Source organism: Chiloscyllium punctatum, chromosome 6 (assembly GCF_047496795.1).
Source record: "Chiloscyllium punctatum isolate Juve2018m chromosome 6, sChiPun1.3, whole genome shotgun sequence".
NCBI classification, from domain to species: Eukaryota; Metazoa; Chordata; class Chondrichthyes; order Orectolobiformes; family Hemiscylliidae; genus Chiloscyllium; species Chiloscyllium punctatum.
Window position 1 is genome coordinate 118,537,574 of NC_092744.1, and position 72,089 is coordinate 118,609,662.

The 72,089-nt window shown below is 40.6% G+C and overlaps 1 long non-coding RNA gene across 1 annotated transcript; it reads left to right on the forward strand.

The window, feature by feature from the left end:
- The first annotated feature begins 23,124 nt into the window (after positions 1–23,124).
- On the forward strand, positions 23,125–34,384 carry LOC140478556 (uncharacterized). Its single transcript, XR_011960813.1, has 3 exons — positions 23,125–23,167; positions 23,802–23,892; positions 34,322–34,384. It is a non-coding gene; the product is annotated as an uncharacterized lncRNA (long non-coding RNA).
- The last annotated feature ends 37,705 nt before the right edge of the window (positions 34,385–72,089 follow it).

A 72,089-nucleotide genomic window follows, 5' to 3' on the forward strand; every position in this document is an offset into this window, starting at 1 on the left:
ATCCTAAACTGGACAATCTGTTCTTGTATGTTATTTCCACCATCCAAGCAAGAACATCCTTCTTCAGAAAATGAGACCAAAACTGCACACAGTGTTTGAGGTGTGGCCTCATCAAGGCTCTGTATAACTGTAACAACACATCCCTGCTCCTGTACTTGAAGCATCTCTCAATGAAGGCCAATATAGCATTTGCCTTCTTTACCCCCTGCTCCACTCGCATGCTTACTTTCAGCGACTGGTGCACAAGGATATGTAGGTCCTGCAGCACACTCCCCTCTCCCAATTTACAGCCAGTCAGGTAGTAATCCACCACCTTGCTTTTGTCTCCAAAGTGAATAACCTGACGTTTGTCCAAAATAACTGCATCTGCCATTGATTTGCCTGCTCATCCAATCTGTCCAGACGATGCCATAGGATCTCTGCATCCTCGTCACAGTCACCCTCCTACCCAACTTGGTATCATCTGCAAGCCTTGAGATATTACATTTTATTCCTTCATCCAAATTTTATTCCTTCATTAAAATAATTGTTAATAGCTGGGGTCCCTGTGGCACCCCACTAGCTACTAGCTGCCAATTTGAAACAGACTCCTTAAGCCCTACTCTTTCCTCTCGACCAATCAGTTTTCTATCTATCTCAGTACATTTACCCCAGTCCCATGCGCTTTAATACTGCACAGTGATGTCTTAAGTGGGACATTGTCAAACACTTTCTGAAAGCCCAAATGTACCATATTGACCAATGCCCCTTTGTCGACTCTGATAGTGACATCTTCACAGAATTCCAATAGATTTGACAAGCATGATTTCCCCTCCATAAATCCATGTTGACTCTCTTTGATCTTGCCACGGCTTTCTCAATGCTCTGCCATAAAGTACTTGATAAAGGATTTGATAATTTTCCCTACTACTGATCTGAAGCTCATTGGTCTATAATTCCCTGGTTTCTCTGTACCTCTCTTTCTGAGTATTGGAGTGGCAGTAGCTGCCCTCCAATCTGCAGGGACTGTACCAAAATCTAATGAATCCTGACAACCAAAGCATTCACTATTTCTAGAACCATTTCCTTAAGTACTCTGGGATGTATATTTATCAGGCCCTGAGGATTTATCAGATTCAATCCCCTCAATTTCCCAGCAGCACTTCTCTACTAATATTGACCTCCCTCAGTTCTTCCCTCTCACCAAATCTTGCATTCTCCAGGATCTCTGGTACTTGATTTGTATCTTCGAGTCAGAGAGTCCTACAGCACAGAGAGAGGTCTTTTGGCCCAAACTGGTCCATACTGACCAAAATGTCCACCCATGCTAACCCTATTTCCCTGCATTTGGTCTACATCCTTCTAACCCTTTTCTATCCATGTATTTGTCATAATGCCGTTAAATGTTGTTAACGTACCCACCTCAACCACTTCCGCTGGTAGCTCATTGCATAAGCGTGCCAGCCTCTGTATAATCAAATTGCCCCTCAGGTTCCCTTTTGTACTTTTCCCCTCTAACCTTAAACTAATGCCACCTAATCCTCGATTCCCCAACCGTGGCAAAAAAGACTGATTGTATGCCTCTCATAATTTTGTCCAGTTCTATAAGATCCCCTCTCAGTCTCCTAGACTGCCAAGAAAAAAGTTCTAGCTTGTGCAGCCTCTCCTTATAACTCAGACCACTGAGTGTGAGCAACATCCGTATAAATTTCTTCTGCACTCTTTCCAGTTTAATAACATCCTTCCTCGAGCAAGGTGACCAAAACAGAACATATGCTCCAACTGCAGCCTCACCAACCTCCTGTACAACTGTTGTTTTTTGTGAAGACAGAACTAAAGTATGTATACAATTGCTCAGCTGTTCCTTTGCCCTTTGTTATACATTTCCTCAATTTCTATCTGTAGGAACCTACATTTGTCTTCATCAATCTCTTTCTCTTCACGTACTGTAGAACCTTGTAGTGTCAGTCTCCATGTTCCCTGTAAGCTAACTTCCTTTTGTACTGTGTTTTCCCCATCTTCATCAATCCCTTGGTCCTTCTTTGCTGAATTCGAAACTGCTCTCAAACATCAGACCTATTATTTTTCTTGGCCAATCTCTATGCTACTTCCTTCAATTGGATGCTATCTAATTTCCTTTATATGCCATGGATTGGCCCTGTTATCCATTTTGCTTTTGTACCAGACAGGAATACATAGTTGTTGCAGCTCCCCCACGATTTCCTTGAATATTTGCCAATGCATATCTACTGTCACACTTTTTAAGCAATTTCCACTAATCTATCAACGCCAGCTCATGCCTTATATATCTTCATAGTTTCCTTTATTAAGATTTAGCACCCTAGTCTCAAAATCAGCTGGCTCACTTTCCATCTTGATAAAAAAGTTGTATCATGCCATGGTCACTCATCCCCAAGGAGTCTCACGCAGCTGGATTGGCAATGATTCCCTTCTCATTACACAGTACCCAGTCTAAGGTGGCTTGCTCTCTCGTTGGTTCATCCACATGTTGGTTAAGAAAACCATCCCATATGTACTCCAGGAATTCCCCTTCTTAGACATTGTGGCTAATTTGATTTGTTCAATCCAGATGCAGCTTAAAATCACCCATGATCACCGATGTCTCCATATCACATGCTTGGCTAATTTCCTGTTTAATACTATTCCGATATGACCACTGCAGTATGGGGGTCTGTGTATAATACCCACTAATGTTTTTTTTCCTTTGGGATTTCACAGCTCCACTCACAAAGATTGTCGAAGCTAATGTCCTAAAAAGAGATGAACAAAAATGCATCACCAAGAATTGAGATATTTTTGCTCAAATATTGACCTTGGTTTGCTGCTAATTAGCCTTGTCGACTTTCAATGAGTAGCTTCGTAAAATCTGGGACCACCAGCAGAAGGTGATGAGCTACAACATTTGTGGAATTGCTTTCTTAGTAAATGAACATAGATACATTTTGTTGAGATTTTCACAGTAAACGCAATGACAGTGCTTCTCCAGCATGTGGAAGTGAGGGCTGATAGTAGATCCTTCACCCAACACCTTCACTCATAAAAAGTTAAGACACACAAATATTGACTGAGGCTACTTAGTTTAACATCATTTATTGAAAAAAAATGGTGGAGTCTTTAAAAAAAGGATGTTATAGCAGAAAACTGATAATGGCTTTACAAAATGGAAATCTTGCCTGATAAAAGTATCAAGATTCTTGGAGAAAATGGAGAAAACCGTGATTGTAACATGTTTTGATTTTCTGAAGATGTTTGATAGCACCCATGTATAAGATTACTGAATAAGTAAGGAGCCTTGGCTTTGGAGTTACTGTATTAACATGGAGAGAGGATTTTTGAAATCCCAATCAGAAATGTTTGATTAAAAGTTTTATTTTACAGGATGTCAATCTGTGGCGTACCACATAAGTCTGTTCTGGGGACAAAACAAATTTACAACGTGTTTTGATGACTTAGATGAGGAATGTGAATATATTGTAGGCAAGTTTGCGAATGACTCAAAAATTGGAGCGGAGACAATTGGTGAATATGACACAAAAAGAAGTTTGCGGAGGGATACAGATAGGACAAGAGAGTGATCAAGGAGCTTTGCATATTAATGTAATGTGTATGAAATGAATGAGAACAGACATAAACAGTGAAGTTATGCATTTTAACAGGCAAGATAGAGATTGAATTCAGAAATCTACAGGGAGTCCACATCTCCGAACCACAAAAAGTTAGCTTTTAATTTCAACTGTCAGTAAACATGGCAAATGTCATGTTGGGGTTTGTTTAAAAACTAATGGAATATTGAGATTAGGAACAGTCAGATAGAGCCTCTAATGTGTGGCTGAGGAGCTGCTGCAGGGGTTAGGATTCCCATTTTTCAATCATTGGGATCTCTTCAGGGATAGAGATGACCTGTATAAGATGGACCTGAATTGGAAGGGGACAGATATTCTTGTGGGGAAATTTGCTAGTAGTATGCTGAAGGTTTTAAACTAGTAAAGGGGATGGTGGGAACCAACAAGATAGTGAGAAAAGAGAAATGTTTGAGGTGAGATGCGGTGAGCAATTCTCGGGGTCAAGGCAGACAACAGTTTGACAAGAGCGAGGTAAGACTGCTAAACTGCATTTACTTTGATGCAAGAGGCCTGACATGTGAGACAGATGAACATAGGGCATAGATGGGAATGTGGGACAAGGGTATCATTACCATTACAGAAATGTGGCTCAGGGATGAACAGGACTGGCAGCTTAATGTTCCAGGATATAGATGCTATAGAATTTATAGACAGAGGAGCAAGGCAGGAGATGGAGTGGTGTTTTTGATTAGAAAGAACATTACAGCTGGATGTAGAGAGGATATTTCTTGGAGACTGCCTAGTGAAGTTATATGGATGAAACTTAAAAATAAGAAAGAGGTGATGACCTTGCTGGGATTGTAAAATGGGCCTCCGAATAGTGAGTGGGAAATTTACAAGCGATTATGCTATATGTAAGAAAAAAAGGATAATGGTAGGGAATATTAACTTTCTAAACAGAGTTTGGGGTAGTGTTAAGATCTTGGAATGTGGAGAAATTGGTTAAGTGTGTACAAGAAAACGTTGTTATTCAATATGTGGATGCACCTACTAGACAGTTCACAATACTTGACCTTCTGTTGGGAACCAAGGCAGGGCAAGTGACTGAGGTGTCCAAAGGGGCACGCTTCAGGGAAAGTGATCATAATTCTATTGGTTTAATAATAATGATGAGAAAGATAGAATTGATTTAAAAATGAAAGTTTCAAATTAGAGTGTGGCCAGTTTCGATGGTATTACACTTTGAGAAGTTGGTTGGGGGAGGTTATTCACAGGTAAAGGGACGGCTGACAAGTGGGAGGTCTTTAAGAATGAGACAATGAGAGTTCACTGATGGTATGTCTCTGTTTGTGTGAAGGGCAAGGCATAGGGAAAGCTCAATGATGAGGGAAATTGCAACTCCTGTCCAGAAAAAGAAGGGGGCATTCATCAGATATAGACAGCTGGGATTGAGTGATTCTGAGAAGGGGATAAGGGCAGTACGAGTATACTTAAACGGGAAATCATGAGGGAAAAAAGCGGACATAAAATTGCTTTGGCAAATAGAATTAAGGAGAATCCGAAAAGATTCTAAAATTATTTTAAAGTTAAAAGAATAACTAAGGAGAGAATACAGGCCTTAAAGATCAACATGGCTTTCCTGCATGTAACCACAGGAGATGGCAGAGACACTAAGCAAATATTTTGCATCAATATTTACAGTAGACAGCAGCATGGAAGCTAAGACACTTGGGAAATAAATAATGTGATTTTAAAATGTGTTCATTTTACAGAAAAGTATGTGTTGGAGGTCTTAAAGTAGAAAAATGGAAATTAATCCTGGAGACCTGATTAGGTATTTCCCAGAACTTTGTGCGAAGCTAGGGAAGAGATTTCTGGACCCCTTGCTGAGATATTTATATTGTTGATAATCATAGATGAGATGCCAGAAGACTGGAGAGTGACTAATGGGGCATTTATCCCAATGTTTGCGTTCTGTTAGTTAACCAATCTTCTGTCCATGCTAATGCATTGCCCGTAACACTGTGCATCTTTATCTGATGCAGCAGCCTTTTGTGCAGCACCTTGCTGAATGCCTTTTGGAAATCCAGATACACCACATTCACCAGTTCTCCATTGTCTACCACGCTCATTATGATCTCAAAGAATTCCAATAAATCAGTTAAAGATGATTTCATGAACCCATGCTTCATTAAATAAATGTAGGTGTTGTATGTTTGTAAGGTAAACCAGGGCAGGACTTATACAATTAACGGCTGGGCCTTGGGGAGTGTTGCTGAACAAAGAAATCAAAGGGTGCAGATGCATCATTCCTTGAAAGTGGAGTTGCACGGAGACAGGGTGGGGAAAAAGGTGTTTGGCATGCTTTCATTCATTGGTCATAACATTAAGTGTGGGAGTCGAGATGTCATATCTCAACTATACAGAACATTTGTGAGGCCACATTTAGAATTATTCCAGACAAATCTGGCTGACCGTTTCTATGAAGGATTTTGTGAAACTTGAGAGGATGTAGAAAAGATTTCCACGAATGATGCTGGAACTGGAGTGTTTAAGGTATAAGGTGAGGCCGAATAGGCTGGGGCTTTTCTTTTCCCTGCAGTGAGAGGAAAGGAGGCTGAGGAGTGGCCTGAACAAGACTTGTAAAATCATGGGGGGCATTGATATGGTGAATAGCCAAGGCCTTTTTCCTCGATTGGGAGAGTCCAAAACTAGAGGACAGCGGTTTAACGTGAGAGGAGAAACGTTTGAAAAGAACCTGAGGGGTAACCTTTTCACGTGTATATATGGAAAATGCTGCCAGCGGTAGTGGTGGAGGCAGGTTCAATTAATCAATTTAAAAGGCACCTGGATGGGTGTATGAACAGGTAACATTTAGAGGAAGATAAGCCAAATGTTTGGCAAATGGTACTCAGTCAGATTGGGATATCTGGTCAGTGCAGTTGGAGCTAAGGCTCTGTTTCTGTGATGGATATCTGTATGACTATAATATTTGTTAAAACTGAAAAGAAGTTCTTTTCTTACCACAGCTGGAATAGTGTGACCTGTTCTTGGGACTCATATCACAAAGAAAGGGTACACTGGAATGTGAGACAATCCACACGAGGTTTAGTCGACTGATCCTGAAGATGGAGGGACTGTCTTGAGAGTAGAGATTGAGTCGTTTGAGCCTATACTCATTGCAACATAGAAGGTTCAGTACTGACATTCTGAAACATCTGTTATTTTCAGGAAACTTGATGGTGTAAATGTAGAAATGTTGTTTCCCCTTGTGAGAGAGTTTCGGACCAGGGAGTAGAATCTCTGAATTAGATGTCACAAATTCCAGGCAGAAGAGAATTTTGTCTCCCAGAATGTAGAGAATTTGTGGAATTCTTTACCACAGAAGACTGTCGAGGTTGGGTCATTCAGTATGTCGAAGGCTGAAATGGACAGGTTTTGATTTGGTAATTGAATCAATGCTTACAGTTAAAACGCTGGAAAGTGGAGGTGAGGATTATCAGTTCAGCCATGATGTCATTGTTTGGAAGACCAAACTCCACTGGCTGAACAGGCTGCTTTTGGTTCCCTATCATTGACCTTTGCTCTAAGTTAGTCTTTTCAGAATTATATAGGCCTCATTTAAATTAACCTCCAGTTCATGTTTGAAGCCCAGCTGCTTCAATCCCTCCTCATCATGAAAATAGACAGGGATCGCCTTTCTCCCTGTTTGATGGCATTGCATTCTGCCTCTAATGCAGTGAGTACATTTATAGTCCTCCAATTCAGTTGAATATTTGTCAAACACAACCACGGCTGTCACAGAAAAGATTAAAGACAGAGTAAAACTACATTTAAACTACCATATCAAACTCACTGTCGACATGTGTTGCATGGAATACACACATATTGCATATTAAAGCTCTCTCAGCACTCATCCTTGAAACACTGCAAGGATTGTTCATAGATGATTTGCTTATGTGTGTATGTATGTCTGCGCCTGTAGATGATAATCTACTTGTATAACAAAGTTTCAATGCATAGTGTTGTTCCCTTTTTATTCTGGTATCAAGCATTTCAAAATCAGAAAAACAGTGGGTAGGAGTCCAAGCTCCTTTACACGGCTACATCAAATGTTTTCCGTGAATGTACAGCTCATATAATGTGCTGGGTAAATCTCCCTCTATATTGTGCTGTCCAATGCAAACATGTCAAATACATTTTGGTTTAGACACAGTGTAGAGCTGCATCCAGGAATCTCCAAAAAAGAAAACCCTCCCAGAGCAGGTACAACACCGTGTCGACACAGAATAAATCACCCTCTACAATATGAAACATTCCATGAGATGTGCAGTATAAGTTAATTATAGACTAAATATGCATTGCACTGAACCATTAAACATTCCTCAGCCAAGAATAATACTGCTGAGTTACAACGAAAACACTATCACGGTAAAGTCTTGCAGCCTCATTCCGATCAAGCATTTCTAGATCACACAATACTCAGATTTTTGAGAAAATCTGGCTGTAGTGACTCAAATCTCTCGAAAGAAATGGATGAATTTGACTGAGACCATATGTTGGTGAGGTGTTGGCTTCATGTTATTAAGTGTAGGAGTCGAGATGTCATGTCTCAGCTGTACAGAACATTTGTGAGGCCACATTTAGAATTATTACAGACAAATCTGGCTGACCATTTCAGATAGAAAGAAAAAAGTGGGGAAGGCAGGAGGGGAAGAGAGAAAAAGAGAGACAGAAATATTAGCTGTGCCGATGTATCTCTTAATTATAGTTTTTTTTTTGACTAAACATGATACCTCTGTCATTCAACAATCATACAACTTATGTATTAAAAAGTCCTAACATCAATTAGTATTGGAATCCATTGAGTTATTTGTATTTTTTCCACAATTCGTGTACTGTGCTTGTGGGGAAATATAAATTGGGGTTTTGTTGTTCTGTAATTTATTCTGAGAATTCTATTTCCGTGTTTATTTACATAAATGCTTAATTGGTTTCAAGGAAGTGATGGTGACAGCAAAGCCAGATTAAAGAAATGTTTTGTTGGTAAGATTCAAATCGAAAGAAGTTTATTTTAAGAATGTTGACTATTTTCAGAAGTGAATACAAATTTATGAAGACGAATTGCAACAGATTTTATTTATTTCTGGACGATAAACACAATTTAAAACTTTTATTTAGGTTCAAAATTCAATGCTGAAAATTGTGCAATTAAACTTCGATGTTGAACTGGATCTACTCTGAATGTCCCACTGATTTATATTGTAGTCCGTTTAGACGGTGCAACATCACTCAAAGTGCATTTTAGAATATTCACGTGAAATACTTGAAATGACATCAGGAACTGCCGCAACAATAACATTTAATTGATATAGTTGTTCTGAGGTTTTGTTACATGTATTACTTCCTGGTTAGGGTCAGCGATGAGTCCCTATCCCCAATTGCCCATTAAATAGCTTGCTAAAGCCACTTCAGACACAGTCAATTACTTCCCAGTGGGTCTGGAATCTCATGTCGGCCAGACCATGGAAAGGTGACAGATGCCTTGTCATTAGTGAACCAGATGTTTTTGTTTTTTTTCCATTGACTCGGGTTACATGGTCACCATTTGGCTTTCTTTCCGATTTCAGGCTTTCTTTGAATTCAAATTTCACCCTGGGCAAACGATGGTATTCCAAATCCCCGTCCATTCAGCATCAAACTGGACTTTGGGAATACTGGTGTCATGATATCACCACTGTGATTCTGATTTTGGAAATGCACAGAAAGCAGTCACAAACAGAAATGCAATAAATCTGACACTTTACCTCATGAACAAATATTGGGGTGCAATACTGGCAAGAACTCTCTTGCTGTTCACAGCAACATCACAGGAGACTTTGCATCCAATCATCAATCTTAAATGTGTACCAGACTCTGTCTGAAGAGCCTGACTCACCCGTCCTTTGCATTTTTTGAATTCTTCACAGACTTATAAAAAGGTTAGTCACATATCCCAAGAAGGTTGTCATCAGCTACCTTTTTTGAAGGCCTGCCATCTTGCTCGGCTAATTATGGTTGATCTTTCTTAAGAAGCTTTATTACAACCAAATGGCTTCTCAGTCGAGACTGTAGTGCTGGAAAAGTACAGCAGGTCAGGCAGCGTCCGAGGAGCAGGTGAATAGACGTTTCGAGCATGAGGACTTCATTAGCATATCTGAAGAAGGGGTTATGCTTGGAACGTTGATTTTCCTGCTCCTCGGATGCTGCCTGACCTGCTGCGCTTTTCCAGCACTACACTCTCAACTCTGATCTCCAGCACCTGAAGTCCTCGCTTTCTCCTGATGGGTTTCTTAGTCAGGTTCGGCATAGGAAAGGACCATCACCTTATTGTTGAATGGGTAGGGCAGGCCAGGTAGGAAGGTCAGACGTCCTCCTCTGAAGAAGAATACTGAGCCATGTAACATGCTTCAAACCTTTGGTAGGTCTGTCATTATCGTTCATTATTCCAGTATTTTCATTTCATAGTCTTTTATTAATTGAAGCTACCATGGTAGGGACTGATTCTGGAACTTTACTCCAAACCTTTTGATTGCTTATTACATACTCATAATGCCTCCTCAGCCACTTTATCAAACTGTCATGTTAGCTTCAATGATTTTTTTATTGACTCATGGAACATGGTGTTTGCTTTTAGTTGTTCGTAGATGTCAGATAGAAAGAAAAAAGTGGGGAAGGCAGGAGGGTAAGAGAGAAAAAGAGAGACAGAAATATTAGCTGTGCCGATGTATCTCTTAATTATAGTTTTTTTTTTGACTAAACATGATACCTCTGTCATTCAACAATCATACAACTTATGTATTAAAAAGTCCTAACATCAATTAGTATTGGAATCCATTGAGTTATTTGTATTTTTTCCACAATTCGTGTACTGTGCTTGTGGGGAAATATAAATTGGGGTTTTGTTGTTCTGTAATTTATTCTGAGAATTCTATTTCCGTGTTTATTTACATAAATGCTTAATTGGTTTCAAGGAAGTGATGGTGACAGCAAAGCCAGATTAAAGAAATGTTTTGTTGGTAAGATTCAAATCGAAAGAAGTTTATTTTAAGAATGTTGACTATTTTCAGAAGTGAATACAAATTTATGAAGACGAATTGCAACAGATTTTATTTATTTCTGGACGATAAACACAATTTAAAACTTTTATTTAGGTTCAAAATTCAATGCTGAAAATTGTGCAATTAAACTTCGATGTTGAACTGGATCTACTCTGAATGTCCCACTGATTTATATTGTAGTCCGTTTAGACGGTGCAACATCACTCAAAGTGCATTTTAGAATATTCACGTGAAATACTTGAAATGACATCAGGAACTGCCGCAACAATAACATTTAATTGATATAGTTGTTCTGAGGTTTTGTTACATGTATTACTTTCTGGTTAGGGTCAGCGATGAGTCCCTATCCCCAATTGCCCATTAAATAGCTTGCTAAAGCCACTTCAGACACAGTCAATTACTTCCCAGTGGGTCTGGAATCTCATGTCGGCCAGACCATGGAAAGGTGACAGATGCCTTGTCATTAGTGAACCAGATGTTTTTGTTTTTTTTCCATTGACTCGGGTTACATGGTCACCATTTGGCTTTCTTTCCGATTTCAGGCTTTCTTTGAATTCAAATTTCACCCTGGGCAAACGATGGTATTCCAAATCCCCGTCCATTCAGCATCAAACTGGACTTTGGGAATACTGGTGTCATGATATCACCACTGTGATTCTGATTTTGGAAATGCACAGAAAGCAGTCACAAACAGAAATGCAATAAATCTGACACTTTACCTCATGAACAAATATTGGGGTGCAATACTGGCAAGAACTCTCTTGCTGTTCACAGCAACATCACAGGAGACTTTGCATCCAATCATCAATCTTAAATGTGTACCAGACTCTGTCTGAAGAGCCTGACTCACCCGTCCTTTGCATTTTTTGAATTCTTCACAGACTTATAAAAAGGTTAGTCACATATCCCAAGAAGGTTGTCATCAGCTACCTTTTTTGAAGGCCTGCCATCTTGCTCGGCTAATTATGGTTGATCTTTCTTAAGAAGCTTTATTACAACCAAATGGCTTCTCAGTCGAGACTGTAGTGCTGGAAAAGTACAGCAGGTCAGGCAGCGTCCGAGGAGCAGGTGAATAGACGTTTCGAGCATGAGGACTTCATTAGCATATCTGAAGAAGGGGTTATGCTTGGAACGTTGATTTTCCTGCTCCTCGGATGCTGCCTGACCTGCTGCGCTTTTCCAGCACTACACTCTCAACTCTGATCTCCAGCACCTGAAGTCCTCGCTTTCTCCTGATGGGTTTCTTAGTCAGGTTCGGCATAGGAAAGGACCATCACCTTATTGTTGAATGGGTAGGGCAGGCCAGGTAGGAAGGTCAGACGTCCTCCTCTGAAGAAGAATACTGAGCCATGTAACATGCTTCAAACCTTTGGTAGGTCTGTCATTATCGTTCATTATTCCAGTATTTTCATTTCATAGTCTTTTATTAATTGAAGCTACCATGGTAGGGACTGATTCTGGAACTTTACTCCAAACCTTTTGATTGCTTATTACATACTCATAATGCCTCCTCAGCCACTTTATCAAACTGTCATGTTAGCTTCAATGATTTTTTTATTGACTCATGGAACATGGTGTTTGCTTTTAGTTGTTCGTAGATGTCCTTCATTAGATGGCAGTAAGCTGCCTTTCTGAAATAACATGTTCCAAAAAGGCCTGAGGAAGGGAATTCCAGATTTTGACCCAATTACAGTAAAGGATCGGTGACATATTTCCATGTCAGGATGCCGAGTGTTTTACAGAGGAGCTTACAGTGGTGCTGTTCCCATGTATCTGCCGCTCCTGTCCTTCGAGATGTAAGTGGTAGTGGGAAGTATTGTCTAAGGAAGTGGCTAAGTTACTGCAGTGTAGTATACTAGATAGTGCACATGGCAGGTACTCAGAATCAGATTTAGAGGCAATGGACGCTTGTGGATGTACTACTGATCAAGTGGGATGCTTTGTCCTGCACAATGCCAAGCTTCTTGAGTGCAGTTGAAGCTGCTCCTATCCAGACAAGGGGTGAACTGTGCTATTAGCCTCCTGACCTCTGTCTCTTAGACAGTCAATTGGCTTTGCGAGTCAGGAGGGTGAGTTACTCGCTGTCGTATTCCTAGCCTTTGGCCTGCTCGTACAACCATTGTATTTATGTTTAGTGTCCAGCTCAATTTCTAATGAATAATAAAACCCAGGATGTCGATGGTGAGGGATTCAGTGATGGTAACACTATTGAATGTCAAGGGGTTTTAGTTGTCTCTTATTGTCAATTGTCATTGTCTCGCAGTTTTGTGGTGTGAATGCTATTTGCCACTTGTCAGCTCAAGTCTGGATATTGTCCAGATTCTGTTGCGTTTGGATGTGAACTGAGGAGTCACAAAAAAGTGCTAGATTACTGCAGATTTCACTTCTGACCTTCTGATTGAGGGAAGGTCATTGCTGAGGCAGGTGAACATGATTGTGCCAAGGACACTTTCTTCAGGAACCCCAACAGAGATTTGTTTTGGCTGAGACGACTGCCCTCTAACAAGCAGAGCCATCTTCCAATGTGGGAGGTCTGACTGCAGGCAGCAGGGAGGTTGTCACCTAATACCCATTGAATCCAGTTTTCCTACGACTCCATAATATCACACTCTGTCGAATGTGACCCTAATGTGAAGGGCTGTCACTCTCCCCTCATTTCTGGAATTCAGTTCTTTGATCATGTTTAAATCAAGTCTGTAATTCAGATATGAGCTGAGTAGGCCTTGCATGACTCACATTTTATGTCACGAGCAGGTTATTGGTGAGCTAGTGCTGCTTGATAGCACCTTCCTACATCTATCTCATGCTTGAGCATGGACTGATGGGACAGTTATTCGCCAGGGTGGTTTGACCTATTTTCTGTGCCCAGGACATGCCTGGCCTATGTTCCACATTGTCCATACCAGTGTTTTAGCTGTACCTGGAGTGCTTGGCTAGCACAAGTCATCAGTATTATTGCCAGAATTTTGTCAGGCTCCATAGCATTTGCAGTAATCCCTGCCCCCCCCCCCCCCACTCCCCATCCCCACCCCCGCCCAACAGTGTCTTGATTTCATGTGGAGAGAAGCGAATTCCCTGCTGACAGGTATCTGTGATATTGGTGATCTATGGAAGATGCCGAGTTGGATTAGACAATTGGCACTTCTGGCTGAAGATTGCTGTGAATGCTTCAGCCTTAACTTTTGTGCTGATGTTTTGTGCTCTCTAAAGCAGAGCAAGGGAATATCTGTGGAGCTTATTCCTTCAATGAGTTGTTTAATTGTCAACCTTAATTCACGACTTGATGTGGCAGCACTGCGGGCTCAGACCCCTGTTTCCTGAATTAATGGTCTAGCCACAATATCTCCAAACCCCACTCCATGACATGGATATTCACAACAGAAGATTGCTTATCCTTTGTATTTTGTAGATTCCAACAATGCATTGTATATTCGCTTAAATTGTTAGTCTCGAAAATGCTTTACTTCACAGACTTTAGGATATAATGTTCTGTTTTCAAATCCTCTCTCCAACTGGCAAGGTCATCGATGTCACACTGGCTTTCCTCCTCACTAATTGCAAAACCAAACGTTTTTCACCTCATCTTTGAACTTACTGATCAAAATTGCTACATTCTTGACTAGACCGTTCATATACGCTGCAAACAGCAAAGCATCCAGCACCAAGTCACATAGTAAGCCACTGGACACAAGATGTCTTCACAATGACTACCTTCGACCATTACTTTCTGCCAACAAATAAACCTTCAATTCATTTGCCAAACTGCACCAGATCCCACGAACCCTTACCTTATTGAAGATGCAAGATCTGGTCAAAAACCTGATTGAAGTCAAGAAGCATTATATCCACTTTTTACACCCGATGTCACATCTCATTGCCTCTCCGGAAAACAGAATCAACCACTTCCGATATGATATCACTTCCACCAAAGCCATGCTGAATTTTATTGCTTAAACCTTACAATTCCAACTTTTAATGAATGCTGTCTCTTAGATTTATTTATTAACTTGCCTCAAGCTTTCTACTTTTAAACATATGTTTATGAGTGAAACTACATATTGTCATTTAGCTACTTTCACCCGATTGTAACTCTTCTTATCTCTCTGACAGATAATTTACTCTAGCTGAAATAATCTTGTGTCTCTTCTGTTTCATTCTGGAAAATGGGAATGGAATTGAATACAATGTTGAGACCTACAGCAATCTGTCCGTTTGTTCTTGACCCTGTCAGTGTGTGTTCACCCTCAGAGGTGGGAAGACTGTTTGTGCTGATAATACGGAAAGTAGCGCTTGGTGTATCATTCTCAGCTGGCACACAACTTCCTGTTTCTATGTGCCAGCAGCAAGCCACACATCTCACTTCTGATCAGAAAATAAACCCAGGGGGGATGCAATCTGGTGGAAACATCTGCCAATGTGACCGAAATCAGGACACAGAGTGTGAAGCGATCACATCGAAGTGACATTTGTAAATCGTCCTTTCGATCTCCGTTTCACGGTCTGATTCCAGGACGTCATTGGACGAGTCTCTCGACAATCTAACAAGCTCATTCGATTCACTAACGTCTGGAGCACATCGACATGCACCTTTTCATGTCTTTGATCTTGTACTACTTCTTACTGTCTCTTCAGATTTAATGTTCCTAGTGTTTGATTCTGTCTTCTGTATCCATCACCTTCCCAGCCGAATATATTCTGTTTGATCTGTTTCCTAAATTTCCTAAATTTGGATCAAGTAAACAAATAATACAGTTTTGTACAGACAGGTATGTCGGTGTGTCAGATTAACAGAATCAATATATGGAGAGATCACCTTGGCTGTATCTAACACTGACCAACATTGAATTCAAATAAACCACAGCACTGTATGGTTTCAAACTTTGCAAATCCTCTCTCTTTGAAAGAGCTTGTTCTAACGGTTAATTATTTTCTTGATTAGTTCAGAATCTATGACTAAAAATCCCTATTTTTAACAAAGTTTCAAATATTATTAAAAGTTGTGGCCCTGGCATTTCCTAAAGTGAGCTTTGCGGTGTTTAAATGTTCTGGTCAAAATTTGCTTCCAGCAGAAGACTTAAACATTGGTTTCTCGGCGTTCCCAGCCATTGCACTTGTAGTTCCATAATAACTGCAAGCAATTGATAAGCCCCAGAGAGAACAGAATGTCCAGGCCCTGTACACATCCAAACGCCATGATGTAGGCCTCGAAGATCTCCGTTTCTTCCTGTCACGCCACCCCAAGCAGTACATGCTCAACCTCAACTACATTTCCTTTCAATCCTCCCACTTCCTCCAAATCAAACGGGTAGCCATGGACACCTGTGTGGACCCCAGCTATGCCTGCCTCACCGTCAGATATGTGGAACAGTCAATCTTCTACAGCTACACCAGTATCATTGCCCACCTTTACCACCGCTACATTGATGACTGTATCAACGCCACCTCATGCTACCACTAGGAGGTTGAACAGTTCATCAGCTTTAATAAGACCTTCCACCCTGACCTAAACTTCACAAGAACCATCTCTGACACCTCCCTCCCTTTCCTAGACCTCTCAACCTCTATCTACAGTGACCGACTAAACCTTTACTTACAAGCCCACTGACCCCCACAGCTACCTGGACTACAGTCCTCCCACCTGACCTCCTGTAAAAATGCCGTCCCTTATTGTCAATTCCTCTGCCTCCACCGCACCTGCTCCCAGGAGGACCAGTTCCACCATAAAACATCCCAGATAACCTCCTGTTTCAAAGACTGCAATTTCCCCTTCCACGTGGTCGAAGATGCCCTTGAACCCCGTTCCTCCAATCGCAACAGCGAGCCCTTCTGGTCCTCAACTTCCAACGCACCAACCTTGCATACATCATATCATCCTCCGCTACTTCCACCACCTGTAAACAGACCCCATCACTCGGGGTATGTTTCCCTCCCTACCCCTATCTGCATTCCGGAGACACCATTCCATCCGCGACTCCCTCGTCAGGTCCATGCACCCCCCCACCAGCCCACTCCCCCCCCCGTCACCTTCCCTTGCCACCATAGGAAGTGCAAAACCTGTGCCCAAACCTCTCCCTCACCTCTGACAAGCCCCCAAATGATCCTTCCACATCCCAGAGAAATTTATCTATACTTCCACAAATGTCATCCGCTGTGTCTGTTCCACCTGGTGTGGTCTCCTCTACAGCAGGGAGACAGGACACTAACTTGTGGATCATTTCAGAGAACATCTCTGGAACACTTTAACTCCCTCTCCCACTCCACAAAGAACAGGCCGGTCATATTCTGTTCATTTCCAATGAATAAATACAAAATAACTGAGCCAGAATTTGGGATGATATTAACAGGATTTATTTTGATATAAGCATGAACAGAGTATTTTGACATAACAGGTGGAGAGATTCACTTCCTGAAAAAGCAGCTCGAGTGATATAAGCTGGCACCAAACCGAGTTTGGTCAATATTGAGGCAAAAATACAGCATACAGTCTTGAGTGAAATAAATAAAGAAACTATCTTAACAACGGAACAAGATAGAGTGTATTAAATATGAACAAAGACACAAGTATTCTTGGATATAATAGGAAAGTAATTTATAGTATATTGAAATGCAAACAGAGTTGTGAATTTGTGTGTCTACATTCTTCCTAGCTAAATTAATCATTTCAGAAATGCCTTTGTTAAATTTCATGTATCACTCGTTGGTCCATTCACGAACCTTGCTAGGTCCTTGTTAAATTCTGAACCATCACCTTCCAGGTTCACAGTAGTTACAAGTTTCATGTTACAGCAAATTGTGAAGTTGTGCACTGTATGCCAATGTCTTAGTTAAACATTTAAAGCAATCCCAGCTCCAAACATTTACAAAATATCACTATGGCTCTTCTTTGAATCCAAAACAAATTGTCTCTTTGATCAATGATTTTTAAAATTTACTCAAATATCTGTTGTGAAGGACGTTTTCAAATAACTTGAAGTGCAAATGGTTCACATCAGTCGGAATACAGTAACATTTCATGTGTTACTCCACACAAAAAGAAATCAAGCAATATTCACGAGTTTCTCTAAGCAAGTCTATGATGGACTTTTTTTAATCATTTCCAATGTTGTGTGGGCTCGTCTATCTTCTGTGCAATGGAATGCTCGTCTATCTTCCACATCACGAGCCAGACTATCAGGTGGAGTTTATTGATCTCATTGAAACGAATGCTTGGAATATTTCCGGAATGAATCATGTGAATTAGAGCCTCTGAACGAGACATAGAACATAGAACAATACAGCACAGAACAGGCCCCTCGGCACACAAGGTTGTGCCGAACATTTGTCCTAGCTTAAGCACCTATCCATGTACTTATCCAATTGCCGCTTAAAGGTCACCAATGATTCTGACTCTGCCACTGCCACAGGCAGCGCATTCCATGCCCCCACCACTCTCTGGGTAAAGATCCTACCCCTGACATCACCCCATACCTTCCATCCTTCACCTTAAATTTATGTCCCCTTGTAACACTCTGTTGTACCCGGGGAAAAAGTCTCTGACTGTCTACTCTATCTATTCCCCTGATCATCTTATAAACCTCTATCAAGTCACCCCTCTTCCTTCGCCTTTCCAATGAGAAAAGTCCTAGCACTCTCAACCTATCTTCGTACGACTTATTCTCCATTCCCGGCACCATCCTGGAGACAAAGAAGGAAAGATGAATTTAGAGTAGTAGCAAGTTTTCACGACAGAGAGCGATCACTTCGCCCATCGCACCTGTATCACGTGAAGACAGAGCCTTCCAGCCAACACCCAATTTATAGCATGTTGTTCATTACCCTGCAGGTGATAGCACTGTAAACATTCGGGAACATTGTGTAGAGTCTAATCCATTATCAACATAGATATGATCTCCAATGCTGTAAATCCTGGTTAATGGGGAAAAAGTAGGGACAGAACTGTATCACTATTCAAACATTTGGTACAGACCTGAGGAGCTAATAGGCCCATTTCTAAACGTTGTTTCTCAGGACATTTTGACTCTTCTTAACTTAATATCATTGTAAACTGACATGAAAAAAATGCAGACATGTTCCCCAGAAATGCTGACAGCAACATACCTTTATTTAGCCAAGATCAGCAACATGAATTAAGAAAGTTTAAAAAAAACGTTCTTTTAACTGATTATTGACAACGCGGATTTCACAAAGTGCAAAGTACAGAGAGGAAGGGTGGAGGGTTGGGTTTGGGCGATGTTCATTGTTCCCTCATGTCTGGTTGCATTTGTGAGCAACAGGTGAACCTGCGAACCAGATTCAGGGTATTTCAGCAGATACTATGTACACGGCATTCTCTCATAAATCAGCAATGACACGAACATTTATTTTTGATGGTGGTTGAAGTCAACTAAAATTGAACAATATGGTGGGACAAATTCCTTTCATTTCTTTGAACTAGTAACAAGGGAGGCTTTCTGTGGAACTGGGGTGGCAGGAGGATCTTAAACAGCAGACTGTGAGGGAACAGCGTCACCGTTGGAAATCCAGATAGACTGGAACTTTTTTCACTGGAGGGTGAGAGTTCGGGGAGGGGGTTGGGGGTTGACCTCATATAAGTTTATAAAGCCATGAGTGGAAAGGTGAATGGCTCTAATTGACATGATTCATACTGGAAATGTACGAAGCTTTTGTTTCAAAAATATCACATATTAATAAACTCCCCCTGACCCTACGGCTAGCGATGTGGAAATTAATGGTCTAATTAATGGTGCCAGACGATGTCTGGGACAACATCTCTTTATTCAACTAAAGTCAGCAATATACATTCACAATGTGAAAGGCACAAACTGTAATTTTACCCAGATCAGCCAGTTTCATCTGCAGTCAGACACAACTTAAAATTCAGACCATTGCACAGAAGATAGACGAGCCCTCACTACATTGGAAATGATTTTGTTTGACAAAAGAATCCATCGTAGACTTCCTCAGAGCAATTCATGTCAACAAACTTGATTTTTTTGTGTGTGTGGGGCAGCGCACGAAATGTTACTTTAATCCAATTGATGTGAATCATTTGCACTTAAGTTGTTTGAAAACGTCTATCACAGTAGATACAAGAGTAAATTTGACAAATCATTGATCAAAGGGGATAATCTTTTTTGGACTCGAGGAATATCCATAGTGATATTTTGTAAATGTTTGTAGCTGAGATTGTTTTCAATTTTTGACCCAGACATTGGTGTATTTTCCCTATGGTGAGGGATTTCAACAATAGGGAACATGTTTTTACAATGAGAGGAGAAAAATTTTTAATAAGATATAAGAGACAACTTTTTACACAGAGAATGTTTTGTGTGTGCGATAATCTGGTGGTGGATACTTACAACCTTTAGAAGATATTTGGATAAGCAAATGAATATCAAATGTTTGGAAGGATATGGGCCAAGTGCACACAGGTGGGATTAGTTTAGTTTGGGATTAGGACTGGCATGGACTGGTTGGACCGAAGCGTCTGTAACCATGCTGCGTCACTACATGGCTCTATGACTATTTATCATTTTTTCACAATATTAAGCAGTGCTGTAGTGATCCTTGAATGAACTGTTGATGTTAATGTTGTGTCTGAGATTCTGCGAATATTTTCTTCAATGAGAGGAGTGACTAGTTCTTCAGGTTACACAACTGAAAATAAACTTTTCTCCAGCAATGTTGCTGAGTCGATTTGTTTCTCCAGAGGCAGTGGTTATGGTTTGCAGTTTGCTTTCTACCAACTGTTTAACAGTGAGACAAAATATCTTTGATCCACTGCAGAAACTCCACCTGCTTCCAGTAAATGAAACTGGGAACTCAAGGTCCTTTTCTGCAGTCAGCTTAATTACTGCCAAATATTGTATCTGGCCGATTAAATTGAAAATGAATCAACTAAAGTAAAATCCTACGAAACAAACTATATTTTCCCATTTACTCACAATGGATACATTTCACTTGACATTTCTTCTTTAAAAAGGAAAGTCACTGAATACAGCATTCACTGCATGACTATCAGAAAACAGATCATTGACTGCAATGACATTCTGGTTAGTTCAACCTGTTTACTGAGTATCTTTAAAGCTCCTGAATATGAAGTTAATGGATCCAAAATCCCACATTGCAGTAACATTTGTTATCATCTCAAAATAAATTAACAAACTTGAATTGGTTCAAACTCACATGACTTGTTGCACCATTCTCTGATTCATGCATCTCATTAAAACTGAGTGGGCCCCTTATGCATGGTTAATACTGGTGTAGTGTAACCGTGAATGTTTGCTGAGTTTTATGAGTTAACCCCCTTGTCAGAGCTATCAGTGAGCAGAGAAATGTACTGTTTATGACCTACATTCGTGGTAATTATTACTGTAATACTCTCTAATTTAACCAAACATTCTTGATGTACCCAGAAGGTTACCTGCAATGGTTTAGATGTTGAGGATTTTTTTAAAAAAAACGTATGGACTGTCCTGTTCTAGTTCATTAGATGCTCTTTCAAAAGTTTACCTACGTGTTCTGTATCACTGCCAACTCACTTTTTGTTTCACAGGCACACAGCTTTCCTTTACTGTGCATTTTAGTGTCGGAGCAATTTGAAAAACAAATGCAAGGAGAGACATTCTAAAACGTAAGGAGGTGCTTCTAATCTCCAGGTCCAAACTGTTTAGTGACATACACTCAAATTCTGAACATAATCACTTTAGAACTGCTCCATATTAGGTTGCCTAATCTGAATTTAGAAACGCAGATTAGAAATGGTATGTTATTTTGTAATGTGAGAGAGACTTTGAGTGACAGCAAGAATAAAGTCATTCATTTTGTTTGCAAATAATATTATTGAAGTTCTTTTTAGCTTTATCTGCATGTGGTGGAATGTAGGATTAAAGGGAGTTAAGTTCTAATTGAATATTCTAAATATAATCACTTTGGACACGCTCTGTATTCAGCTGCCTAAATTGAATTTTGAAATGTTTCATATGAATTACATGTTATTTTGGAGTGCGACAGAGACTTGCAGTATCCAGGGAAGAAAAGCTCAACTGTTTTATTAGCTAGTAATATATTTGAACTTTAATTTTAGTTTTATCTGTTTGTGAATGAATGTAGAAATACAGGGAGCTAACTTCCAGTTGAATTTGTTTTTTTAAACAAAATACATGCAACTATCATGTGAAACAGACCTGAAGCTACTCAAACTTACTTCCAAAGAAGCTATTCAGCAAAAAAAAAATCCCAAGATGTGTATGTGTCCATGTTTAAGCACAACCTCATGTAAAGATATTATCCCATGTGTTCGGGCTGTACAAGCTGATACCAGGATCAAGTCTCAGTCTCCACCAGGAAACCAACATGCGGAAACTGTAAGCCTGCCCCTTCCGATGGCCATATAAATCCTGGGAACTGGACCGTAATTCAACACTCCTGGGTCGGCTCTGTTTAGAACGATCTTGACAGAACCGCTTCCCACAAGTTATCAGAATGATTGTGTCGACAATTTTTTCTCAGTTTGTTATTGGCTTTCTTGTCATGTGAGTGTTTTTTGTTCAAGTCTCTCTTCGTTACTTTCTCAATGTTAGTTAACCGCTGGAATGTAAAAGACTCAGCCATCATTTCATCAGCATTAATGCTCATGGTTTATTTGTTTTCTTTTTTAAAGGTGTCCAGTTGGAGATTGTGTTGACCCAGCCAGAGACAGAGACTGGCCGTCCCACAGGCAGCCTGAAACTGACCTGTAAAACCAGCGGCTTCGATCTTAGCAACAGCTACATGCACTGGGTCCGATAGGTTCCTGGAAAGGGTCTGGAGTGGCTGCTGTACTACTATAATTCAAACAGCAATAACTATGCACCAGCGATCAAGGGTCGATTTACTGCGTCCAAAGACACTTCAAACAACATTTTCGCGTTAGACATGGAGAACCTGAAGATCGAAGACACCGCCATCTATTACTGTGCAAGAGACCACAGCGAGAGGAACTAGGGCTGGACCCATTCAAAAACAGCTTGAGGGAACATTTTGTCAATTCCACCATAACCTGACGGTCAGTACGAGTTTTAAATGCAATTATACCAACTGCGATCTGAAGCAGGCCCCAGGCTGCCTCTTACAAAACTATTAAAGAGGAAATGTAACATTTAAACTAGCAAACTGGTGACACAATGGAACAATGTTTTGGGCATGTCATATGTACTGCTAACACTTCCATCAATTAAATGCTCGGACAAAATGTTAGTTGTAATATATCTGACTGCTCAGGAAATCACTGCTCATTGTTATGTCAACTATGGCATTAATTCTAAACATGATCAGTACTGAATGGCTCTTTCAAATGAAAATTGAGACCTTGAGTAAAGAACAGAGAATGAGTGTACTGGTCTCCATCATTGTGATACTACAGTGGGTCACAGCGTTGTGCACAGTGACATCCTCATACAATAACCACTGACAAGTGTTTATCTCAAATTGGTGATTTCTACCATGGCAGGAGCGAGAAATAATGTGAGGCAATTTAAACGCAGTCCAGTAGTGCTAGTTTGTACAAACGTATAATTTTTTTCTACCTTCTTCGTGTTGATTGTCAAGTTAAATGCAGACCAAACCTGGAAAAGTATTCCAAGCTTTCAAAATACAATGAAGAGTAAAAGCTGAAATAATGCACCAAATCATTTTTAGAGTCTGAATCACTTCTTTCTAGGAAGTGAAGAAATTATCTGCATTTTACAGTTTACAGTCTGTCATAGTATTTGACACAACGTGTCTCACAGTGATATAGCTGGAGTGACACTGCAATTATGATCAATACACAAACCTATTCAGCCTCCATTGTTTGAAATTAGTCGGTGATTACTTCTACAAACCGCCTTAACTTGCAGTGCAGTATTAGTTCTGTGGGGTTTAATGCCAGTATCACTATTTAATTTGTAAAAGTGTTGGATAATTATTGATACACCAGTTGGGGATTTTGAGAATCAGCTCATGTGTTACTCTGTGAAGTATAAAACAGTATTAAAATTTATCAAGAATGATCAGAATTCACTAGCGCAATTATGTGCTGAAGATTTATCGTGACTTTATTTTGCCAGTGGTTCTGAAAATTTAAAATGATGGTAGATTTTTGATTTGTTTTATGCAGAGCTAGTTATTGTGTGACCCAGTCCAGAGAATGTAACACTGTGACTATCTTGATTACTGGGGCCAAGGGACCATGGTGACAGTGACTTCAGGTAAGAACTTTGAACTTTCTTAGTGACTTTTTAAAAAACCTTTCTATTCATGTGACTAATTTCTGAAATAAATGAAACTCAGATTCTGTGCTGAGTTTGGTTTGGTTCGGATTGATTTTTGTTCAGACTGATTATAGACTTCAGTTAAGGCTCAGCAAATAGTTAAAATGGTGATAATGGAGTCAGTTGCTCAGTGTATCTCTTTATTTTGATCAGATGGGCATTCTGTGTGGCTGGGTTACTTGAAACACCTAATGTCTCTTAATCAGTCAGCTATAAATAATGTTTAATGTCAGTAACATCGTGACTGTGAGTTTTATTATCAACAACAAATGCAAGAATTCAAAGATGTTCGAGATATTACCAAACATGATTAAAATATGCTAAAATATCATTATTCATTTCTTGAATATATGTTCTTATCCTGATTATATTTTCTCATTTATTTTGTTAATTATTTGATGACAAGCAGGTTCGAAACTGTCATAGGATTTTCTTGCGGTGCTATATTGTATTCTGTTGATTAGATTCTGAGTTTGTTTTACTTGATTCTGTTAAATTGAGTTGATTGGATTTTGATGAGAAAGTGAGGACTGCAGATGCTGGAGATCAGAGCTGAAAATGTGTTGCTGGAACAGCGCAGCAGGTTTTTGGAGTTTGGCTTTGTTTTAGTTGATTCGGTTGAACTGTGTTGATTCGATTCTGAGTTTGTTTTTACTTGGTTTTGTTGAATTGTGTTGATTGGTTTTTGAAATTGTTTTATTTGATTCTGTTGAATTGAATTGGTTGGATTCTGATTATGTTTCATTCAAATTTGTTGTTTTGAGTTGATTGGATTCTGATTTTATTTTCCTTGATTCTGTTGAATTGAGTTGATTGAATTCTTATTCAGTTTGTGAAATTGATCTGCGTTTTCATGCTTTCTGTAAGTGGCGTTTTCTTTCTGGTGAGGATATTGTCTCTCTGGATTACTGTTCATTACCATTATTTGTGAAGTTCTTTTGTTTTTCATGAATCATTTCTGCATTTGTTAAACTTATATGACACATTTTTCTCTGCTTGATTGAAAACATTACATCCATTTGTAACGGTCTGAAAACCAACTTAAGGCAGAAACCCAGAAGTGTGAGAACGGAAAAAAATAAGTTTTTAATGCATTGACTTTTAAAAAAAAAATCTCAGTTCTAATTGTAAACTAACTGAATTTTGTTTTGAGTAGCCTCATTCAAAATAAAATTTGGGACTAAAATCTGAATCTGCAGAATTGATCAGATTATGAAATTGAAACTAACTTAAAATTATAATGTGGTAATATTTGTCCATTCAGTAATTTTGTTTTGACCGTGAAGTGATTAATCAATATATGCCTTCAACCGCTCTACTGTGCGCTGCACAGGATTGTCATGATCAAGAAGGGTGTGTAGGTTGGAAATAAATTAAACTGTTGCCAGAAACGTTACAGCTTTAAGTGCTAAGTCCCCTCACAAACAAGGTTTCTGTTATGACTTGTTATTTCTATTCAATTTAATCATTAGCTTGCTTGATTCTGAGCAGCTTTGTTAGACTTCAATTTGTTTTTTTTTTTGTGAGGTTACATCATGTTCTTGATTCTGTTGAAAATGTTTGCAGACCAGATTCTGCTGCAAACACACCGTGTTGTGACCTGGTGATCGTTGATCTGTTGAGGAGGGACTGTGCATGGGTAACATTAAATGTGTTATATTTGGGAAACCGTTTCTGGTTTCTACATTGTTTTTGCAATGTTAACATAGTTGGTGACAGTGAACCGCTCCAGGTTCCTCATTCAATGCAATCAGCATGCGAGTTGAAATTTCATAAAGCCTATTATTAAGTGAAAAGCAAATTGCAAAGATATTAGAAATGAAGGGAAAACAGATACCTTCCGGCGCCGTTTTTACGTAAAATAAATAATTAAGGATTAATGTAATCCATGCTTTCCAATCCAAATTCAGAACTCCACTATCTAGTTCAATCACAAGGTCTGTCTTTAAACAGTTTACAAGTCACAGAGAAACATCACTAGAATTTCAAAAGTCTAATGTTCTAATAGTTCTTGCTCTTGAGCAAAAATGCCATGACAATGTTATAATTGATCAAGAAACACCTTTCAATTCCGCTGTACACTACATACATGTTTTTCTGGCTGGAAAAGATCATTGGCAAAGACCATTTGGAAATTTGCACAATTCTATGAAGAACAGATCCGTTTCACTGCTTTGATCAGTTTCACACGTAACTTGAGTTAATTAATTGTTATGTCCCTGATTAAACTAGATTTGCAGATAAAAATGAAACATTAACTGAATTATTTAATCTGCACAGTGCGTTAGGTGTTCCCAATCTGTGCATTTTAAATAAATTGTTACATTTTACAACAAAATATCATTTGAAGAATCATTTTTTTTCGGAAACAACTGCTATAGTGAATTATGTGACCAAGGCCAAATTTCAAATTAATTAAAATAATCCACTCCTGACCTCGCAGGGCAGCATGGTGGCTCAGTGATTGGCATTGCTGCCTCACAGCACCAGGGTCCCAAATTCGATTCCGCCTGTGTGGAGTTTGCACATTCTCCCTGTGTCTGCGTGGGTTTCCTTCGGGCGCTCTGGTTTCCTCCCATAGTCCAAAAGATGTGCAGGTCAGGTGATTGGCTGTGCTAAATTGCACATAGTGTTCAGGGATGTGTAGGTTAGGGTGCATTAGTCAGGGGTAAATATAAATTAGGGGGAATGGGTCTGGGTGGGCTACTTACTGTTCAGAGGGTCAGTGTGGAATTGTTGGGCCAAATGGCCTCTTTCCATATTCTAGGAACTCTACTCTTAAAACCATGGGAGTACTTGCTGCAAATGCAGAGAATTCATTTTACATCGATGTGTTCAGACGTGTGCAGAGTTCACAAATTTGCAGAAGACATGACCTAGAGGATAACAGAGCACATTGTTTATTCAGACTCTGAAAATAGAGTAATATTTATTTTAATTAATATACTTGACCAATTTATTGCAATGTAGCGATCGGAAGGAATCTGCCCACATTAGTTTAAGTATGACAATCATTTAGATTACATTTCCTGCAGTATGTATCGGGCCATTTGTCCCAACAAGTCCACACCGACCCTCTGAAGAGTAACCCACCCAGACCCATCCCCCTACCCTATATTTACCCCTGACTAATGCACCTAACACTATGGACAATATAGCATGACCAGTTCACCTGACATGCACATCTTTGGATTGTGGGAGGAAATCCACACAGACACAGGAGAGATTGTGTAAACTCCACATAGGCAGTCACCGGAGGCTAGAACCGAGCCTGGTACCTGGATCTGTGAGGCAGCAGTGCCAACATTTACTTAGACATCCGTTAAAGCGGGCAACTCCAGACAGAAGCATGTTTTCAATTCATACCTTTTTAAACATTTTAGTTCATTGAAAGCAGTTAACAAGAAAATGACCTTGCCCTAATTCCTTCAACAGAAATGTTTTCCACACTGGAATGCAGTATTGACTTTATGCAGTGCATGCAAAATCTCCACAGTTCAAGGAACGTTTTAAAAATATGTAAAAAATAATTTAAAGAATAATCCATTACCTCCAGATCTGTTCTTTAATTGGCGATATTTCCCACCTCAATAATTTTGTTAAATACAGTGACTTATTAAGTTTATTAACTCAGTGGTTATTTATGTTCATTGTGAACACATTCTTGTTCCCATTAATCCACTGGTTAGTTCCTCTGATGAATGTTCAATTACAGTGACGTGAGGAGTTCAGCAATGCATCCTCTAGGATTAAGTTTGTTGTACAGTTTGTTTCAGTGGTATCTCTGACTAACTTGTCAACGGTCCTGACCATTTGTAATTTGTCCAGTTCGGATACCTGAATCTCAGACAGTTCAATTTCATCTCGCGCTTCAAAACCACTTTTATCGGCCAAAAATACAATATTCGATTAGGTGCCTCAGAATTGAGAGCCCTGACTAAGTTTTTCCAATTAGGACGAACGTTTCAGGAACAAAAGGCAGATAGCAAGAGTTTTGAAATTGGTTGTTGGCAACAAGAGATATTTGATTGAGCGAGGCAGAGGAAAATATGCTGTATATTTTCTTTGTGCCTTGATTATGCAGGACATGTTTCGTGGCATAATGCAGAATCAGAATTTTTTTGCATCTTATTATTTGAAAACCTATTATCAGCTTTTAATGTCACTGGCAAAGGTCATATTACACTTCAAAACATTTTAATCTTTTTAAAACTAAGTAGACTGTCTGGTGCAGCAACATTCACAGGGGAAAGAGGAAGGGAGTTCGAGGTTGGAATCCAGTGACAGTGAATTGATGGCAATGCAATTCCTAGTTTTATTCCTCTGTAGTTCCCATAGAGTTTGAACAATTTGGAGCTGCTGTCAAAGTATTCTTGGATAAATGTTAAAATGTTACTTTCATTGTACAAACATTCTGGAACAATCCCTGGTTGTTGGAAGGTGTTAATAACTAACATGGTTTATGTACTGTCAAAATAGGTGGGCTGTGTTCTCTGTGATAGTGTTGAGCTCATTGTGTTCAGTTCTGTTGTGATGTTGTAGTAGTGTCCCTGATTCTGTGCCAGATGTTCTGTGTTCACTTGCAACCTGTTAGAGAGGTATGTAACACCATCTCTTATCAGGTTACTTCAGTGCAAGAAAGCAGATTGAAATGATTCGGTGTTTGTTGGAATTCCACTCACAGAGGCCAGTGCAATCTATTCAATCGCTGTCCTGACTTGTGTCTCTTAGATATTAAACAGAATTTTGGTTAGCAGCTTTTTCCAGATCAATATTTGTTCACAATTTTTTGGGCATCAATGGATGGGGTTAATGGAGTAAGTGCTCAAAGAAATCTCAGCTTTTGACTTGCTGTTCTAACAATATAATTTATAACTCAACCAGAATGAATCATTTTCGAAACATATTTGATGAGATTATGCTTAGGCTGTTTTACTTTATATTTAAACCAGTGCTGTCGCTGAATTTGATTGTTCAGTATGGTGGGGTTTCCGCTGAATCCAACACTTGCAGCAGATGGTGATAGCTTTTTAGTTGGTCTTCAATTGCTATCTCAGACCATCCAGTACCTCTGCTAAGAATCCTTTTCCAACAGGAGACAAGCAAATGTAATCACTGTTTATCTCAACAGGTTGAGCTCTTGTGTCAAAACATGAAAACAATTTGGTGAAGAGGGGGGTCTCTGGGTGCGAAAGGTTAACCTTGCCTTCTCTCCACAGGAGCTGCTAGACCTGTTGAGTTTCTTCAGAAATTTCTGTCTATTATTTTCGTTTTCTAGCATTTAAAGTTTGTTGTTTCATTGAAAAAAGTTCTGTTCGATTTAACACGTTCTTCAGAGAAAAGATGCATTTGAACAAAGTGCGAATGTTCAGAGATATTAAATATCAGAGAATCATTGAAGTTGAGCGCCCCGATCTCGAGCTGTAGTTTCACAAGAAACTATGATGAAGTGACAACACACTCCAGAGTGCAGTGACTGCTGTAATTGGGTGGAAGTTATTTTGATCACTCAAATAGAGAATGTCAATGATCCCGTTCCAAATAATCAACAGAAGTTTTTTTTTTAAAGCATGTGTGAAACAATTAATTTGTTGAAATATTTTAATAAAAATTGTTCACCGCCAGTGCTAGCTTAATGAATGACACAATGATCGGAAGGTAGGAGCAAGATAAGGGCACTCAGCCCCTTGAGCTGTTCCACCACTTACTTAGATCATGGAGCATCTGTGAGCTAAATCCACAGGTCTCTTTTTGGTAAAACTCTTTAACACCTTTGATTAACAAGCAAAAACTATCCCAGATTTACTGATTCAACTGCCCATAACGAAGGGAGACACCATTTCTGAAAGACATTCCTGTGAGTACTGTGACACAATGAGGCTGGAATTAAATGCTCATGAAAGTAAACTTTAAATCTCTGACAATTTCCAATTGAAACATCCCAATCATCATATTTCATTAATTTAACTCTAGACTTCCCTGGAATAAAGAAATATAATGTGAGATTGCCTTGCTAAAAATGAGGGAAGCTTCATTCCTATTATATGATTAAGAAATAGCTCTGTTCATTCAGTGAAAACACAGTCGAATCACACAAAAGGAAACCATGTCATCTTGTGTAGACACACAGGTCAGGTGAATTGGCCATGCTAAATTGCCCGTAGTGTTAGGTAAGGGGTAGATGTAGGGGAATGGGTGGGTTGCGCTTCGGCGGGGCGGTGTGGACTTGTTGGGCCGAAGGGCCTGTTTCCACACTGTAAGTAATCTAATCTAATTTAAACAAGTGCCTCAAATAATTTACAATTTTTCCAGTGGTTGTTTGAATTTCTAGACAGGTGTGGAAGTGTCAGACTTTGTGTATTGCCTTGAGAAACCAGTTATCATCAGTCTATTTGAATTGCTGAAGTTTGTGTGGTATTAGCACATTCACAGCGCTGTTAGGAAGTGAGTCCCATGGCTGTGATTGAGGAAGAGGAAACGGGCAGGGAAATAGTTGAGAGTCAAGTTGAAGTCTGATTTGGAGGAAAGCTTTCAGGAGAAGCATTTACATGCATATGTGCCCTTATCCTCAAGGATCACAATTTTGGGACATGCTGCCGAAGGGACATGACAGCATGCAAAATGGAAGCTGAAGAAGGCACCTCGGCCCCTCTAGAAGGCTATTCCGTTCATGGGATCATCATTAATCTTGCTGCTCACCAGTCTTCCCAACACACCGATAACATTGAACCTGACTGTTTACTGTTCAACAAAAAAATGGTGAACCTTTGGAATTCTCCACCACAGAAATTGATTGAGGACAAAACATTAAATGATTTCAACAAGGAGGTGGATTCCTTCAATCCTTAAAAAATGCTACAGATATGTGGGAGAAAGCGAAACAGGCTACAAAATTGTTTGAAAGCCATGAAAACATTGAATGGGACATGGTTTGTTGGTATGTAAGTTTGCACGTTATGCCAAAATTGGTGGTATAATTGGCAGTGAAAGTTATCTAAACGTACAATGAGATCTTGATCAGCTGGGCCAATGGGCTGAGGAGTGGCAGATGGGGTTTAATTTAAATAAACACGACGTGTTGCTTTTTGAGAAGATAAATCAGATCACAACTTACAAAGTTAATGGTAGGGCACTGGGTAGTGATGTTAAACACAGGGCCCTGAGGGTTCAGACCCATAGATTCTTCAAAGCGTTGTCTCAAGTACCTAGTGTGTTGAAGGTGTTTGGCACATGTACCTTCATTGGTCAGAGCACTGAGTGCAGGAGTTCGGGCTTCATGTTGTAACTGTCCAAAACATTGGAATGAACTGCCAGAGGAAGTGGTAAATGCAGAGATAGGTCCAACATTTAGAAGACATTTGAACAGCTACAGGAACTGGGAGATCTGGATGGATATGGGCCAAAGGCAGGCAAGTGGAATTAGTTTAATTTGGGAAAACTGGTCAGCATGGATGAGCTGGACCAAAGGAACTGTTTCTGTGCTGTATGACTTTATGACGCACTGACTTTATGGTGGAGTACGCTCCAAGTTGGAAGGTGGTGAGCACGTGAGGGGCTAGATTGGGCATGTGGGAGAGTTTGGGCTGGTAGGCTGTGAGGTGTTGGCTGGCTGCTGGGTAAGCTTCCATGCACTCTGTCTGGCAAGTTGGCATCAAGGTAAATGGTAATGGTCACAGGATAATTTGTTTGAATTGTGCTTAGTAGGTGAGGGGTAGTTTCAGCTGAAATGCAGGAGGTCCGTCTTTGCCAGGCAGGTTTATGGAGAGGTAGGCAGGATGCCAGGCTGGTTAGTGCAGAGGTGGGCAGAGTGCCAGGATGTTTCGGGGGTGGAAGGACACTGTAATGAAGTGACCAGTTGACGTGTTGGTCAAAATGCAAAGCACGGGGAGTCTGGCAGAATGGTAGGTTGTATAGCACCGATGCGAAAGGAGCTCGGATGCAATGTGCACAGTTTGACTTGGGTAAGATGAGAGGTCAGTGATCAAGGGCTGAGTTCATGTCTTGGGTAGTGGGCTTTTGTCAGAGGTTGTGAACATGATGGTGCCAGGTCCAGTCAGGGCCAGATTCACCATGGGCCAGGTGCAGGGCGGCAGGAGTATAAATGAGTGAAAGGAATTGAGATCATATGTCCATCTGGAATATAGAATATAGAACATTACAGTGCAGTACAGGCCCTTCAGCCCTCGATGTTGCGCTGACCTGTGGAACTAATCTGAAGCCTATCTATCCTACACTATTCCATTTTCATCCATATGTTTATCCAATGACCTTTTAAATGCCCTTAAAGTTGGCGAGTGTATTATTGTTGCAGGCAGTGCGTTCCATGGCCCTTCCACTCTCTGAGTAAAGAAACAACCTCTGACATCTGTCATCTATGTCCTCTCCTGCTAGCCATCACTATTCAAGGAAAAAGACTATCACTGTCCACCCACTGTTTATCTTTGATGTCTCAATTAAGTCACCTCTCAACCTTCTTCTCTCAAACAAAAACAGTCTCAAGACCCTCATCCTTTCCTCATTAAACCTTCCCACCATACCAGACAACATCCTGGTAAACCTCCTCTGAACTCTTCCAAAGCTTCCACATTCTTTCTATAATGTGGTGACCAGAACAGTACACAATACTCCCAAGTGTGGCCACACCAGAGTTTTGTACAGCTGCTGCCTAAACTCGTGGTTCTGAAACTCAGTCCCTCTATCAATGAAAGCCAACACAAAATATGACTTCTTAACAACTCTACCAAACTGGCTGGCAACTTTTAGGGATCTATGTACATGGACACCGAGATCTCTGCTCAGCTACACTGTCAATATGGATTGCCTTGGATGTGTTTCGTGTGATTTGGGGTTGTGTGTTCCGGACATGAATGGATGTATAGCAGAGTAGGGTTTGTCAAAGTGAGTGGAAATTTAGGTCTAGACAGAGTAAGTGCAGTGATTAGTCTGAAAGATGAGGTTTGGTGGTGAATTGCGTGTCAATTTGATAGTTATTAAAGTTAAAGATTACTAGTTCATTTCTCAAATCATATTTACATAAATACTCAGCTGTAACACTCCAAAGTCTCAGAATCTTAATGGTCCTCCATTTTTCAGAGGCCTCCAGAATTCAGATAATTGTAAATTAGATGTTTCAACTTCCAGACAATTGGCATGAGTTCAGCTGTGACAGCCATCCACCTAGTCCCAGTGCTCAGCTCCTGCCTGTGCTGCTGCTACAGTGACCTTCCTCCCAGAGACAACATTCTGCCTTGCATTGATAAGTGAGGAAGGCTCACTTGACATGTTTTCCAAGTATGGGGACAGCAAACACGAGGGGACACAACTTTAAAGTGAGGGGAGATAGGTATAAGACAGATGTTAGAGGTAGTTTCTTTACTCATTGAGTAGTAAGGGTATGGAATGCTTGGCCTGCAACGGTCGTATCACCAAGGTTAAGTACATTTAAGTCGTCATTAGACAGGCCTGGATGCTGCCTGAACTGCTGTGCTCTTTCAGCACCACTAATCCAGAATCTGGTTTCCAGCATCTGTAGTCATTGTTTTACCTCGGCATACAGACGTACATGGAATAGTGTAGGTGGGATGGGCTTCAGATTAGTATGGCAGGGCAGCGCAACATCGAGGGCCGAAGGGCCTGTATTGCACAGTAATGTTCTATGTTCTATGATTCACTCTGATTTCTCTCCAGGGATACTGCCAGCTGTCGGGTATTTCCAGCAGCACGGTACCTAGTGGGGCAGCACGCTGGTTCCATGGTTAGCGCTGCTGCCTCACAGTGCCAGGGACTCGGGTTCCATTCCAGCCTCGGGTGACTGTCTGTGTGGAGTTGGCACTTTCTCCCATGTCTGTGTGCGTTTCTTCCCACAGTCCAAAGATGTGCAAGCTGGGGGAATTGCAAATGTTGTGTTCAGTGATTGGGAGGTTAGGTGTATTAGTCAGGGTTAACTGTAGCATAATAGGGTAGGGGGACGGGTTACTTTTCAGAGGGTGGGTGTGGACTTGTTGGGCCAAATGGCCTGTTTGCACACTCTGTAGAATTTCGATGAATCTGCATTTCCTTAGTTTGTATTTTGTGCAACTTCTCTGCTCTTCACAGCAATCCAGTGAAAGTGTCAGTTGGTGAGATCTTCAAACAGTTACTGGGGTGGGATCAGGATGTTCTTCTTCCTAAATTATATGGTAATGGTCAAGAAGAGGGAACCAATGATCATAATCAGCAACTGGTAGGAAACAAAAATAAACTCCAGTTATGCTGTAGACTTCAGCGGGAACATACTGGCAAACATTTACAGCTGAGGATACATTTGAGTAACTGATAAGGTCAAATGAACAGAAACTAACTTGCTCAATTGGTCATTCTGTTGTAGAGACACCATCTCCCCCCACGCTTTATGGCCTGGTCTCCTCCTGTCAGGAGCACAACACTGGTTCTGCGACCTTTGGTTGTTTGGCGATGGCCTATTCCCCTGACGTCACCAAGGTAACCTGAAAGAAAGGAGGGGAGCTAATCACGACTGGATTGAAGACTTACCCATCAGTGAGAAACAAGAAGGGAACCGACACCCTTTCACATACAGAACACAAATAGACATTTTCTAATAAACATATTCAGAAATGTAATCAGTGAGGATTTGAACTCACGCCTTTTCTCTCAGAGACAGAAATTCTATCACTGCAACAGAAGAGTTGCTCATAAAACGCTTATCTCTCCACGACGATGGGAATTGTCTCCTACAACGCCAAGGTCAAACCTAATTATGGGCAATCCATTAAAATTCGAACAATAAATCAGAATAATAAAATTTGCAGTCTGGTATAAGAACAGATATAGAGAGATGATTGCAAATACACACGTAATGACACATATACGGGCTCTCACCTAAAGACACATATTTATGTGCACACTCAAATGTGCATATAAATAAGATGTCACACGCGCATACTCGCACAGAGCCACACATGCAAGTGGTACTTGAACACTCACCTATGCTCATACAAAAACTCACATACACCGAATGAAAATCATTTGCACAAATGAACAGGGGTACTCACACATAACCATGAGAATCATAGACACACGGTAACACACAAATGGGCATGAATACATATACATTCATACAGCACAATGCGTACAGACATACACGCATGAACACACAGATACAAATTCCGAAAAATGTCCTCCCACATGTCAAATCACACAGGCACGTAAGTGCACAAAGATAAACATTAATATCATTATTTTCCCATTTTCAGAATCACAAACATACGATGACAGAGGCAGCTTAATTATTTATTTTAAACCACATTGATCAGCATGTATACAATATCACACATACACACAAATTCAGAGTCTCACATGCAGACACAGAAGTGCATAGATCAACAAATAGAGGGGCGTTTATTCAATAAGGATAATGGGCACAAGCATCAGCAAGCATCTACAAACAATAACACAAACAAGCTTATCAGGAGATGGTTTGGGAAAGATTGCCACACAAGCAAACATCATCATATAAATATAAACATCCATCAAAACATAACATTGCATGCTAACATTTATTCAGCATTAACATGAAAATAACTTAGTTTAGGTAGGATCTGAAACAGACACATAAGCACACATTTTATATAGCACTAATGAAAAGTGAACACTCACAAAGACATTACAAGATAAGCATAGGCAGCTACGAAGTGGCATATTAGCATTATGCTTACACAATGTGAAAAGACCAAAATTTCGGTACACAAACACATGAGCACGCCAGCAGTAAAGGAACAGGAATATGTTTATTCATGCACAGACTCCAACATGAGCAAGAGTGAAGTAAGAGACTCTCATAACCACATGCACAAACATTAAAGGAAAACCAAACACACCAAGCAGTGGATCAAATAAATTAAGGGACATGTACAAAAACTTACTCCTAAATATACAGATCCTACAAACAAAAATATGAAGCAATGTCCTGACTGTGATGTCACTTATATTCATGATTTGCCAAGGAATTGGTCACCAATACATAAAGATGAGAAGCACATTTGAACTTTTATTCAGTGATGGCCACAATTTTCAACATCCTATATTTAAAATATAATGATATTATTAAAATAATCATTCGTAATAAGCATTCCTCAAATAATAATATCCTTAAATAATAGATGAAAATAAGAATAATTTAAAACATTCTGACATGGACAATGAGGAACGAACATGTGCAGTTAGTATTTGTAATTTCTTGCTGAGAGTCAATGATGCACTCATCGATACTGATAAGAGTCACATTTGAGAAATACCTGACTGCTTTATGAAGATGTAATAGTCTCTAATTACATGACTTGGATGCAGATAGATCGATCTGGATCAATAAACAATCTAAATGTGTTCTCTCGGCTTTATATTCATAGATTCAATAGATCGCACTTGGATTGAAGACTATGAGGATGATAACAGCAACATCTGGACAACTGTTTCCACGTTCATCACCTTGTTCTTCCTGAGTATTTTCTACAGCGCTGCCGTCACTCTGGTGAAGGTGAGAATAATCACATCTTTCTCATGCCATGCAGTCCAATATGTTGTGTGAAATCTCTAAGTGTGCCATTGAATAAACATTAAATCTGAAAGTCCCTGATCATAAATATCTGCGTCATTGCTTTATCTCTCTTTTCCAGGTTAAGTGAATGAATTGTGGGCTCCCTTGATTTTCCTGATCTGCTTATCAAGATCTCTGAATTCCTAATCTACAATCTGTCCTGTTGCTGACTCTAACAGTGAGATTACTTCAGTTTATCAGCGTGTAACAGACAATTATTGACTCTAACAGTGAGATTACTTCAGTTTATCAGCGTGTAACAGACAATTATTGATGGATTTTCGTTTTTAGTTTGATATCTTTGAGATGGTTGTGTTTGGAAGAATTTAGAGCTTCCCAGTTGTTTGAAGCCCATTTGTTTTGTTTTTATTAGTTCCTTACTCAGAATGGTTGCCTATCTTTTCTGATGAGCCTTTGTATTCCCTTTCTTATGACTGTTACTGATGTACAAAAAATTCCCAGCTCACAGCGCATGTGTTCTCATCTCAATGTGACATCCAGCCATTATATTCACTTCTGTTAGCTTTTACATCAACTTTTTGGATAAAAATGCTTTCTGAAATGGTTAATAAATCTCGAATGAATATGCACTAACCTTGAGTGTGCTTAATTCTTTCTTCAAGGCCAGTCAGTAATAATACATTTTCCCACATCCTACTCCTTTCCCAGCCAAATGCTTTCACTTGTTCTGTTTGGTTGTGTTTCATCCAGTCATTTAGTTTAATGCTGCGCTACCATGCAGCCCACTAATGTAAATGCATCTATCACACGATATGCCTGATGGAACACTCCAGAGGCAGAATGATTAGAAAATCCTCTTATGCACAAAGGGTCACGGCCTCGGGTCACCTAATGATACAAATGAGGAGCTTTGCTCCACCAGAAGCCTATAAAAGGCAGGCAAAGGAGTTTGAAAATTTACTCTACACCGTCTAAACTGACAGTACTCCCAATTTCGGGACAGGCTGGGTTAGTAATGCAGAAATAGCCACCTAAAGCGCCCAACGAAACATTCATCAGCCAAAAATGTCACCGTTCAGTCAGGTATTCAGACACAGCACGTGCACAATCCAAGGGCGGATTCTCAGAACTGGAGTTTTTCTCACACATAAATATCATGGAGCACAATTCCTGGGATCTATTTGACACACCACACCTGTCAAATCCCAGGGAATGAGACTGAGATCTATCTGATACAGGGATATTACTGAACAGCAACCCTCACAAATAATAAATCACAGGTCGATGTTGATCAAGCAAGGCAGAGCTCATGAGCAAATATTCAGCAATTGGGATCTATACGACGCAAGACGGAATTGAGAACCAATCATAGCAACTGTTGACAGAGTCTGGAAACTATCAGCAGAGGAGAACATTCTCAATTTCTCAGTGTTGGTGAGGTATATCATCCCGGGAATAGTGTTGTGAATCAGTCACACACCCAATCTCACAACGTCGAATTTTTTTCAAAAACGTGGCACCTGAAACTAGATGCAATATTCCAGGTGAGACAAGAGACTATTTTATTTCCGTTTAACAAAATTGCTCTGTGTTTGTTCTCTACAGCGTTATTGATGAAGTAGGGATTATTTGCTCTTCTGTCCATGTGTCATGGTACATTCCCTGATTTGTGCACATACACACGGAGGATCCTCTGCTCCTTCACCCCTTTGGGTTTACACTCTTACTATTGTATGTTCCCCTGAGTTCATCACTAAACAAAGAAGCATGTTACACCTCCCTGAGACTGAGATCTATCTGACACACCGATATTAATGAATAACAATCCTCAAAAATTATAAATCACAGGTTGATTTCGACCAGGGAAGGCAGAGACCAGAGGTTTTGGAAACCCTGCTGCTTTCCATGTTCTGTCCCACAACCCCTCTGAGAAGGTACACAATAAGGTAACCTACATTCTGAAACGGCAAACACCCGTTAACAAATGGTTGACAAGTACAAAACAGCGGCTGAGATTAACTTGAACTCATCAAAATAAAAGGAAAGTCCTCTGGAGGTACAGCGGTGTAGGCAAGACCAGTAAATTGAATAATTTATGTTCAAAGCCCCTCCCACCATCAAAGGTACGGCAGAAGTAGGAAGAGTTAGAAGGAGATTGGAGTCAATTTTTCTTGTGGTGAAACATTACTGCTGTTCTAACACAAGGGATTTCTGAGGGATGGTCCAGTGAAGCTATGTGGATGGAACTCATAAATAAGAAGGGCATGATTACTTTGATGCAATTGTAGTAGTTCCCCCAGTATTCAGAGTGAAATTGAGTAACAAATATGTGGAGAGATCTTATTTATACATAAGAATAATAGGATTGTAATAATCGCAAATTCTAACCTTCCAAACATATAGTGGGACAATCATGTTCGTAAGAGCTTGGATGGTGAGGAATTTGGTCAGTGCTAAAGTCAATTTTCTTCATTAATATGCAGATGTAACGACCACAGAAGGAGCAAACCTGACCTACTCTTGTGATATAAGGCAGAGCAAGTGACTGAATGGTTAGCAGGGGAGCTTTTTGGGCCGGGGTCATAATTCGATTCGTTGTAAAATATCTGGAAAGGATGGGCATTACATATGTTAAAGTTCTTAAATGGACGAGGGCAAATTTTGATAGCATGAGACAAAAACTTTCAAGGGTTGATTGGAGTAGACTGTTTGCAGCTCAAGGGACGGCTGGCAAGAGTGACGCTTTCAGAAGTGAGATAGCGAGAGTTCAGAGGCGTGATGTTCCTGTTAGTGTGAAGATAAGGCTGGTAAGAGGAGGGAACACTGGAGGAATAAAGATATTGAGGCTCTGGTTCAGATTAAGAATGAATCATATATTAGATATAGATAAATGAGATCAAGTGAATCTCGAAGAGTACAAGAGGTGCAGGGACATTCTAAAGAGGGAAATGAGGAGGGCAAGAAAGGAAAATGAGATACCCTTGGGAGATAATGTTAAAGATAATCCAAAGAGATTCGACTAGTATATTAAGAGCAAAGGGGTAGATCATAGAGTCATAGAGATGTACAACTTGGAAACAGATCTTTCAGTCTCACTTGCCCATACTGACCAGATATCCTAAACTAATCTAGTCCCATTTGCCAGTACTTGGCCCATTCCCCTCTAAACCCTTCCTATTCGTACACACACACAGATGCCTTTCAAATGTTGAAATTGCACCAGCCTCCACCGCTTCCTCTGGCAGTTCATTCCATACACACCATCCTCTGCATGAACATGTTACTCCTTAGGTACTTTCAACTTTTTCCCCTCTCACTCTAAACCTATACTCACTTGTCTAGGTTTAGATGAGACTCCACCCACCTCAGGGAAAAGACCTTGTCTATTCACCGTATCCATGCCTTTGATGATTTTATAAACCTTTATAAAGTCACGCCTCAGCCTCCAATGCTCCAGAGAAATCAGCCCCAGCCTATTCAACATCTCCCTATATAACTCTACATGGCTGTGAATATGTATAAGCCTAGAGGGATGGCTTCATAAATCATATTACATTTTATGTAAATGCTGTTTTTTAAATTATCATTTAGTTTAAAATGGAGGATGGGTGCCTTTTCAATTTCATACCAGTAGCATGAAAGACCTGGGGAAATAAACTGCAATAGAAAAATGAACAAAACGTTATTGTACTACGGATCATCTCACCATATCATTCGTGTAAAAAATAATTCCCTGTTATGACCTTGCAGTTAATAGAGTCTATTAATTAGTCCTGTGTTTGTAATAATTTTCATCTATCTGTCATTCTACATTTAGTTGTTAGAGTTAACGTGTGGATTACTGCACCTCTCTAAAAATTCAAAACAAAATAAAATAAAACTATCTAATTACGACAAAAAAAATTAGCAATTCAATGACACCAAATTGGAAAGGCATGTTGAAATGTAACCAATTCTGAGGACTACAAGAAGTTGCAAGTGATCATTAATTAATTTACGGTATGTTCAAATAATTAGCAAATGAAGATCCACACAGATAAATGTAAGGTGTTACATCTTGGTAGGAATAATGTGCAGGTCACTTATTCAAAGATGCACGTCTAAGTGAGGGTGACAAACAAAGGGATTTCAGACAATTACATCAGTCACTAACAATTTCACCACAGGTTCCAAAGGCCATAAAAATGCAAACAAAACTCTAAGCTTTATCGCTAAAGGGATAGATTTGAAAGTCGGGTCACTATAAAAATTTGGTTGACTATAATTAAGAGTATTGCTTGATGTTCAAGTTGACATATTATAGAATGTATGAGAGAGAGTAAAGAGAAGATTTATAAAAATGCTACACAAGTTTCTGGCTGTGCATATCAAGGAAGAATTGTTGTGCTGTTCACTTCTCTGTTGAAAAGAAGGCTGACAGTTCTAAAATGATGAAAGGTTTTGAAAGGAGAAGGTGCAGAGAAAACATTTCACTTTGGGAGAGAACACAACTAGAGGCTGTCAATATAAGACGGTACATCAAGAAATCCAAAAGGGAATTCAGAAGAAACCTCTTCACTGAAAGAATGATGAGAATGGGGAATATGTGACCTTCGGAATAGTTGAAATCAATAGTTTAGATGTATTTCAAGGAAACTAGGTGAGCACTTGGAAGGGATGGGAATAGAGAATTACAATGGGCGATTTAGATGAGGAAAGATGTGAAACACTTTGAGTGGAACATAAGCACTGGCTTGGACTGATTGAGCCAAAGGGTCCGTTTTTCCTCTATAATCCTATGTAGAAAATCACCATTGTATGAAACAAAAAGTGTCTGAAGAACATCTAGAAGAATTATAAAGTTTCTCGCAAAAACGTCTCAAGTATCCAGCACTGAATGTAAATGATTTTATCACATAGCCACACTTCACTATTTGCTTGATAGTACTGAACAGTAGTAATCACAGCACTCTTACTAGGAGTAGGAGTAACCCATTGTCCATGCACCAATTGGGGGATCTTAATGACTTATTAATGGCCTCAGTAGGACCTGCCAACCTGGTCCTGGGAATGTTGTGAACACTCTAGCCCTCACGGCTCCTTTCACTCACTTACACTGATTTCCAGTTCCCGTAATGATCGCCACCATGGACAGGAGACTGTTCCAGTATGCAGATGGGATACCCTGTTTTGAGCCATAAGGTACTTCATTAGGAGGGACATCCTGCAGGCGTGTCTCTAGGATGCAGGAGGAGCTCTCCCACACAATGGAGTACCCACTTACTGCTAATAAACTGCCGGCATTAACGGGAACAGACTCTACATTGACCACCTAAGTGGCCATCGTTTCCCGAATTTGGGATCAATAAAATACTATAGAGGTGGAAATATGAGAGCCACTGAAACTCCTTCCTTCCCTTATCATCTTCCACCCTATTATCCACCTAATGACCTTGCTGCCTCTGCCTGGGGCTGATAGAACCCATTCCCATTCAAATATTCAAGAACATGAGGAGCTGGCAAACTGGTCAACATTAATAAAGCTTAACAGAAACAGTCTTGGCCTGACTATCAAATTCTAAAGTGTAGCTTGAGATGAGTTCAATAAAAATGGCAGAAGTACAGAAACAACCACTTCCATCTATCAGAAACAAACTTCTATGAATGGGAACGCATGGTCCGCTATTTGGAATGGAGCAGTGCATTTGAAAAGTTAATGTGGAGCAGCAATGTTTTGTGTTGGACGTGAGCACCGTTTGAAGCTGTTTGCTGATTCAGTTTTGCTGAAGGTTTGGCAGATACATTCCAATTCGAATCAATTAAATCTGCCAAAGTGGCTATTAATACTCACATTTATGAGATGCTTTAACATAGAACATAGAAACATACAGCACAGAACAGGCCCTTTGGCCCACGACAGTGTGCCGAGGTTTAATCCTAAAGTAAAATATAATAACAACCTACACACCCCTCAACTCACTTCTAAACATTTGCATGTTCAGCAGTCACTTAAATGACCCCAATGACTCTGCTTCCACCACCACCTCTGGCAAGGCATTCCATGCATTCACAACTCTCTTTGTAAATAACCTATCTCTAACGTCTCCTCTGTACCTTTCTCCGAATATCTTACAACTATGACCCCCTCGTACCAGTCAATCCTGCCCTGGGGAAAATTCTCTAGCTATTGACTTTATCTATTTCTCTCATTATTTTGTATCCCTAAATCAGGTCTCCTCTCTTCCTCCTTCTCTCCAGAGAGAAAAGTCTGAGCTTATTCAACCTTTCTGAATAAGTCAAGCCCTCCAGTCCAGGCAGCATCCTGGTAAACCTTCTTTGCACCCTCTCCAAAGCCTCGATATATTTCTTATAGAAGGGTGACCAGAACTGGACACTATATTCCAGGTGTGGTCTCATCAAGGACTTGCAGAGCTGTAGCAAAAACTCGCTGCTCTCAAACTCGAGTCACCTGTAAATGAAAGCCTAAACATCATATGCTTTCTTAACAACCCTATCCACTTGGATGGCAACTTTGATGGATCTATGTACTTGCACACCCTTATTCCTCTGTTCCTCCACACTGCCAAGAATCCTTCCTTTAACCCTATATTCAGCATTCGAGTTCGACCTTTCAAACTGGAAATGGATGCACCGAATACCAAACAGGAGAAGGTTGTTGGCATGTATCAGAAGAGTTAGGATTAGATTACATTACAGTGTGGAAACAGGCCCCTCGGCCCAACAAGTCCACACCGACTTGCAACCCACCCATGCACCTACATTTTACCCCTTACCTAACAATACGGGCAATTTAGCATGGCCAATTCACCTGACCTGCACATCTTTGGACTGTGGGAGGAAACCGGAGCACCCGGAGGAAACCCACGCAGACACGGGGAGAACGTGCAAACTCCACACAGGCAGGAATTGAACCCGGGTTGCTGGCGATGTGAGGCAGCAGTGCTAACCACTGCGCCACCGTGCCGCCCAATGACCAGAACCATGAAACCGGCTTTTAAGCAAGCTTTCAAAGTGAGAATGAGTACCAGAGGGCATCTAAGGAAGTTTATCAATAAAGTACATCTAATTCAGGGGACTTGACCATACTCATGGACAAAAAGGTATAAATCAATCAGAGAACAAAAGAACAGAATGTGCATATTAGGTGTACAAGAGACAGCGTAGATCAAGGCCTTGAAGAATTTAGAGATAGACATAAGTTTAAACTCAATACATTAGATGATAATGAGCCAGTTAAGATAGAACATAGAACAATACAGCACAGAACAGGCCCTTCGGCCCACGATGTTGTGCTGAACATTTGTCCTAGCTTAAGCACCTATCTATGTACCTATCCAATTGCCGCTTAAAGGTCACCAATGATTCTGACTGATCTCAGTCCTTTCTCTATAAGCACCAGTTTAATGTTACCAGTCTTGTCCAGGTCTGCATTAAATGGGATTTTTATTTGCACTGTGCACATCTCCTGATTTCACAGGATATCTTCGTTTGTAAATGCAATAGAATGTATTTTCCACCGTTTCAGCAATTCATTAAATAGAAGTTAACAGAAATAAACAACTTTCCAAAGCTGTCTTTCAATAGCCAGACCGATACAATGTTCAAAGAGGATCCGCATCAACAAAGTGGGCTTGTCAGGGGGTTATATCATTTCAAATTCGAAACCTAGATTCCATTTTAATTATATCAGCTGGATGCTGGATACTCCATTAACAAAAGGTTCCCATATTCAAACGGTTGTTTGCAAATATAGAAATTGGATATTGCTATAAAATAGGACATGCTCTATTTTTTTGTCTTGCATACATCAGGATAGCTGCAAGATTTTGATATTAAGGGAAACAACATTTTACACTGGACAAGAAAAGAGTTCTCATGCTTTGGAAAGTGCACAATGATTGATTGAGATGTCCCCAATGGAAATGGACTGGTCAGATGGTAATGGACAGTTAATAGCTAAACTTCGTTAAATTTTCAAATGGCAGGTTGCCTGAGTGGTCAAGGTATTGCCCTGCCAATTGAATCAGAGAATGGCCATCACCAATTTAATCGAATCACAACAAGCATTGGCAGTTAACTGCCAATCATCAGCTGGTCCATTCTCCATGCTTTTACCAATCAGCACTCATTACCCAGACAGGTTAACGGCTTTCTCCCTTCCCATTGGTATTCTTGAGAGTGTCCTGATAAGTACAATACTAAAGACTTAAATTTTAAGAAAAACTTTATTTTCATCAATACTCAAATTTCCATGTTGTACCAGCTGGCAGAGGTGAAACTTAACTATAATGTATCAGGCCTACAATGAACTGGTAAAGTTCTGCACTGGTCTCAGAGGAAAACCAGCAACAATGTCCTTGTGGAGACATTACTTTGCCTTTGATCCTATACAGCAACAATTTCAAAGCCATTGAGGAGCAGAAATAAATAGAAACAAACCACATGCACATACACACAGTGCACTATTATTTAAAGTAATAGAGAGAAATTCTGCACGAGCAGAAAAACTAATTGTTATTCTGAATAGTGAATATGGCACCAAAAGCACCCTTGTGATAATGACAGTTGGAAAATCTAGCCCACATTGGTTTGCAGCAGTTGAGGAGATGCTCATTCTATTATGAGCCCCGCTCATTCCGACACCAGTATGTGGCCATTGATTCAGATTGTTTTTAAAGGCAGATATCAATATGCAGTTGCACAGTGGCAGGAGCACGGCTGTCCTATGGACAGCACTAAAGAGATCTCACACACATTGGCTCTTTAATAAAGAAATGGGTCAAACCTCAGAGATAGGGAAATGCAAATAAAGGAACCACAAACAAGATTTCATCCAATTCGATAGTAACTGATACCTGATCACCAAAATCAGCTGCCACTTGAAAAGATGCAAGAAGACCCATAAGGAGATACTCCAAATTTCACTTGATCCTGTGTCGCATTATTACAAGAGAGCTTTGTAGTTTCCTCCTAGCAGATATTATTTTTTTCCACAAACCACAGAGATCAGAATCGAACAGTGCAGAACCACACAATAATTAAACTTGAGAAGCTGTGTCAATGGGTGTTTGGGTTTGCAGTGCCTCTGTATTCTGAGCTTCAGCCCCAGTCTCTTGCTGCTCCCTAGTTTTCCTGATAAGTTGCAGTTCCAGTCATTCTATATTTCATCATTGTCCTCGATTATAGAGGTTTCAGTATCAATTAGTTCACCAGTATAGCACATTGGCTAAAGCAGCATTGGCTACACTGAAAAAGATTTTAAATCCTCAGATTCATAGAACAGCATATAGTTATCCCTATTAAAAGATGTAATAACAATTAACAACATTATATTTCATCTGCTATATTTTCCATTACTGACTACAATGAATCTACTTCATGAGATACTGAAACTCCTCAACGTCAGTAAAAACCTCTTACACTTTGGGCAAAGCCCAAGCGATTGACTTAAGAGAATAAACTCCATACAATAATGCAACAAAGAAAAACAGATTGAAGTCAAATGATGCACAGGTTTAATAGAGTAAAACCCTCTCTACCCTAGCAGGAGGCAAGTACAAAAGTTGTGCATTTATATACCATCTTAATGCAATCTCAGAGTGTCCTAAACATCTTTTTCCAGATCTCTGAAAAAAGTGCAGAACCCCTGGAGCCACAGTCAACTACATGCTATCAAACCCAGGGAATCAGAGATGGAAATATCAGCATGTATCCATGTAACGGTTTAAAATGTGTGTTTAACACCTCGACTTGAATAACTAACTAAATTGTTTCGAGCTATGCACAGTGAACGAGACTAGGTCACTTGGCCCTTCGAGCCTGCTCCACCATTCAATAAGATCCTGACTGACCCGATATTAACAAGCTTATAAAACATTCACCTGACAATATCCCACTTTAGCTTCTCTCATTCTATCATTTTAGTATATTCCACTACACATCTATTCTAATCTGGAGAATAATTTTCCTGCTGTTAATCACTGTTCCACACTGTACTCCTTTCCTCATCCTCGAATTTAAAGAGCCTGCAATGCACTGCTCTTTTCCTCAGCCTAATATTTAGACAAGATAAAATAGATTTAAACAGACTTTACAGTTTGCTGATACTTGACACAATGAGAACTACTGAAATATTTCAATACACTCCTTTGGTTAAAAATATAATTTGTTTTGATCATTTAAAATTGGTTCAGTTCGATTTATATTTGTATTGAATGGTATTTTAGTTTGATCCAGATGTTCGTGCAAAGTGAAATATTACAGCACTGACCTTTGTCTCATTCTCCTTTGATAGAAGTTGGAAAGGAGTGCTTTCTTACAACAGAGAGTCAAGAGAGTGAAAAATGAACAGCAAAGTTGAGTAACAATGCATGTAGGTTCTGACAAAGCCAATATTCAAACAGAGATGTTCTATACAACTACCCGAAGTACTTTTGATCATGTAGTCACATGTCAGAAATGTCATATCTAATTTTTGTACCATGAGAAAATCAAGAAGGAGAAGATGACTAGATCATCTGCTCATCGGGATTGCGCAATAAATATTGGCCAGGACACCAGATATAATCTCACTTTAATTCAAAATAATAAGGGTCCCTTGAGGGCAGAGTTGCTTTGGTTTAATGTCTCATACACGTCTGATGTGCAGGATTATCTCAGGATTGCACTGCCGTGGCAGTATCAATTAGTCTATTCTAAACCCCGAAGGTAGATCTTGAACCCTCAACCTTCCAACTCAAAGATCAGCGTTATACTTAGTGACACCTGAGCAGCACACAATACTCTGACAAGTGGCTTATTATTTACATCCCCAGGGATTAATGAAGCATTTAAGGGCAATTGTATCAATTCTGTATGAGACGCAAAACAGACCTCTTAAGATAGAATGATCGTCTCCCTTTCATCGGTCAGTAGGTTTAAATTCCTAGATTAGATTTAGTAGGCTTGGATTCCTGTCCCACCTGCTCCAGAGGTGTATCATACATCGCTGAGCATTTTAATTTTAAACAAAGAATACGTCTTCAACCAATGGGCTGTTGTTATTTGGAAAGTGCAACATGTGTAATTAGGAATCAGCACTATGGGTCACCTTTGCTGATTCCCTGTGTGTTCTACCGGAGTCAGTAATTTCTATCAGTGTCCACCGTTACAGCTACAAAAAGTCCTCTACTATCTCTCCTCAATGGGTCATTCTTCCCTTTTGAATATGGGCAGTGAGCACTCAGTCCTATCTCTTCCTTAGCAACAGATGGCTACCTTTCTTCCAGCCTGCTATCATCAAGAGGTTAACTTGCACTGTCAAAGTTTGGCAATACTTAGAACAACCCTCCCCATACATGACCCAAGCTAAGATCACAAGATGCAGCACAAGCCAGTGTTTATGTCCAGAATTAGATAACCAGGAAGGATGTTCTCCACGGCTGGGTAGTCCAGAACCAGGGCTCACGGTCTAAGGATACTAGCTCGGGCATTTTGGACTGAGATGAGGAAACATTTCTTCACCCTGACAGTGGTGACTCTTTGGAACGCACTGTCATAAAATTGATTGAGTCTAAAACATAATAGATTTTCTTTCTGGCTAAAGGGATCAAATCTTACAGAAATAATGATGGAACAGGGTACTGAGTTGGATAATCAACCATCATAATTTTGAACAGCAGTGCATGCTTAAGGGGCTGAATGACTTACTGCTCCACCTATTTCTGTGACCATTCTATGGCTGGAAGAGATGTGTTTTGTTCAAAAGCTAATCAAGATGATTGTGAATTAAACATTCTGCAAATTAAATTGAACAATGAGGAAGTTCTGGAAAACTGGAATAAACTGCTGAGTTGCCTTCCAGATGAAAATCGAAATGACCTGAAAGAGTTGGTATAATCACATGGGGAGATATGTGGAAAGAACCTGGGAATTATTAACCTCACTACACATAATATTGATTGAGGAAATACTATTCCAATCAAACTATATCCTATAGACTTAACCTTTGAAGGTTGGCACAGGTTCAGAAAGAGACTGAACACATGCTGAAGCATAACATGGTCGTACATTGGATCAAACTTACTTTTTGACTGTCACTTTCATTTCTCATGAAGTTAAATTGTCAACTTGCTCAGAATTTGGACAGAGTTTGGACTCCATGTTTGTTTCACAGCTTCAATTGAACGCAAGGACAAATTAAGACACTTCAAGTAAGCACTTCCAGCTACAATTCAAGAGGCAGCATGATATAGCACTTGGGGCAAATGGGATTGAATGTTATGGGGAGAAAGCATGATTAGGCTATTAATTTGGACAATCAGCCTTGATCATGATGAATGGCAGAGCAGGCTCGAAGGATTGCATGGCCTCCTCCTGCTCCTATTTTCTATGCTTCTAAACCGGCTTAAATATCCAAGAAAACTGAAGATTCAGAATTATAAGACTTCATCAGATGATTCATGTAAACAGGTTTCGAATTAGATATTTTAGTCAGCATATAACGTTAGTCCATATGATCTCCCAGTATTGTTGCTTGAGGCTGAGATTACATATCATTAAAAGCTTTCCCACCACTAAGATGAATCTGGTTGCTGGATTTATCCAGACAATTTTGAACAAAAATATTTTAAATGTTGTGATTCTCCAGTCTCTGATTTGAACAGGATTAGGTTATTGTGGATATTACGACTGCAGCTTCAGTGTTACTTGTCTCTGTATCCTCAGGTGTCTCGAATTCAGTTGTTGTCAGTTACCAACACTCAATGACAATCAGCCTTTCTAATTGAAGCAGAAAGAGCTGGAGAAGCTCAATAGATCACGGGACTCAAAAATATTAACTCTGCTTTCCCGCCACAGATGCTGCCAGACCTGCTGAGATTCTCCAACAGTTTCATTTTTGTTTCAGATTTCCAGTATCTGCAATTTTGTTTTATTTTAGCCTTTCTAAAATTCTGTCAAACTTCATCTCGTCCAAGTCTCAACTACATTTTGTTTCACCATGAACTGGACATCACATTCCTCTTCATAAAACATCAGCCAGGCCCCTGCCCCTATGAGGTTTAAACAGGGGATAATCGGCCCCACTCATTCTTTTGCTACCCTTTCACTGTTTGTGACTAAGGATGACTTTTGGATTCCCTCTTCATGTTAGCTGCCAGTCTCCCTTACTCTTTATTTCGCCTCTGAACTATCTATATTTAGCACTGTTCTCACTCGGTTTAACAATAATCCATGTCCTTTGCAACATCATGCAGGGAATTAGAGTACTGTTTTGCCACCATTTCCTGCTTGTGGAAATGTTAAGCTGTACTGTACAGCTGAAGCTGAACGTTGCCCAGATTTGTGCTCAAATGTCCTTGCTCAAATGTCCTCTTGCCCCATTGAACTCAACCCTCCTCCAACTCAGAATTATTCTGGATTGATCCTTGCTCATTTTATACACAAGCTAAAATCTTTCGATACAATTATCAATGCTTCCTTAAATGATCCCAGTCTTATATTTAATGCATTTTATACATATTGTGTGTATGCACACAAATTTTGAAGTTGGCAATGAAGATTGAAGATATCATTAGGATTCTGAACATTATAAATAGGACCGTAGCGTGCAAAATAAGGAAATTATGACAAATAGTTATAAACAGTCCTGCTTTTCCCTCATGTCTAATATTTATACAGCACGCTTCAGGAAGGGAATTGAGAAGGTGCACAAAAGGTACACAAAAATGGTATCAGAGATGAGCAACTGGACAACTATGTGGATAGTTTGAAGAAGCTCGGGCTGCTCTTTATGGAGAACAGAAGATGAAGAAGACATTTTAAAAGTGTTTAAAATCATGAGGGATTTGGATAGAGTAGAGTAAAAGGGTAGGAGAATGCATCTGGATTGGTTACTCTTTGAAGGGTTGGTGTGGACTTGGGCCAAGTGGCCTGTTTCCATACTGTATGGATTATATTTCAAAAAGGCTTAAGAAGAAAAGGACTCTGATTTAAGATGATCAGCAAAAAAAAAAACAACGGTTACAAGGAATCCTTTTTCTAAAATACAACAGCATAGTTTGGAAACTGGAATGTTCTGCCTAATAGTGTAGTGGTGGAGATAGTTTCAACTGAGGTATTCAAAAGGAATCTACAATTTTCATAAGGAGAGGTTTTGCAGTATCACACAGTAAAAGGACTTTGGAGTGAACATAGGCAAGTTCCTCTTTGAGAGCTGATCAAATCATTGCCTCCGAGTTGTTACCATCGATCGTTGTATAACATTGCACAAACTACCAGCTCACCAGTCATTTCCTAATGGTTTGTCATATTCTGAAATAATGACTAACTTAGTCATGCCTGCAACTAAACATACTTTGCAATTACTTCACTTGCTCCAGGAGAACCTGCATTCCCATTTTCCGCACTGTTTGCACTGACAATGTTTCCAGAACTGCAATTCATCAAAGAACACAAATTAAGTCATTTAACGTCAGTTAACTTATCCAGAAGTAAGTCCAAAGCAATTTAACAAAAAAATATCGCAGACTTGAGATTCAATATTCCAAGCCTGGTCGACTAGTTTTCTTAAGTTAGTCAATGACTACAATTTTAATAAATAGCATTATTTTGCCATAGTGATAATAAAAGAACAGAGATATCCATGCAACATCAGAATCAGGTGTAACAGACCTTTAACTGATCGTTGTTCTGTTCAGAAATTGTGATCATAGGCAGGAAAGGTCCTTTCAGTGTAAGTCTAATGAGTTGTTGTAGTTCATTCCGGAGAGTGTAAGTGCTAGGTAGCCCAACATCGTAGCTCAGTGATGGTGAAGGGAGTGGAAATTAGGTACGTTAGTTCTTTTGCCAGTCAATCAAACTGTGCTCTCTTTGATCATATTGAGCTTCTTGACTATTGTTACAGTTACCAGGTGAGCAGTGAAGATTCCAATGCTCCCGATTTTTGCCTTGTAATGGTGACGTTAATGAGGGGGTAATGACAAAGCAGTATACCTTGTATCCCAGTCTGGTAATCTTGCAAATGTAACTAGTTATTGCTGCCTTCACCACCCATCCCCCTGGAGTGTATTGACAATGCTGTCCTATGATCTGGAAAATGGTGCTGGGACTTTATTTGTTTTCAAGACGCATCATGAATCATCTTGGTCGTGTTGGTATGGGGTTCTTTAGACTTCCACAGGATGTCTACCGTACACCACAATAAGGGAATGCTGGGGTTGGGGTGTGGAAGAGACAGTATAGGCTGAAAAGAAGAGAAAACCATATCTTTAGTGTGTCACCATTGTTTATAGCTATTTCTGGGCTATGCAAACCTTCATATTGAAAGACAAGCAAAATTCAACTGACCACTGAAAAACTTTGGATGTTTGATGCTGATTCAAGATTGGTCTCTCAAACTAAGCCAAGCATTTCTGAATCAGTCAAGCAGTTGTTCTCTGTGATTGTCCTCATCTCTGTTAGTGTTCACTACACTGCCATGGGATGTCTTCGTGAGGCAACCCTGACATAATCTTGCAACAGCTGCCAGCACTTCCCTTTCATATTATTGGATCCCTAACAGAGCAGATTTAAATCTGACATTAGACCAAACTTACTTCCCAATTTGTTTCCTTTAGTTTCTGACAAACTTAGGTTTCCACCTTATTCACAGTGTAAGGTGACAACATTTTCACAGCTGAAACTCATCATAAAGTACTAGTTAGATCATTTTAAATATGTGCATGATCACCAAGTTAATAGTTGGCACTTCTTATCAACATCGAAAGTTTTGGCTGTGAGGGCAGGAGCTGGTGGTTGCGGAGTAAAGGGGTCAAATAAAGACTTTCTGCACTGGGACAGAGGGAAAACATCCCAAATGCAAGGATTTAAGTTTAACTTCCTGATCGTAGAAAAAGAAACTCAAGCTCTTCACATACTAATGCACATACAAGCACAATTTGTAAATCAATGTTTGATTCAGAATCCGAATATAGGAATTTCTCATTTTTCAAATTCACTGAAGGTTCATGTCATATTAGTCAGTATTGGCTGTATCGTTGAAAAGAGAATTTTATTCCTTTTCCTTTCCTGCTCCTTCATTCATTCGGAGTTTACTGAAAGATCTGACCATAATAAACCCAGGAGTAATTACAGGTCTCTAACCCAGAACAGTGTAATGACCTCAGTATTTAGGATTCTATTAATTGATGACATCAGTGAAACAGCATGGATGTGGTGCTGTCTGTACTGAATTCACCATGAAAGCACTTTATAAGCTTTATTCAAACAAATAACTATTACTAGGGAAAGTGCCTGACTCCGTGGATACACATGGCCTCTGGTCAACTTAAATTATAAAAAGTGCGAAGCATTCAATAGCAACACTGTATGGGAGATAAACAAGTTGAGGAGACCAGGAGCTGGTCCCAATCCATAGTCATATTTCATCAAATGTCACCAAAGTCTGGAGGCCATGGCAATGATTTTGGAGGGAGTGTGGAATGGTGGGTGGGGAAGTGAGGATGAGCAGGAAAGAGAAACAAAGAGAAGTGATGAGGTGGGGTGAAGGAGAGGAACCCAATTCTTCAGCATTTTCACTATAGCTCCAATGGCCAGAAACAGAACCGCAATATTGATCAGCAAGTAATTTCCCATCTCAGCATTTAGGGTGGTGGTACTACTGTTTAAGACAACTCTGTCACTAATATTAAATTCCTTGGGAGGCAGTCTATCAGTCTCCTTAATGTAGCTGCTGTTGTCTGAGCTGGCATTCGTCGCATTGCACAAAACATTTTGAAGGAATCAATGGTTTTTCAACATTCCCTTTTCACATTGTTGTATTCCAAATGAAGCATAATTAAACCACATCAAAATCAGATCAAATCAAACTTGCTTCCTCATGTCTGGCAAACTTTGATTCCCATCCTCCTTATAATCTGGTCTGTCAAAACGTCCCCAGCCACAAGTCATCGTGAAGCACAAATTAGGCAAAAGGTCTCCACCTATAAACAACTTGCAAACATTTGGAAATAAACCCTGAAGATCAAAAGGCTCTATTGAGCTGATGCAACATTTTTTTTTAAAAAAAAAGAGGAATCACACTACTCACCAGGGGTAATGCAAATATTGGGAGGGGCTGTAGTCTGGAATGGTGGTGTTTGCTATAGTACTGGGAGATGTTGTCAAGAGGAAGTTCCTGCAAAAATCTTACAGAAATTCCTGCTGTCCAGAAATTCCTGTTCACATTATATTCTGTTAAAAAAATGGCCACTTTCAAAAGATATGACTTCAATATATGTTGACTTTTTTTCAAATTTCACAGAGGTTTGCAGGACACCATGGTCTGTTCTATTTGAAGAGGTTGGGTGAGGGGACATCGCTGATGTAGTAGTATTGGGAAGCAGAGAGTTAGGTAGTTAAAGTGTTGTCAATATGTTTAGCCTCATTGCACAGTCCAGTGCTTTGAAGTGAACAACTGAAGGCCTGAACATTGAATGATTGGAAATGATTATTGAACGACTCTGCTTTCTGTTAATGCATGCTCAATTATTCACTGGCTTTTAAAAGGGAGATGGTAGGACTTAGAAAATGGCAGGTAGCGACTCTGGCACCTTTTCGTTGCGAGGTCATGCTGACATAGACCAGTTCTCTTTGACATCTTGACTCTCCATGATCTCTCAGGCCTGCCTCCCTCATTTCCCTGATCATGCCCACCTCTGCAGCCTCAGCAATGATCAGTATGAATAGTGGGGCTCAGAAATGTGTTGATCTGTCCTCCCTCTTACTGGAGTAGCAACTCTTGAAACTAAGCTGCACCGTCAACTGATGAGTAACCCCGGCAAGAATCTCTTCATTTTAGATTAGAATGGAGCTGGAAAAGCACAGCAGGTCAGGCAGCATCTGAGGAGCAGGAAAATCGCCGTTTCGGGCAAAGGCCTTTCATTAATGAAGAATCTCTTCATTGGTCACTGCTGGCAATATGCCATCCTTAGCATACGCCAAAACTCCAGGTTTCAGTCGCAGCATTAGGTTTGCAGCATTCATTGCAAGCTTCCACCTAAAATGTCTTTTTACAAGACTAACGATAGAGCAAAGATTATATGCCAGTCAATAATTTCTTTAATGTAAAAGAACAAACTGTGGAATCTGACAATCTGAAAGAAATGCAGAAGTTGCTGGAGAAACTCAACATATTTTGCAGCATCTGTGGACAGAAAGCAGAGTCCACCTTGATTCAAGTGACCCTTCTTCAGAGAGATCTGAAGTTCTGAACAGGAGTCATTCAATTAAAAACTTTATCTCTGTTTTCACTCCACAGATGCAGTCAGATCTGCTAGCTGTTAGTAGACAGTCACGCATTGTATTCCGCTTATTTTTCAATGACCTTCTTAGTTTCTGGAGAACCAGAATCACCAGCTCCCTTGCACTTTCAGAACTGCAAATGGTCAAGTGCCATTAAGTCAATTTAAGCAAACATTTACGCTCAGAATGAAAACGTTTGTAGAAACTTGAATATGAGTGTCAGGATTTCGAGCCACGAACAGTCAGGCTAGAACATGGAAATGAAGGATGTGACAAACCCATTTCTTCACCACGTGTTGCATAGTCTAGAAAAGTCTCAAATAAAGAGCTTAGGGCAATTCTAGAAGGGCAACTAACTGTCCAATTTATCCATTTAAGAGAATTGGATACTGGCTCTTCATACAGGATTGACTTTTCCTCATCAATGGGTATTGGCTCAACCATTGCGAACATTAATGGTGGCACAGAAAGGTTTGCCACACTGCTATTGTTCCAATTAAACCATCAGCTCTTTAGATTGGGCCACTTCATTCTTAGGATAGTGACCCAGCAACAGCTTCTTGATCAGGCCACATCAGCAGCATGTCAACATTAGTGGTGCCGTCATTCACAGCAGCGCTGGCTCCAGCTCTCAGTCCAAGCAGCAGGGCTCCACCACAATTCACAATATTATTACTGCAAATGGCTTGTCTTTTAAAAAAAACACACCACAATCTAACTTGCAGGAAAAATACACACTTGGGAGGCAGAGGCCTGCATTTTCCGTCATGTGCTAACTAAAGCCTGGTATAGTGTATTTGACATTGTTCTCGCATGTATGCAAAAGGAAATACCTACATAACTTCACAGGAATTGCTGGTTCTCCAGCAATAACCTTTATTCCAAATACAATATTAATCAGGAATTAAATTGCACTTTCGATCAAACTGACACTTTAATTTCTTCAGTTGTTCCTGATGGACTATAGGTTTCATTTCCATCGCAGCTTGGATTGCTACACTTACTATGTCTGCAATTGGTCATAAAAGATAAATGAAGTTATGTAAATGAGCATTTGCCTCCATCCCACAATTGTAGGCCTGCTGTTTGAAAGACTGAAGATTCTGGATTCAGGACTGTAGCCTGCATTCAGCCATTTGAGTGAAACTGGCCACATTCCAGATGGGTGACTACAATAGATGGTGAATTTGTTCTTCAAAACCTTTGCTGCTGGTGATAACGATTAGAGACAGAAATGGGATAGCAAGTTCTTGAATGTATTCATATTCGGAGTTTAGAAATTTCATAACAAAATGCAAGCAAACTTACACTGATGTCCTCTCCAAATACAATATTTTTGAATCAAAATTCTGAAGCCCTAATTCTAATGCAGATAACGGAGAGACAGTAATGCAAATGCTCTTGCCTGGAGTGGTGTACCCTGTGCTGCTGTGTCATGTTTCCTGAAAAGTACCTAGAAAGTAATTTTCTTTCTATGTTGTGGACTCTGAATGAAGCAAAACATTAATCACATATTAATTTCAAACTTACTATTTTCACGATAGATTTTGGAGTGTACAGTTTTCCATCGATCTTGTACATTGGACTGTCAGGTGATCTGCAAATCGTCAGAAAAGTATTATTCAGTCATTTTGAGCATACATCTACATCCACAATAAAATCCTCATTATAAACCTGAAACATTCAGTAAGCATTTCAAGCCATTGACTGCTAGTTTTGTAAAATTAGTTCAAGACACAACTACAGTAGATGGTGATCTATTACCCCAAAACCCTCATTGGCTGTTTGCAAGACAAGATAATGAGGCTGGAGTGTGGTAGCAAAGAAAGGGAGACACGATGCAACAAATTCATTTCTTCAATACTTAATACTTATTGCAACATCTCAAAATATCTCAACTCAACAGCTCCAGGCCCAAATGGAGACGAGGCAAGCAATTTTCCAATGTCTCCAATGAAGACCTTTGGTACTGTCTCGACATACAGGGCTTAAGTTTCCATGTCAGCTAGCTCTTGCCAAGATTGTCATGAGTCAGGCCAAGTGGAGGGGAGTTCAGGAGCAAAGCCCAACTCCCTTCTGCCCCATTATATTATCTTGTCAGTGGGGGGGCAAATGAAGGCACCAATTGTGAGCCACTCCTGTCTGTCTGTGTTGTGAACAATCGAGCTCCTCAACACCCACAGTGGGTTTTGGCCTGCAAATCTCTTTAGTACAGGCTCAGCAATACCCACCACTAATGGCAGCAAAGGAAAGGTCACTGCCCTGCTTTCACTCTGTTATTGCTGTTAGCTCCTGTGATCATGTCATTTCAATAATGATTTGTGACCAGGCAGCAACTTCTGTATTAGCTACTGTCAGTACCGTGCCACCCTTGGCACTGCCAACCATCGTGTTAGAATCCAACTCTCAGTTCAACCAGCAGGGCTTCACCAGAATTCATAAAAATATGACTGCAAAAGTCTTGTGTAAGAGAGAACACCATCTTCCAACTTCTGGATGTAATACCTATTTTGTGGGTTAAGCTGAGTGTGGTAACTAGAGCCTTCTGCATGGCTTCTTGATGCAGAAGGAAATATCTACATCACTTCACAGGAACTGCTTGTTCTCCAGAAATTGCCTTGGAGAATATAATATCAAATGAAGTACGAATTATACAAAAGATCAAACATATTTTCTAGTTATTGCAAACAATCCTGGAGAACTATATTTTCCATATCCCATGCAGTTTGGATTGTCAACCTGGCCATGCCTATAACTGGTCAGGCAAGATAAATTAAGTCCTTAAGTTAGCATTTGCCTCCAGCTATTATTGAGTGCCAGCTGCTTGAATGGCTGAAGACTCTGGATTTAGTAGTGGAGCTTGAGTTCACCTGCTTTTGTTAAACTTCTTACAATCCAGACGGATACTATTATCAATACTGATTTTATTCTTCAACCCCTTTCACAGGTTTGATGGACACTATAGCTGGTGATAAGGGTGAGAGTGTGATGGGATACGAATTTCTTGAATATATTCATTTTAAGAGACTAAAATGTTCAGAGATATGTAACCCAAATTTGCAAGCAATTATGAATTCAAGCTTCCTTGATGTGCTCTCCTAAAACTGTCTGTTTTGAAAAAAATAACTCTCCGATCAAAGAACAATGTAGATAATGGAGAGGCAGTATGTGATTGCTATCGTCGGGAATGGTAATCTCTGCATTGCTGTGTGGTGTTTTCATGATGGGTCTGTACGTTATCATACATAACTGCCTACCCACCAGCAACGTACTTTCACTTTCTTGTACTCTGAATGAAGCAAAATCATGGTCACATATCATATCAAACATACTTTTTTGAGACAGCCTTTGATTTGGAAGGCACGGTTTCCCATCTCCATCGCCATTTAGGCTGTCAGGTTTACCAGGCTTGCAATTGAACAGGCAAGTTTAGTCACTGAAATCAGCATTCGCCTGCATATGCAATTGTGTGACTGCTGCTGGAATGGCTGAAGGATCTGGATTCAGTATTGCAGCGCTTATTCAGCTGCTTTTTAAAAACTGCTCACACTGCAGAAGGATGACTGCATGAGTTGGTGATTTTTTTGGCAAACCTACATAACTGGTTTGCAAGAAGTCAGAGCACAGGTAAGGGGAGAGGCAGAGAATGTCGAGGAGATGGAATTTTTCCTTGCAGTATAGACCAGAGAGGTCAATGGGAAGTAAAACGTACAGGACCGGGCTGATGAAGGGGAAACACTGCACTGAAGAGATTTGGATATTTTAAAGCAATGGTTTTTCCAGCAACATTGTTTTTCTTTCTGATTTACAGCATTCGCAGTTCTTTCGGGTTTTATTTGGATGCAATCTGTTGTTCTAGTTAAAGAAGAGCTTCAATCTGTAGGAACAAATCAAGCATGAGAGATGCAAATTTATTGCGATTGCTGTGGTCTGGTCTACAAAGGTGTTTGTTGCACTGCTGTCACCTGCTTTCAAGAGGCAGCCCCTGAAAAATTAAACAACAGCTCTCCAGCAATATCCTTTCACGTCTTTGAATTCTTAATCAAGGATCATTTATACACAAACTGGAGCAAACTTATTTTCTGCAACTGTCCATGGAGAAATTAGATTTTCTGGTTCTTTACAGTATACGCAGCTGAAATTAGTCATGAAAGAAGATGTTTTAAGCTAGGTCTTGTATGCACAATTGGCTGATGTTGGTATAAAATTGCTGGATGCTCAGGGATTCAGTATTATATACTTTGATAAACTGTATTTATTAAGTAGATCAACTTCCAGAGGTAGTGGGACAATGGAAAACAGTAGGTCTTTTCTTTAAAACTTTCATAGGGGCTTTGAAAGACACCACAGACAGAATGAGGGAAGCAGAGAAGATAGGAACCCTAATCGTTCAATGTTTTTATCCTTTCTTCAGAGTTCAGCTATTTAAATGTTCGACTACAAATTGAGTCTGAATATTGAATGGGCAAGCAATTTTCCACTGACCACTTTTGAAGGTTTTGTATTGACACAACTATTCAAAGTTTGGGAGAAGAATTGTAGCTCAGGTGCTCGTTGTTGTGTTTCTGGTCGCAGACCTGGGAATTTGTGTTGCAGACATTTCGTCCCCTGTCTAGGTGACATTCTCAGTGCTTGGGAGCCTCCTGTAAAGCGCTGCTGTGATGTTTCCTCTGGCATTTCCTCCGAATTCCGGAGAAAAGATCACAGAAGCGCTTCACAGGAGGCTCCCAAGCACTGAGAATGTCACCCCGATAGGGGACGAAACGTCTGCAACATAAATTCCCAGCTCGGCGACCAGAACCACAATGATGCAAGTATTTTTTTAAGCAAACAAAATCTCTAATCTCTCAGAAAAATGCAAACATTACAGACATATTAAAACAATTTTGTTAATGTGACTGCTGTAGGCTGGTGTTTGTTGCATTGCTGTGGCATGTACTCAGACAGAAGCCCTTCCATAGAACTTACAGGAAGTGGTACTAATTTTCTTTCACATTGTTGTGTTCTAGATGAAACTTAATTAAGTCACAATTGGACTAAAACTTTCTTTGTGATCACTGCATTCATTACTGGAATCTCATCTGTCTTGGAAATGTCACAGTTTCCATATCTGCAATTGGTGTTACAGCACAAATTAAGTGATTTTAAACAAACACTTGAAAAATTCAACCATTGAAAAAGCTTTGAAGATGGTGGATTTCAGCATTATAAACTTGTTTGTTGAATCTTTACATTGAAACTTCAATTTGTCAGTTTAGTCAACCTGCCACATCCCATACAAACAGGGATGAGTTAGATATTCAACATGAGTATGTCTCATTAATTGTAACGTTAAATCCACATTCCTGCCTACCCTGAAAGCCTTGCACCACCCCTCTCTCAACAATAAACTATTTATCTTGGCCTTTGAAATATTCCATAGCTCTACTTTAATAACGTATCAGAGTTTCCACATTTTGAGGTAGAACAAATCATCTCGATCTGTTTTAAATGGACAACCACTAACATTTAGACAGTCGTCCTTCATTCTCATCTCTTCTGGAAGTGCTCTCTACTTTTGTGTTAAAATTCCCCCACGATAAAAGGAAAACATTTATTCGCTTTCCTAATTACATACTGTATCTGTATGTACTTTGTGATTTAGGTAATGTTACACTCTCATTACACTGCATCTCAGAACTATGGAATCTCCCTTTATTTAAAAAAATGCTTTTCTTCCAGTCAAAATGGACAACTTCACAGTTATCTCCGTAAAGTTCTATTTGTCAGGTCTTTGACTACTCACTTAACCTATATTTCTCTATAGCACCCCAATGTCCTCTGAGGTTATTTTTTAACCTTTCTTTGTCATGTCAGCTTTATATTCATTCCTTCGTAAGTCATGGACTGTGAGTCAATACTTGGAAAATTTGAGCAGATACAGATTTGATTCAAATGGCTGCTCAAGTTGTATTATCCTAACCATTCAGAACTCCAGTTAATTCTCAATTCCAAACAAACACCAAAGTAAACGCGAACATTCATTTAAAAAAGGTTGAGCCCCTGAATCTAATTAGAGAATACCAAAACAGCAATAGCGTGCTCATCATCCTCTCTCTCTCGAAACACAAACACACACACACACACACACACACACACACACACATACACAGCATGGATAAGGGAAAATCTTGAAATGTAAGGTGTCTGTAAGGCAAATGGATACTATAAACTTCCACTGTACTATGACAATCTTTTAGCCAAAATACAATGGTTGACTTAGACCTGTGACCTGTGCGTCTTGCTTGATGTGAGAGCTTAGGAACGTGGTGACGTTCCTGACTCTCACACTTGCCAGAAGTGTGTCCAGCTGCAGCTCTTGTTTGACCGCATGACGACTCTGGAGCTGCGGATGGACTCACTGTGGAGCATCCACGATTCTGAGTAGGTCGTTCATAGCACATTTAGTGAACTGGTCACACCGCAGTTAGAGTTGCTGAGGGTGACGGTGAATGGGTGACCAAAAGGCAGAAAAAGAGTAGGAAGGCAGTGCAGGTGTCCCCTGCCGTCATCTCCCTCCAAAACAGGTATACTGTTTTGGATACTGTTGGGGGAGATGGTTCACCAGGGGAGAGCAGCAGTTGCCAGGATAATGGCACAGCGATGGGCACTACTGTTCAGAAGGGCAGGAAAAAGACTTATAGGGCCATAGTCATAGGGGATTCTATTGTGAGGGGAGTAGATAAGTGGTTCTGTGGCCGTAAACGGGACTAATGGATGGCATGTTGCCTCCCAGATGCTCAGGTCAGGGATGTCGCTGATTGGCTTCAGAGCGTTCTAAAAGGGGAGGGTGAACAGCCAGTTGTCTTGGTTAGGCACCAATGATATAAGTAGAAAACGAGATGAGGTCCTCAAAGAAGAATTCGGGGAGCTAGGAGAGAAGTTAAAGAGGAGGACCTCAAATGTAGTGAGCTTGGGATTACTACCAGTGCAACGTGCTAGTCAGCGTAGAAATGAAAATGTAGGCAGGATGAACACGTGGCTTGAGAGATGGTGTAGGAGGGAGGGGCTCAATTTGATGGACATTGGGACAGGTTCTGGGGATTGTGGAGCTATTACAAAATGGAGGGTCTACATCTGAACCAGACTGGAACCAATGTCCTTGGGGAAGTTTTTGCTCCTGCTTGTTGGGAATATGTAAACTAATGTGGCAGGAGACTGGGAACCAGAACAGAAAATAAGTAGGCAGTGATGCGAAAATTGGAGACTGTAAGAATTATGAAGATAGCATTCATAAGGGGAAGAGTAGGCAGAGAGTAGATGAGTGCAGAAACAAAACTGGCAGCCTGAAATGCATCTACTTGAATGCAAGGAGTATAGTGTATAAGGCAAATAAACATAGGTCTGTATTGCTGCCTAGTAGTATGACATAATTGCCATCACAGAGACTTGGTTGAAGGAAGGGCATGAAGATTGGCAATCAAACTTTCCAGGACATAGATGCTTCAGACAGGACAAGGAGGGAAGAAAAAAGGAGGGGTGGAGTTGCATTGCTGGTGAAGAACGATGTCACGGCTGTGCTAAAGGAGCACACTATGGAGGTCTTGGGTAGTGAGGCATTATGGGTAGAGCAGAGAAATTAGATGGATGAAGTTACACTGTTGGGGCTGTATTACAAGCCTCTCAACTGTAAGCATGTGGTAGAAGAACAAATAGGTAAACAAATTATGGAAAGATGTAGAGGCAATAGGAAGATTTTAATTTTCCCAACATTGACTGGGATATACTTAGCGTCAGAGCTCTGAATGGGGTAGAATTTGTAATAAGTGTCCAGGAGAGTTTTCGACTGCAGTATGTCAATAGTCCGACGAGGGAAGAGGCCATATTGGACCTGGTACTGGGGAACAAGCCTGGACAGTGGTAGAAGTTGCGGTGGCAGATTTCTTTGGGAACAGTGACCACAATTATGTAAGTTTCAGAATTATCGTGGTGAAAGAAGAGAGTGGTCCTAAGGGAAGAGTACTAAACTGAGCCAAGACCAATTATATCAAAATTAGGCAGGAGCTCAGAAATATGGAGTGGACACCGCTATTTGAAGGGAAGGCCACATTTGAGATGTGGGAGGCTTTCAAAGATAGGGTAAAGATAGTGCAGGATAGGCATGTTCCCGTTAAAGTCAAAGGATAAGAAGTGCAACATTCGTGAACCATGGAAAACAGGAGAAATTGGACGACTAGCCAAGAGGAAAAGGAAACCATACTTAAGGTCTAGGCAGCTAAGAACAGAACGGGCCCTGGAAGAATATCGGAAGAGTAGGACAAGTCTTAAAGGAGGAATCAAGCGGGCTTGTACGGATTATGAAATAGCTTTAGCGAGCAGAATTAAGTAGAATCCCAGAGCATTTTATTCTTATATAAGAAGCAAGAGAGTAACTAGAGAAAGGATTGATCCAGTAAAGGATAATTATGGAAGGCTGTGTGTCGAACCTGAGCGAATGGGTGAGACTCTCAATGATTACTTTGCATCAGTGTTCACTGAGGAGAGGAACATGATGAATGTTAAGATGAGAGATAAAAGTTTGATTCGTCTGGATCATGTTGACATAAGTAGCGAAGATGTGTTGGGTAGGCTAGAGGTTATTAAGTTGGACAAATCCCCAGGACTGGATGGGATTTATCCCAGGGTGCTTAGTGAGGCGAGAGAGGAAATAGCTGGGGCCCTGACAGATATCTTTGTGGAATCCTTAAATACAGGTGAGGTGCCGGAGGACTGGAGGGTAGCTTATGTGGTCTCCCTGTACAGGAAGGGTAGTAGGAATATTCTGGGTAACCAAAGACCAGTGAGCCTGACATCAGTGGTGGGAAAGTTACTGGAGAAGGTACTGAGGGATAGGATCTACTTATATTTATAAATGAATGGGTTTATCAGTGATAGGCAACATGGTTTTGTGCGGCGGAGATCGTGTGTTACCAACCTAATTGAGTTCTTCGAGGAAGTGAGCAATTGATCGATGAAGGAAGGGCTGTTGATGTCATATACATGGACTTGAGTGAGGTGTTTGATAAGATTCCCCATGGTAGACTAATGGAGAAATTGAAGTCATTTGGTGTACAGGGTGTTCTCGCGAGGTAGCTAAAGAACTGTATGAGAAATAGGAGACAGAGAGTAGTAATTGAAGGGAGTTTCTCGAAATGGAAGGAGGTGACCAGTGTTGTTCCACAGGGGCCAGTGTTGTTGCCACTGTTGTTTGTAATATATATAAATGATCATACTGTTGGTATGATCAGAAAGTTTGCAGGTGACACGAAGATTATGGAGTAGTAGAAAGCATAATGGACTATCAGAGAATACTGCAGGATATAGATAGACTGGAGATTTGGGCGGAAAATTGGCAGCTGGCTTTTAATCCAGACAAATGTGAGGTGATGCATGTCTAATTCTAGAGCGAATTATACAATGAAAGGAAGAGCCTTGGGAAAAGTTGCTGGGCAGAGAGATGTGGGAGTGTAGGTCCATTGTACGCTAAGGATTGTTGCACATGTGGATAGAGTGGTCAAGAAGGCATATGGTTTGCTTACCTTCATTGGACGGGGTACTAACTATAAGAGCTGGCAAGTCATGTTAACATTGGACAAGACATTGGTTCAGCCGCATTTAGAATACTGTGTACAATTCTGGTCGTCACATTACCAAAAGGATAGGGGCACTTTTTAGAGGGTGCAGAGAAGGTTTACGAGGATGTTGCCTGGTATGGAAGGTGCTAGCTATGAAGAAAGTTTGAGTAGGTTAGGTTTATTTTCATTTGGAAAATGGAGATTGAGGGGGAATCTGGATGAAGTTTACAAAATCATGAAGGGTATAGACAGGGTGGACAGAGACAAGCTTTCTCCCAGGGTGAAGGATTCAGTAACGAGAGGTCACGCTTCCAAGGTGAGAGGTGGAAAGTTTAAGGGGTATACACGCGGCAAGTACTTCACACAGAAGGTGGTGGGCGTTTGGAACGTGTTGCCAGCAGAGGTGGTAGAGGCAGGCACGGCAGATTCATTTAAGACGTGTCTGGACAGATGCATGAGTAGGTGGGGAGCAGAGGGATACAGATGGTTAGGAATTGACTAACAGGTACATTTGGATCGGCTCAGGCTTGGAGGGCCGAAGGGCCTGTTCCTGCGCTGTAAATTTTCTTTGTTCTTTTTTGTTAACATATACTTTCCTTTTCATGTTGTATTTATTAGAAAGTGTGAGGGTGGGAAGTGCTTTTGGTAAAAAGGACCGGAATGTCCTTGGTCACACGTCACGAACAGAATTCATGCAGGGCTTCCATTAATCAGGACAGGAAATGAAATGCCAGCCTTAATTACAAAATGAATCATGTGTAGGAGTTGCGGGGTGTTGTTGAGACAGCATTTGGGCTATTGTGGACAGTCTTTCTGACCTTTATAAATCAATGATCACCTTGTCATAGAGGAAGTGCAAAGCTGTTTTATCAGAATAATCTCTGGGATGATGGTAACATGAAGAGAGTGTGAAGGAAATTGATGTTTAATTTGCAGCACCGTGAGAAATAAGAGTTGACTGCATTGAACCTTGAAGATTAGGGACGAAAATACATTACGTCCAGAGAAAGACATTGATGGCATGGAAAATTGCATTTTGCCCAAGATACATGCTTCTTTTTAGTTTATTTACCTCTGTTAAGCTCTTATGTTGGTTAGGAGAGAGCTTCAGGCTCTGAATGAACTCTCATTGCCTCAATGTGCAGTTGGTGTGTGACCCTGCACTGAAAGTCACATTGTTCACTAATCTGTCAGCAGCCGCAATGCCTAAAATGTTTATTGTTCCCAACAGCTTTCGACCTCCACTGGGAATACCGATCTGCCTTCTCGGAGATGTCCACCCTCCTCCCCATCAGCGAACCATATTGATGTATCTACTGTGTACCATTACCAATGGAGCCAGAGGAACTACGTAGAGCAGTCTATCCGTGCAGTCTGTGTTTCACTGGTTTGTCTTGCTTGGTCATAGATAACATCGTCTTATTTCTGTACAATGGGCTTGAGCAGCTGAATGGCCACCTCATGATGGCATGGGAGACGCTCAAGAACCTGACTGGGCAAACCGTATTTCCTGTTTACCAGCTCATGTGTTTGACTGGGCTCCTGATCTTCCTGTGTAATAGTCAGGAGAGAATGAATGGGCTATAACTATTCTTATCCAATAACATTGATGGGCAGAATAACCCCCTCACATTCCTGTGAAGTGAGCTTGAGGTGCTGAAGGAGCACCTCCCTTTACTCTGGTAACGCACAGTATCCAGCAGGACTGTTCCATGAATGTTACTGACACTTCAACAGCACAAGCCTGAATGCTGTTCGGGTCTTCCTGCACATGGACACAGACTGCTTCAGGAGCTGAGGGGGACACATTATTCTAAATCTTACATGATTTTCAGTCACCATCTCCACTTCGGAGTTTCTGATGGGTGGAAGTCACCGAGGCGCAAATGAGGATGTTTGTGCTGTGCATCTCCTGCAGAGATGTCCCGAGACTGAGGTGGTACATGTCGAAGAACTACAAACATCTTCTTTGTGCTGAATCGCTCCAACTTGTGGGGAGGTTACGCTTCATTTCCATTATGTTCAATTTTCTTCAGGTTACTTGATACCATCCTCAGTTAAACACTGCCTTGTTGTCAGGGCCAGTCATCTGGTTCTTATATATTTTGTTGATGTCAATAGGTCAAGGTGTATAGTTGCGGTGTGTTTCCTTCTCACAGAGGGGAGTGACTGTCGGGATGTCACTATTCGACAGAGGAAGGGGAGATAGGTCATTGAGGTAATTGGAAGAAGGGATGGATGGATGTTTGACACGGCAGACACTCCAGGAGTTGGGGCTTAGAGCAGATCAGCCATGATCCTATTGAAGAGAAAGGCAGACTGTAGGAGCCGAATGGCCTACTCCTGCTTCTCATGTTCTTGCATTCTGTTCTTGGAAGGTTCATCGTTGTTATTTTCCTGGCTCTCCTTTGAAGGAATGCTGTAGTCAAATAGACCAGGGCATTTTGTGAGCAATTTCTGGGTCCAGTATGTGGTCATTATTCACTGTGAATCTGAGTCAACAACATGACAAATAAATGGAGACAGGGGAACTTCAGTAACGAGACAGGAGAGGAATGATTCACAGTAACACCCACTCTTTTTCCCAAGAACGTTTTTCAATCAACACCAAATCATGTTTGACTGCAGTCAGGGACTGAATGGTCACCTTGGTTTCTATGCACCAGGTAGTAGGAGTAAGTGGTCTCCAACTGCTCGCGAGTAGCCGATTGAAGGGCTGAATGGAATGGGGCAAAGCAGGACTAAGGAACAGGAGTGGGCCCCTGCCCCACCAGGCACGAAGGTTGTGGCTGATCAGATTGTGTTCTGAGCCCCACGTTCCTTTCTGCAGTTCATTATCCTTGAGTCACTTTCCCGTCAAATATTTAACTAACACATCTTTGAATATTTGCAAACACACAGGTACCACAAACCTGTGGGTAGGAGAAATTCCCACTCAAATGTGCTTTTGAGAATTTCTCCTTTCCCTGTTCCTACCGAGGTTAGAGAGTCATTGTCTGTTTTCCCATTCCCACTCCTCCTGACGTCACGACAAATTGTCAGTGTAACTAAGTGTGTGATATGGTAAATGATACTGTCTCAGACTGGGTCAGGTTCAGAGTTAGGAACAAGTCATACAGGTTTCTTAAATTTGTATAAATAACTAATCTAAACCCAAAGCAAAGTTACTCGAATAACGATGGATACATAAATGCTATGCAGTTTGAACATCGACAATATGTACATCAACATTTATTTTTCTATAAATCTGAGACGCAGAAACATGCATATGAAGACACACGCACACGCATGCAAACACACTCACGTCTGAAGGCAAACAGAAAAAAATGGAATTCTGCAGAATATTAATTCGAAAGAGCTTTGTCCAAATAACAGATAATTTCAGAATAAAAGCAAAATTGAGAGAGTTTCAATTGTTATTCTGCCTCTGAAGTGATTCTGCCTCACAGAAGCTGCTAGCACTGGTGTTTCCTCATGGAACAGTTGGATTTGGCTGAATTCCCTTTGCTGCAGGCAGTGGAGAGATTCCAATGAATCCTCACCAGGAACCCTCGAAGTCTGCTGAAGATGGTTGATTGGTTTCCAGCTCTCATATGTTGTTGCAGAGAAGTACAAGTAGAGACGCAGCAATGGCCGATGCTTCTTCGACAGGTTGCATTTTCTCCCTCTCTGATCTGAAACATGCAATAATGTGACCCAAACACCAACCTGGACTAGTTAAGGTCTGGTTGAACGTTCTCCTGATTGAATGACTCCATCCCTGTTAACTGCTCCATTTAGGAATGATTTGTAATTTATATTTTGAAGGTACATTTATATGTGTCTGCATAATCTTTGTACAATAAATTCATGTCTTCATAGTACCTGTGTTAAAATGAGCATGTTGTTTTCTAAAATTAAATCCTTAGTTTGATTCTCTCATCCCTCAGCTACGGCCCAATACACTCTCCTCAGGATCTTATATGGTTCAATACGATCAGCTCTCATTCTCAGGTCTGAAGTATTCTGACCTTGTAGAGTCCATGAGGGGCATGGATGCGAGATCAGCCAAGGTTATTTTCCAAGGCAGGAAGAGTCCAAACCAGGGGGCAAAGATTTAAATTGAGAAGGGAAAATGAAAAAGATACCTGAGTGGTATCTTTATCACACAGAGGGTAGTGCGTGTATGCAGCGAGCTGACAGCGAAAGTGGTGGAGGCTGGCACAATTTCAACATTTAAGAAGCAATGGATGGGTATATAAATAAGAAGGGTTGAGAGAGTTCTGGGTGTCATGTTGGCAAATGGTTTTACATCAGATTGGAATATCTGGTCGGTGCAAATGAGCTGGACTGAAGGGTCTGTTTCCATGCTGTATGACACTATGGTTCTATCAGGCCTTCGTTCTCGCAAGGAGTAAAGTGAAGCATCTGTGAAAAGCTTCCAAAACAACTGCATATTTTTTTCTTTCAGTTTCAGGGTTTATTACTACATACAATACATTCGATATAGTCTCAGCATTTCATGTACAGATGCAGTAAAACATCCTGATGATTATACCCAATGGCCTTTGCATGAAATAGCTACATTCAATGCACTTCCGTAATCATTTGCGGAATCTGCTGACTAGGTTAATATGGCTCATGTACAGAGACACACACATCCCTCCGGACCAATGTGTTCTGCGATGTTCTCTCCATTTAAGTAGGTTACTGTTATTTCATCTGTTCTGAGCACTGACTTCCCTTAGCCCTTGTTATACTGTTTCCTGCCAAATTTGCTCACTAAATTCCCCTGTTGGTATCCCATTGCAGAGTCTCCATATCCTGTTAAATTACTGTCTTGGTAAGTAAACTAATTGAGCTCCAATCCAATCAGTCCCGTCATCCAAGTTATTGGTATAGATTGTAAATTGTTGATAATGTCACACTGATCCCTGAGGCATTCCACCAAGTTACAACTTTACAACGTGAATATAAACATTTATCCGGAATGTTTATTCCCTGATAGTTTACCAGATTTCCCCTGTTGCTGGGCAGCAAGTTCGAAAGGTAAGATGGCCTCATCCTACACTGTGTAACGGGCTGAATGACTTCAATCTATTCCTGAGTAAATCTTTAGAGGGCAGAATGGTCTCCGCCTGCCTCATTATAATGATGTTGACTGGCTGAATGGGATTTTTCTTTCCCTCTGTAACATTACTCAGTGGTTAAGAGAACAACATATAGGTTAGGGGCAGCAGCTGGCCATTCAGCCCCTCGGGCCTGCTGCACCATTCAGAATGTGCATTGTTGATGTGAATGTGACTAAACATCGCCTTCCTGTCTGTTCCCAATAAACATGGATTTTCTTGTACATCAAAGATCTATGGAACTGAACCTTGCAACTTCGGCATGAGAACACCACAGATTACAAAACCCTAAACAGAAAGGAACATCCCTGTCTCAGTCTGAAATGGGAATGTCCTTATTCTCAAAATGTGTTCCCTTCAAACCAATCACCACTCTTTTGATATAAGAGGAGTCGACAATTAGAAACAGATATCGATCACTCAGCCCCTCAAGCCTGTCCACACTCCCATTAACTTTCCTAAATCAAATACTTACCAAATTCAGCCTCCACTGACGTTGTGGAAAGATAATTCCAGGCACCACAGGATCATATGAGCAATGAACCCTGGAGCAGAATTAGGCCATTCAGCCCATTTTTGTCTGCCATGACATTTGATAGCGGCGAAAATATTTCTCAACCTCATTCTCCTACCTTCTCCAACTGACCATTGATAACTTATTCATAAAAACGTATATATCTCTGTATTAAAGACAGTGTGTGCCTGTATGTGGGGTTATGTTTGTGTGTTTGTGTGTAAACGCCCATATCTGTGTGTGTGTCTATGTGTGCAAATGTTATGTGTTAGGGTCAGAATCTCAGTTTGTGTGTACCTCTGTCTGCATCTCTGTGCAAAGTTGCTTTTGAGGTAAATATATTGAAATCGGAATCAAAGTCTCCCTCCTCCTCTGTCTCTATCTGTCCTTGTTGTTCGCAGAGTTTACAGAATTCCTACAGTGTGGAAACAGGCTCTTCGACCCAACATATCGACACTAACCCTTCAAAGAGCAACCCACCCAGACCGGTTAAAATACTATTCTACGTTTACTCATGACTAATGTCCGAACCGACACATCCCTGGTCACTATGGACAATTTAGCATGGACAATTCACCTAACATCCATAACTTTGGACTGTGTGTGGAAACAGAAGAATCGTGTGGAAACCCATGCAGACATGGGGAGCATGTGCAACATGTCCAATCGCATCGAGCCCAGGTCCCTAGCACTTTGAGGCAACACTGCTAGACTCTGTGTTTTGTGATTAGATTCATACAATACTACCCTCTGCTGGCCTCCCCACGCCACTGCATCAATGACAGAGTCTTTTACTCTCTCAGAAGATAACAAATCCTTTAATCTGAATCTCTCAAATTGCATGGCCATCTGATTTTTCCAATAATATCTTTGGAAGCACAGAACAGTTTTGTCCGATACTGAGAAATGTTGTTCCTGCGTCATTAACAACACTACTGGGCTTTTGTCAGGACTTTTCAATACTTTTCCACATACGTTTTAAGCATTGCAAGTCACAGAATGAGAAATCAATTCATCTCATCTCCTGATGAAATGGTTGACTCAGAAGTGAGCATTTCCATTCTGACAGGCCCGAGTACATTTGCAATATTCCAGCTACCAGTACTGTGTGTGTGAGCCTGTGTGTGAGCCTGTGTGTGTTGATGGTGCTATCAGTTTGGATCGTGCTATGAGCTCTCTCACTCTCTCTCCCTCCCAGGCTGAATCCTCAAGTAATGTCACACTCTGCCGCTGTCACTGCAGTAGGGTGAGGAGGCCAGCTGAGGGAGAGATTGTTTCATTTTCAGCACTACAGAAACGGTCAGACCTGCAATGAAATATAGATGCTCAAAGAGTCAAATACAGGCACATGGGTACGGGTGGTGGTGGGGAGATGGATATCAGGCACTCCGCCACCCGGCTTGTCTCTTTCCGTCCTATTCCAGGCTGTTTCTCTTGGAATGCGAGAAACGGATGGTGGGAGTGAGGGTCCCTGCTGTTCGTGCTGATGTGAGTGGGGGGGGGGTGGTGGGGGTGGGGGGAGATGGTGATGTGTCCAGAGGGACTCAGTCCATAGTGTTGTATCCAAACAGTGTTATTAATGAGAGAGATGTAGTGAAGGGGAAAGAGAGAGAGAAGGAATGTGCTGCTTGCAGCAGTAAGAGTAGTGGAGCATGAGCCTTGTTCATGTGTCGGTACTATAACAGATATGCAGTGATTGTGAGGGAGCAAAGAGAACACGGTGACCCTTATCCTGACAGAGTGGGGAAGGTTATTGATGCTTGTTCTGCATTGCTGGACAATTCTTCAGACCGCAGATACTGCACTGAGCTGTGTGGTGAGCTCAGACCATGCTCAGTGAATCTGGTGGTGTGCCGCCCCTCTGGGAAGAGAATGGTCCCCCTCTGTACTAGTCCATCCACCAGGACCTCCGGGCCCCTGTCAACAAACCGTGTTGTAATTGCCCCTTATCTGCCATGCTCGGGGTAAACTGTGCAGGGCAGCTCCGAACTGAGAAAGCTCAAACATGTGCCCATTGGCCTTTGAAAGATGGCACCAGTGCCTTGGATCACGGAATATCCAGGGGCACCCGGGCGATGGTGATTACCTCCAACCATGATGGGTGG